The sequence below is a fragment of the Vipera berus genome, assembly GCF_964194415.1.
Source record: "Vipera berus genome assembly, chromosome: 7".
NCBI classification, from domain to species: Eukaryota; Metazoa; Chordata; class Lepidosauria; order Squamata; family Viperidae; genus Vipera; species Vipera berus.
Genome location: NC_138209.1, coordinates 33,383,590 through 33,455,678, shown reverse-complemented (window position 1 = coordinate 33,455,678; position 72,089 = coordinate 33,383,590).

Sequence of the window (72,089 nt, the reverse complement as noted above, 5' to 3'; positions counted from 1 at the left end):
GTTCTCTGTTAGCATAAACTATGTTTTATTATGACCTTTGCTTTCTTCATTAGCAATTGTATACCATGAGCTATGTTCCCCTTTGACCTTCCATGAGTGTTTTTCCCCCCTCCCAAATGAAACAGCCTAATAAATAGAGAGTGTCCAGAGGTATTCTGGGGCATAACATCCACCCCGGGCACTTCTGTGCTCTCACCTTGAGCAAACTTGTGTCGGTGTCTCAGTCTGTCCTAGGACTTTGCTTCTGAACTATCCGCAGTTCCCAAGTATGACCGTTGGAATTTCCGGCATGCTGGGTCGGTGGTAAAGGGCAAGATCCTTCCATATTCAAGGTGATCACCCTTTTGAGGGTCCCTCTAAATTCTCACCCCTGTCACGGGGCTCTAAGAGTTGAAGCCAGAACCCTGACCGGTTGCTCATCGCAACAACTGGGGGCTCGTCCATTGGATCGCGGCTTCAACTCCACAGCACGACTCCTGTCCAGGCGTGTGCTACCTGCATTCCCGGTTCTCACGCACCTCGGAGAAGGCTTCAAATCGTGAGTAAATGGGCACCTCAATTTCCAAAGTTTTGTCAGGGCATAGGGACGAACTTTTTAATATAGTGCAGAATGCTAATTTTGTTCAAAAACACAATGGCACCATGGTCCATCCTGTAGGAAAGAGACTTTTAACAAAACTTTTACGATATATTAACAAAAATTGTCCGGCTTATCCGGAATCAGGCACTTTGTCTGTTGTAACCTGGGAAAAACTAGGGAAATATCTTCACAATCATCCCAGGGCGCCTGCTGACATTCTGTCCGCATGGCAAGCAGTGATGGCAGCATTAAAACTTTTGCCATCTCCTCTAGATCTGACATCTTCTACTTCTAAACCTCTTGATCCTTCTTCTGATCTTTCGTCTTCACCTGAAGCACCACCACCCTATCCTTCTGCACCTTCTACCACATCTTCTGAGAAACCTTCCTTGCCTTCTCCATCTTCCTCTGAATCTCTAGACTCCTCTTCTCCAACCTTATTGCCAGGAGGCCAATTAACAAATCTTCTAACTTCATCCGTTTTTCTGATGAATTCTCCTGAAGAAACTTCTCTTTACCCTTTAAGTATAGCCCCGGGAGGGGGTCCCGCAATTCATCAAAATATACCTATGAAATTATTAAAAGATTTGAAAATGGCAGTAAAAGAATATGGTATCCAATCCCCATATGTTAAAGGATTACTTAATTCATTAGTAGATGCCAATTCGACAATGCTACTTTATGATTGGAAAACTCTTTTTTCTATGCTTTTAACTCCTGCTCAATATGTCATCTGGCAATCAGAATACCAAAAAAATGCTGAATCTGAGGTCCGAAAAGGACTCCCTCAGGGTGTAACACGTGATCACTTGTTGGGCATCGGTCAATTTGCCACCTTAATTCAACAGCAAAATTGTCCCCGGCGTGCTTTTGCCATAATACATCTTTGTGCAATGGCAGCTTTACGCCACGTAGATGATGCCTCTGGAGAATCTGCTCAAAATTTTCTTAAAATTGTTCAAGGACCTATGGAACCATATGCTACATTTATTAGTCGCCTTCAATTGGCATTAGAACGACAATTTGATAATAAAGCTGGCAGGGATGAATTGATTATTAAATTGGCTTATAGCAATGCTAATGATGACTGTCAGAAAGTCTTACAACCCATTGCTAACAAACCAGGAGTTACACTTGCAGAATTTTTAGAACTCTGTCGCAGTGTAGGGACAACTTCCTATAAGATGCAAGCACTGGCGGCAGTTATTTCTACTAATAAAACATCTCCTGAAACTTCTCCGGAAGCTTTTCCTATTACAAGAACAGGGAATTGTTTTAACTGTGGCAAACCGGGTCACTTCAAAAATCAGTGTCGACAACCTGGGGGAGGGGGTGCGCCTCGTGGCCAAGCACGGGGACCACAGCCACCCCCCAACCCAAAGCCAAAAACAGTTTGCCCACGTTGCCGCAAAGGCTTCCACTGGGCTTCACAATGTCGAGCAAATGTTTCCATTCAACAAAACCAGGGAAACTAGACGTGGGGCGATCAACCAGCCCCACTCCAAAGGTTGAAACTATTTCCACACTTCCTTTTGATTTGGCAAACACTCAATCTTCAAATACATTTTCATTGCCTGTTACTTTAACTTCAGATATAACATATGATGATCCTGGATCAATTTTTACCATGCCATTATCAATTACATTACAGAAGCCTGTCCCCTCTAATATTCCGGCTTTACTTATTCCTAATTCTGTTTTAATTGTTGAGGGAGTAGTCGCTGCTCCTTTCCTTTATGACTCTACTTCACTTCATAATCTTTCTTTATCTGCCTATGGCGATAGGACCTTCCACCTTAAAGCAGGCACACAAGTCGCCACACTAATTTTTCTGTCGCCACCAACTGACGATACCCCTGGTGTTTTTTCTTTGCATCAACCTATTCATGTTTCTAAATCTTTTCTTACTGTTTCCTTACAAGGCCGTTCTTTTTCTGGTCTAATAGATACAGGAGCTGATGTTTCCGTGATCCGTACAGCTGAATGGCCTGCTGATTGGCCTCTTACCAATACCTCTGCCGTTCAGGGAGTGGGAGGAGCACAGGCTGCCAAGGTTAGCACTAACTGGCTGTCTGCCTCCACTCCTGATTCTTCGGCTACTGCTTTTCTTAAACCTTACGTATTGCCTCTTCATTGTAACCTCTGGGGGCGAGATCTTCTTTCTCAACTTCGGGCTACTCTACATATTCCTTAAACATGCTGCCTAAACCTTTGTCACTTGCTTTAAAATCTAGTCTTCCTGTGTGGGTAGATCAATGGCCACTTCCTATTGAAAAACTCACTGCTTTAATAGATTTAGTCCAACAACAGTTGCAGCAGGGTCATATTGAGTCTTCTACTAGCCCTTATAACACACCAATTTTTGTCATCAAAAAGAAATCAGGAAAATGGCGCCTCCTACAGGATCTCAGAAAGATCAACGACATTCTCCAACCAATGGGCCCATTGCAATGTGGCCTACCTAATCCTAATTTGATTCCCCAAAATTATGACCTTGTTGTAATTGATTTAAAGGACTGTTTCTTTTCTATTCCGCTTGCAGAACCTGACCGTCTTCTTTTTGCTTTTACCATTCCTGAATTTAATAATAGCAGACCCACTAAAAGGTACCAATGGAAAGTTCTTCCTCAGGGAATGTTAAATTCTCCAACAATGTGCCAATACTATGTAGATAAAGTTTTAGAACCATTTAGACAAAAATATCCGAAAATCTTGGTCTATCACTATATGGATGACATACTAGTTGCAGCAGAAGGACCAAAAGGTACTGTTATGCAAACTATCCCTTTCCTTACTCAGCTTTTAAATTCTGCTGGTCTTTTTATAGCCCCAGACAAAATACAGTCGCAATATCCGGTACAATATTTGGGTCATAAGGTACTTGCAGCTGCAGCTGCCCCCGATCTTCCACTTTTAAATATTGGACCAGTTACTACCTTGGTCAAATTACAACAATATCTTGGTACTTTGAATTGGGCTAGACCTTATTTCTCTCTTCCTACTAATATCTTATCTCCTTTATTTAAGGCCTTAATAGGCCCCAAGCATCCTGCAGATAAAATCATCCTAGATTCACATCAATTACAAGTGGTTCAAGAGGTTAATCTGGCCCTTCGCACTTTGTGGGTGGATCGATTAGAGGCCAACATTCCAATATCTTTGGCTGTTCTTTCTACTCCGCAATTGTACACAGGGATTCTTATGCAAATTAGTAGCAGTAAAAAACTTTTAATCTTGGAATGGTTACACCTGTCTCACACTCCAAAAACTTCTATTTTTTCTCGAATCACCCAACTTGCTGCTCTTTTCACCAAAGCTCGAAAACGGGCAAAGGCAATGATGGGTCTGGAAATAGACACAATTTATCTCCCCTTCCGATTGACACAATGGGAAGAGATGTTTGTAAATTCAGATGTCCTTCAAATTGCTCTTGAAAATTGGAATGGAAAATTATCTTGCCATCTCCCAACAGACCCTCGATTACAATTGATCAAAACAATCCCAACTACAATTTTTAATCCAATAGCAAAACAACCTATCCCGCAGGCACTAACAGTGTTTACGGATGGTTCAAAAGCCATTGGGGCATGTGTTTGGCAACTTGATTCCACATGGCACAAACGTCTCACTACGGGACAATCATCAGCTCAACAAGCTGAATTAGCTGCTTTTAATCTGGCTCTTTCCATTTTTCAAAATCAGCCATTGAACATAATCACAGACAGTCTTTATGTTGCCAACATTGTTTTTTCAATTTTTGATGCCTATATTTCTCCTTCTTTATCACCATCATTAATGAATTTATTTTTACAGCTGCAACAATTGTTACAAAAACGGACAACACCATTATTTGTAGCACACATTAGGAGTCATCAACATCTTCCAGGATTCCTATCAGAAGGGAATCACATGGCGGATGAAGCCTGTAAATCTGTCTTACAGATTTGTGCTTTAACAGCCGGAGAAAGTCACTCATATTTTCATCAAAACAAAAAGGCTCTTGTAAAGCAATTCGGACTCACACACCAAGAAGCTGCTGCAATCATTCAACAATGCCCTACTTGTAGTCTTCAAGCTCGAAGTATCCCTGAAGGAGTAAATCCTAGGGGTACACAAGCTTGTGAGACTTGGCAAATGGACGTTACACAATTTCCTCCATTTGCCCCTTGGAAGTATATTCATGTATCCGTAGATACGTATTCAGGCTTTATCATGGCCACCCTACAAAGAGGGGAAACGGCCAAACAAACAATCAATCATTGTATTAGATCTTTCATAACACTGGGATGTCCTAAAATTTTAAAAACTGACAATGGTCCTGCATACACAAGCACTGCATTTTCGGAATTTTGCTATCGATGGGACATTGTACACAAATTTGGTATTCCATTTAATAGCCAAGGGCAAGCTATTGTGGAACGCACAAATCAAACACTCAAAAATGCATTGCAACGATATTTAGGGGCAAAAGGCGTAAGCCCCCCGACACTCCCAGTGTTGCAAAATGTTCTTAATGTTTGTCTTTATACTCTCAATTTTCTGAACCTTACAGGGTCACCAGCTACTTCAGCCGCTTCTCGACATTTTTCTAACCCTCCTTGTCCAACCTCCAGACCTTCTGTTTATTATAGGCAACTACCAGATCCTGCTTGGAAAGGACCGGTACCCCTGATCACCTGGGGAAAAGGCTACGCTGCAGTCCAACTTCCAGATCGCACATTGTGGGTCCCTGCACGTTGCGTACGGCCCTATCATGCCATCACAAAGCCTTCCCCTGCTGCTGACTCTATGTCTTTGCCTTTACTCTTTAGCGGCAGCTCAATTGAGGGCTGACCCGCATATTATACTTGCACCCCCCTTCACATCTGTCACTTTCACTTTTCAAGATGACTCTCTGCCTCACTGTAATTATACATTGCAACACCGCGGTCGTTATCTTGCTTCTCCTTTTCCGGCACATATTAAACACACTTATTTTCCATGTACTATCTTCCTTCGTGTAACCGTCACCCCCTCCACTATTGGCTCTTACTCCTGCCTTGGATTTCTAGCCAATGGCGCTCGTTTCAATCAAACCGTGTATCTTTTCTCTTCATATTCTGCCTCCTACCTTCCCATTCCTTCTCTGCTTGCTTCTTGGCTCTCCAGATACCCACCCTATTCAAAGGATCCCTGTGCTGTACGCTACGTCCGCTGCAGACACCCCTCTCCTGTCAACACGCTAAAGTGCCTCTGGTCTTTTGATCGCCTCGTCGGCCACTGTGAAGGAGGAAGCAAAAATTCCCCGCCGCCTCATCATCACATTCATCAACGGGCTTCGCCAAATCACGGCCAGCGAGGACACGACCAACGTCCTTTGTCACCCCCCCGCCAGCCGCGTAACATTGCTTGGACCGATGCACAGCCTGCTGCACCAATCACTCCAAGAAACATTCTACAAGCCTCATCACCACGACAACATTTTCCTCGATCACGACGCTCTTTGCTCTCCGTCCCTAACAACCAGCACCGCCCTGCAAACTACACCTGGACTATCATTGACTTTCAAGGAAACACCCTATACTCCATCTCCAACCGTACCCTGTGGCCCTGGTTTCCCACGCTCTACTTTGACTTTGCTGAAATGCTCGTAGGAGCCCATGGGTTTAAGCACAAAACAAAGTGTGATCCTTCCCCTCGTAGTGTCTGGTGCACAGGCCCAGGCCTGTACATTTGCCCAGGCTATATTACAGACCTATCCCATATAGATGAATGTGGAACCGCCTCTGATTGGTATTGCAAATCTTGGCAATGTGTGTCCACAGGAAAAATTTGGTGGACTGCACCTTACACTACTGATTACATCGAAGCAAGACTGGGGCAGGACTCCAACTTGCCTTGGTCATCATGCAGCAATTGGGCCTGCTGTGGTGTTCGCCTCAACCCAATGTACGTCACCTTCACATCACATGGAAAAAGGCTCCCGCTTGCTGCTTGGTTAGCAGGGAAAAAGTGGGGGGGCAGATCCTATGAAAAATCCAGATACAGTCATCCAGGTAATATTTTTATAATTCGACTCACCATGTCCCTAGAAGTATCCCCACCTGTGGGTCCAAATAAGCAAAATAACTCTCCTTTTTTACAACCCTTTTCAAGGGAAACTAATCCATTAATAACTCTTGTTTCCTCCACATATGACGCCCTAGTAGCAGCCCATGCTTTCCCTGACAATGATACTAAATGTTGGTTGTGCTTATCTTCTCAACCCCCTTTTTATGAAGCTATTGGCTCCCCCTCCCCATTTGCAAATAGCACCTCTGATGCCACTTGCAGGTGGTCCAATTCTTCTATAACTATATTTTCCATTGAAGGCCAAGGATGCTGTCTTGGATATGTACCTTCTAATTATTCTCACTATTGTATTAATGCCTCATCTGATGCTTATATATCTTGTATGATATTTTTACCAAATGAAAGGACAGGTCTTCCCTATGGAGCTGAGGGATGGTCTATAATGTATACTCACTCTACAACAGCAGATCTTTCCAAACGACTTAAGGGTCAGTTCTTCATTCCTTCCAATGGATCCACTTGGGCTTGCTCCACTGGTGCCACTGCATGTGTCAGTGGAGACATATTACACACACAAAAAGCTTTTTGTATTCAAGTCTACCTTCTCCCAAAAATGTCTGTCTTTTCTGATAATGACTATATCTCCCGTATGGAACCACCCCAATATTCTCTTCGAGCTAAACGCGAGGTAATCAGCACTGTGACCTTAGCCATTCTCTTAGGCCTGGGAGTCACTGGTGCAGCAACAGGTATTACAGGCATGGTCCTGGGTGACCAAAGCATCCGCAAGTTAAGTATCGAAATTGATGCAGACCTCAAACGAATCGAACAGTCTATGGTTGCTCTCCAAAATTCTCTCACCTCACTATCGGAAGTTGTTTTACAGAATAGAAGAGGTTTGGATTTGCTTTTCTTAAAAAATGGAGGTCTATGTGTAGCTTTGAAAGAGGAATGTTGCTTTTACACTGATAGCTCAGGTATTGTGCTTGACTCCATGGCAGAACTAGACAAACGATTGAAAGACAGAGAGAGAGAACGCTCCCAGCATTATACTTGGTATCAAGGAATGTTTAACTTCTCTCCCTGGCTGACCACCCTTTTCTCAGCCATAGCTGGTCCTTTAATTTTATTATTACTTGCATGTGCAATTGGCCCATGTGTTATGGGTAAACTTTTAAATTTTCTACAACGAAGGCTGAGCAGCATTAGCGATGACATTCTGTTGATGAAACACACTGTTGACAGTGAATACAAACACCCTCTTTTAGAATTCACTTCTGACCCAGAGACTGATGCACCCTCACACCAGCACTCTTTGAAAGGAACATTAACGCAGGCTCAGGAGGTATCGGAGGATTTCTCTTTTTCCAGCGTAAGTATCCTAGAAGAGAAAGTTTTGGATTTTGAGGGGCCTTCTCAGTAATTGGCTTTAAAAAAAACAGAAAAAGAGGAGTTGTAGAGAACCCAGACCTACAAAAGACCTTTTTTATTCCTATATTAAAAATCACAGAATTCTCCCTTCCTGTCTCTAGTGATTATATTTCTGCCAGTGTAAAATCTGCTTTTCTCTGCCTACAAAAGACCTTCTTTGAAAAAGTTTAACACTTCTGCCTTTTCCCCAATTAGCAATCATTAAGTCACATTCCTGCATTCAGTTCTACCTAATCTGCAATTGTAAGGCCACATTCCTACATTCCATCTCTGCCTCTGGTGATAAAACTCTTTTCTTATTTACAACCACATTCCTGTCTCTGATTCACATGTGTAAATTGCCCATGCTTCAAGAAACTGTCTCTGCTTCAAAATTATGTCTTCCTGTGATAACCTTTTGTCTTCCCTGTTAGCATTTGTATTTAGCCCTGTCTCCTGCAATTATTTCTGCCTCAAGTTATGTCTTCCTGCAATAATCCGTCAACTTTGTTAACATTTGTATGGATAGCTATGCATTATTGTTTCCTGTAATGACCTTTGCCCTCTTCATTAGCAGTTCTCTGTTAGCATAAACTATGTTTTATTATGACCTTTGCTTTCTTCATTAGCAATTGTATACCATGAGCTATGTTCCCCTTTGACCTTCCATGAGTGTTTTTCCCCCCTCCCAAATGAAACAGCCTAATAAATAGAGAGTGTCCAGAGGTATTCTGGGGCATAACATCCACCCCGGGCACTTCTGTGCTCTCACCTTGAGCAAACTTGTGTCGGTGTCTCAGTCTGTCCTAGGACTTTGCTTCTGAACTATCCGCAGTTCCCAAGTATGACCGTTGGAATTTCCGGCATGCTGGGTCGGTGGTAAAGGGCAAGATCCTTCCATATTCAAGGTGATCACCCTTTTGAGGGTCCCTCTAAATTCTCACCCCTGTCACGGGGCTCTAAGAGTTGAAGCCAGAACCCTGACCGGTTGCTCATCGCAACACTGAGCTATTCAAAACCTTAAAAGATGATGCAGTAAAAGTGCTACACTCAATTTGCCAGCAAATTTGGAAAACTTAACAGTGGTCACAGGATTGGAAAAGATCAGTTTGCATTCCAATTCCAAAGAAAGGCAGTGCCAAAGAATGTTTAAACTATCGCACCATTGCACTTATTTCACATGCTAGTAAAGTTATGCTTAAAATCCTACAAGCTAGACTCCAGCAGTATGTGGATCGTGAACTACCAGAAGTACAGGCAGGATTTTGAAGTGGCAGAGGAACTAGAGATCAAATTGCCAACATACACTGGATCATGGAGAAAGTTAAGGGGTTCCAGAAAAACATTTACTTTTGCTTCATTGACTTTGCTAAAGCCTTTGATTGTGTGAATCACAACAAACTGTGGCAAGTTCTTAAAGAGATGGGAGTACCAGACCATCTTCTTTGTCTCTTGAGAAACCTATATGCAGGTCAAGAAGCAACAGTGAGAACTGGACACGGAACCACTGATTGGTTCAAAATTGGGAAAGGACTCCGGCAAGGCTGTATACTGTCACCCTGCCTATTTAACTTATATGCTGAGCACATCATGAAAAAGGCAGGGCTAGATGAATCAAAAGTTGGAATTAAGATTGCCGGGAGAAATATCAACAACCTAAGATACACAGATGATCCCACTCTAATGGCAGAAAGTGAAGAGGAACTAAAGAGCCTCTTGTTGCGGGTGAAGAAGGAGAGTGCAAAAGTTCGCTTGAAACTTAACATTAAGAAAACCAAGATCATGGAATCCGGCCCTCTCAATTCCTGGCAAATAGATGGGGATGAAATAGAGGTAGTGACCGATTTTATTTTCCTGGGCTCCAAGATCACCGCAGACGGGGACTGAAGCCAAGAAATTAAAAGAAGCTTGCTCCTGAGGAGGAAAACCATGGCAAATCTAGACAGCACACTAAAAAGCAGAGACATCACCCTGCCAACAAAAGTGTGTATAGTCAAGCCTATGGTCTTTCCAGTTGCAATGCATGGCAGTGAAAGTTGGACCATAAGAAAGGCTGAGCGCCAAAGAATTGAGGCCTTGGAACTATGGTGCTGGAGAAGACTCCTGCGAGTCCCTTGGACTGCAAGGCGATCAAACTGGTCAGTCCTAGAGGAGATCAACACTGACTGCTCTTTAGAAGGCCAGATACTGAAGCTGAAACTCAAATACTTTGGCCACCTAATGAGAAGGAAGGACTCACTGGAGAAGAGCCTAATGCTGGGAAAGATTGAGGGTAATAGAAGAAGGGGACGACTGAGAATGAAGTGGCTGGATGGAGTCACTGAAGCAGTAGGTGTGACTCCAGAAGATGGTAGAGGACAGGAAGGCCAGGAAGAACATTGTCCATGGGGTCGCAATGGGTCAGACACGACTTCGCAACTAACAACAACAACAAAAATTAACCTTAATCTTTTTTTTAAAACAACAAAATGTTCTGTAACTTAAAATGAATAAATGGAGTATTTTAATTAACCTGCAGTGATTTTTAAAGGAGGAAACTTGTCCATACTTGCAAATTGTTCTTTAATTCATCAAATAAACCATAATACATTTCAAATCCAAATTGCTTCTTCCTACAAAATATAATGAAGATGTTAATGGAAAATGTCTTGTTATGTTCTAATCCCTTTTAATTTTACAATACTCAAGAAACTTCTGAGAGCTACTGTGATAATGATTTGTAAGAATGTATTGAAGTGCAAAGACAAAAATAATAATAATTAATGAGATTACTTTATAACTATAAAAGAAAACATTAAAATGTTTAAAGAATGCTTTACTTTAGAAATCCTTGGTTGCCTACAATATAAATTTAAAGAAATGAAATGACATAGCAGAATGTCAGACTGAGTAATGGGCTTGGGATGATCAGATATTTGATGGTACACAAGTGCCCTGTACTTAATGACTATGGTTCCCCCCCCTTCTTAAGAGTTACTGCATTTTTTGTTACCATGTCCTCTTTTTCAGAACAGAATGCTAAATTTTGAAATACTGTTTTTCCTCTAGTGCCTTTCTTAGATGTTGATGCCTCCTGAAAATGTCCACTGCTTCTCTCTTTACATCAAGATATAAAATATTGAGGAGGAAAAATGAAGCTGACACATGGTTCAAAACATATGATTATTTTATTTATTTATTTATAGCCTGCCTTTATTATTATTTTTTTATAAATAAGTCAGCAAACATAAATAAAACTCCTTTTTTCCTATTTTTCCTACAACAACATCCCTGTGAGGTGAGTTGGCCTGAGAGAGAATGACTACTAGCCCAAGGTCACCCTGTCAGCTTCATGCCTAGGGCATCAAAATTTCTCTAATAATTTCTTCAGAATAGAATTTCTTCTCAGCAACATTGCAGAGAAGTTACTGCAGTTACCGAAGGTGGGCACTGAGATGAACTACATTATAAAATCTTCATTTTTTTATTGTAGTGAAAGTTTTAAAGCAAGGGAGAATTCAATTCACTAGGGACAGAATGAAAGTCAAAACATTTTTATCTTGACAAGCTCTTATTTAAATAAGTGGTTAACTACCATGAGAGCTGGTTTGGTGTAGTGATTAAGGAATGGGGTTAGAAACCAGCTGTCATCATCATAAGCCATTCACTCATGTACGACACTCGGCCAGTCTATAGATAGCACTCTCCATGCCCCTCTGTCTCACACTGCCTCCTTCAGATGTGCCATGGTTATCAGCGAACACCTTGATGCAAACAAAGTCATCACTAAAAGTCAACATGGGTTTGTCAAAAACAGATCATGCCAGACAAATCTTATTACATTCTTTGACCAAGTGACAAAATTAGTGGACCAGAGGAATGCTGTAGATATAATTTACTTGGACTTCAGTAAGGCATTTGATAAAGTAGATCACAACCTACTACTTGATAAGATAGAAAAATGTGGGTTAGATAGCATCACTACCAGATGGATTCGTAGCTGGCTGACAGGCCGTACTCAGCGTGTGGCCCTCAATGGAACTGCATCTACATGGAAGGAAGTGTGTAGTGGGGTGCCCCAGGGCTCTGTTCTGGGCCCAGTGCTCTTCAATATCTTCATTAACGATTTGGATGAGGGGATAGATGGGGAACTCATTAAATTTGCAGACGACACCAAGCTGGCAGGAATAGCCAATACTCCAGAAGATAGGCTTAAAATACAGAAGGATCTGGACAGACTTGAACACTGGGCACTATCTAACAAAATGAAATTCAGTGGTGAAAAAAGTAAGGTTCTACATTTAGGCAGGAAAAATCAAATGCATAGGTATAGTATAGGTGGTACCTTGCTCAATAGTAGTAACTGTGAGAGGGATCTCGGAGTCTTAGTAGACAATCACTTCAATATGAGCCAGCAGTGTGCTGCAGCTGCCAAAAAAGCCAACACAGTGCTAGGCTGCATTAACAGAGGGATAGAATCAAGATCAAGTGAAGTACTAATACCACTTTACAATGCTTTGGTAAGGCCACACCTGGAATACTGCATCCAGTTTTGGTCACCACGATGTAAAAAAGATGTTGAGACTCTAGAAAGGGTACAGAGAAGAGCAACAAAGATGATTAGGGGGCTGGAGGCTAAAACATATAGGGAACGGTTGCTGGAATTGGGTATGTGTAGTTTAATGAAGAGAAGGGTGAGGGGTGACATGATAGCAGTGTTCCAATATCTCAGGGGCTACCACAAAGAAGAGGGAGTCAAGCTATTCTCCAAAGCACCTGAAAGCAGGACAAGAAGCAACGGATGGAAACTAGTCAAGGAGAGAAGCAACCTAGAACTAAGGAGAAACTTCCTGACAGTCAGGACAATTAACCAGTGGAACAACCTGCCTCCAGAAGTGGTGAATGCTCCAACACTGGAGGTTTTTAAGAAGAGACTGGACAGCCATTTGCCTGAAATGGTATAAGGTTTCCTGCCTGAGCAGGGGGTTGGACTAGATGACCTCCAAGGTCCCTTCCAACATTATTATTATTATTATTATTATTATTATTATTATTATTATTATTATTATTATTATTATTATTATTATTATTATTATTATTATTATTATTATTATTATTATTATTATTATTATTATCTCAGTGTCATCTTTTATAGTGTCCAGCCAGAAGATGCTATGGCAGGCCCTTCTCCTTTTTCCACTGATCGCTCCTGGTATGAGTGTCTTTTTGAGTGAGTCAGTTCTCATGACATAACCAAAGTATGACAGCCTCTGTTTGGTGATCTTGGCTTCAAGTGATATTTTTAGTGAGGTTCAGTCTAAGACTTCTTTGTTACGAACTAAGGGACCATGAATTCTAATCCTGCCTTAGACACAAAGCCAGCTGGATGACTTTAGGTCAATCATTTTCTCTCAGCCATAGGAAGGAGGAAACCACTTCTGAAAATCCTTGCCAGAGATTGTCTAGGCCACAGGACTGCAACCCGTGGCTCCGGAGCCGCATGTGGCTCTTTCAGCCGTCTCCTGCGGCTCCCAGTCCTCTGCCATGTGCAGTCCAAAAAAAAAAGTGGGACCAATCAATTCAAATATGCAGGGTAGGTGCATATCTCGCCTTGGCTCCACTATTCAGTCAAACCCTGTTCTGCGCATGCGTGCATGTATGCACATGTGCACACATTTTTTGCGGCTCCCAGTTTTTCCTTTTGTGAGGGAACCGGTTCCGAGTGGCTCTTTCACTGTTTCAGGTTGCTGACCCCTGGTCTAGGCAATCCCCAAGAATTAGGCAACATTGAATGGACAGGAAAAAAAACAAACCACTACACTACACTACCTCATGACTTTATGTGATTTTTTTTCTCTGCACAATATTATATGGCTGACATATATGTCTCTGTAAAGAACCTTTTCCAAAACATTCAGTGACAAAAAGAAGGCATCATTTTTCTAGCAAAACAAAAACCTGTACTATAAAAGCACCTTAGTTCATTAACTCTTTGATCTTCTTACACACAGTATCTCTAAATTAAATAAATACCAGCTGTGTTTTGTTTAGTATGGATATGTATGCACTGCACTCTAACCTTCATCTGCCAATCTGCAACAATTGTGTGACAAGCAATGTTTAAGTATGCAAAAGCTGCTTTGTATGCTCTCTGGGGAGCAAGAATCTGGTATATTTTCAGTCTCTACTGACTCAAAATAGTAAAGAACATGCTCAGATGAGGAAGCAATGTGATGTGTATTATTTTACATGCACACTAACAATTTATAGAAGCTTTTGACAAAAATAAGAGAGAAAAGGGGTTTTTTGAACTAGGATTTTTCTTTTGATTAAAAGATTAAATTACATTCATATGATTTTTTTTTCTAGAGTGGAAGCCATGACCATCACTTATTTACCTTTTCATTCAAAACAAAACAGTTTTCCTAGATTTATAAAACAATATCTTTATATCATTTGCAATGGTATTTTGCACCATTCTGACTCCAAAACTACACTAACAATCTGAATATAACAGAGAAGATAAGGAATTAAGTGCCCATTCCCATATTTTACTTGCCTTTCCATGAGGACAGCTCCTCATCAAAAATATGCTGTGACATGTGATCCCTCTTTTCATTGTATGCAATGCTTACACTACAACAGATACATTTGATGGTTGCCGTGCCCTCTCACCTCTGGTTTGCACTCTGGATGTACATTCCATCCTGTGCTGTTAAACTGCCTGTTCACTTTCAGAGAGAATTTCTTTACAATAAAACCAACACCCCCCCTCTTTTTTGCATCTAGTGAAATGTTGGTTGCTAGGCTCTGTGAAATGGGGAAAGTGATGTGTGTGTGTGTGTGTGTGTTTTCCAGTAAGGCATGGTTTGGTGGAAAAAACTAACTTTGTGCTTCAGAATTCTGTTGCTTTAATCACTCAGGGTTTTTTGTTGTTGTTTTTTTTTTAGTCATTCTGGGTTCATTCAATCCAGTCTTGTCCTAGATCTCATTTCTTTTCTGACCAGTATGAACACTTGGAGGCAGCACAAAGATAATATTTCTGCAGCAAGCAGGAGAATACAAGCTATGCAGCAAAACTTTACGTCCATCAGACATCTCTTCTGATCCATCCAGCATCTGGAAACATAGATATCACATACCAACACATGTCAATGTGCAGATTTGCATGATTTACACTGAAGCTCTGATTTTGCAGGGGAAAAAGGTGTTGCAAGAAATTAAACTGCATATTCACTTGTGAGATGTTTGAAGGGGAGGAACCATTCATCTGGGATCAGACATTTTTCAAATAGAGAAATTTTAATACCCACACTGGTTAATGGTATTGCAGTAAGCTTTGAGTTGCCATGGGCTAGACAAAGGTAACGAGTCATTGGCTAATTGTTTCCTGATACACTCTCCAAAAATTTTTATTAGGCATGACAGAGGGAAGTAGGTAACTTGTGGAGCTACCTTATATTGCAGGGCTATGTTAACTATTTCAGTGTAAAATAACTAACTAGTAGCTAACATTTTGTTGGATTGGCCAGCCAGAAATTTGGGGCTCTGAGTATTGAACAGAGCTAAAGCTTCCCACTGATGGCACGAATAAATTGCTTGCTTTTTTTTTTTGCACCAGTGCATTAAATGTCTTCCAAACTGTCCAGCTTTGTCAAATACTCTGAATTTGCCTGCAGGAAACATGCACAGAAGCTGACCATCCTGGAATGCCTTTGGTAGTATCAATGTGCTTCCAGGTTGGTCCTTCGGTCCAGACAACCCAGCACTGGTTGCCTAACCCATCCAGCCTTGAAAACTCTAGTGCATGGCATGAGTTTGCTGATGGTCTTCCATCCAGGCACATCAACAGATTAGCATCTCCAAATGTCTTACAAAACAAGTCAACTAAAAGGTAATGTTTTTAGTCATTTTTCCATAGCACTCAATTTAGTTCTCTTGTTTCTGGCTTTGCATAACATATCTGAGTCAATGAGATGTCTATGATTTTTTTTAAAATATCCAATTACTTATGATATCTCTGAAATCAGTATTGTTTTTGGCTGCAACGGTCACAAACACCACAGGAAAAGCAACTAAAGCAGCAGAAAACAAGTAGGAAATCCAATGGCAGAGCCATCCAGAAGCAGAAGGCAAATTCTGTTATGATCATGACTCAATAGTTTAATTAATAAAAATGAGAGCTAAATGCAACCCATTTGGTCTGAAATCAGCCTTGTGACTGCTTTATAATGCACTCTTTTGTATTTTGTGTGTAATTTCATAAAGATGTATATTACAAGACACTCTCCAATTCTGTTGGAAGGCTTGGGAAGGTGGGGGGGGGAGGGAAGAGGCCTAAAAATAATTCAGTAAGAAATACTGCCAAATAACTAATAGTTCAAAAGCTCAATTTCTTCTGTCCAGTTTCTTTTAAAACCTCTGTTAGTTCCAGTAACATTGTAAAATGTCACTATTTTGAATATTCTAGGTTGTCTTAATCTACAATTTGAGATGTTTTATATAACATAGTAGAAAAAAATAAAAGAATAAAAAGAGTTCAGTAATCAAAACCTGAAAATAAATAAAATACATTACATTATAAATAAAATACATTACTTCAGGAGGTTTTCTTAAATATGAAAAAATATAGAAAGATTAATATATGTGCTAATGAAAAGAATGTAAAAAGATTTCCTGTGATCAACAGGTTTCCAAATTGATAAATTTTGCATTAGACTGCAGATTAAGACACAATGGTAAAATATGGGGAAAATCATTTCCTAAAGTGAAACTAACAAAGCTGAACTCATTTTTCATGTTTCATGTGAAATGTCATTAGATAGTCCTCTATTTTATAAATTAGTCCTTATTATTTGAAAGCTGTGTTACAATTGCCAATGAATGCTGCATTGCAGTATAACAGAAACAAAAAATATGCTTTTTAAAAAAAAATAATGAACTTTAACTATGGCATCAAAATCATCATGATAATACTATTAAAATCATGCTAACAAATGGAAGTAACAGCAAATTTAACTATTTCTATCAGACATTTATTAAAGGTAAGCCACTAGCTTAGATGTAAGGATAATACCTTGGAAATCTGATCTGTAACGTAGAAATGCCCAGTAAAGTAACAACATGGAAGAATAATTGCACGATAAGCCAAGGATTTAATTGTCCTTACCTGGATTCAGATTCATCATAGATTAATATACTATTCTTGATCTTCACTTAAAAAATATCAAATTTCAGCCTCCCAAAAGACTGCAATTATTAACAAAGAAAATCTAACAGTTTTCCTTACACTTTCCTCTACAATGAATCTTATATACCATACTGTATTATGCTCAAGTTTTTACTCTGCTTCCTATTATCCAATCTAAAGGTATCACCATGCTATAATCTAATGTAGAGATAAATACAGATATTAGAAATAAATCCAATTGAATTCATTCTCAGTTGACATAAATAGGATCTTTCTATAGCTCAACTCTATATATGTGAATCACTTCTTCAAATTTTTTCATGTCTTTCTTTATTCTCTATGGTCTTGCTTTATCATTTTTTAATGAAACTATATTTGGTACTCTTTAAATTCCTTACCTTTTTCTTTCTGAATTGAATTTATGAATGTTGCCATGTTACTTATTGCTTATTGCCTTATTAGTTTCAAATATTATTTGCCCTAGTTTCCCTTGATTTGTCAACTGTATTGAACTGCCAATTGTGATTTGACTCATCTGTAAACCAGGAGTCTCAAATACTATTTATGTATTTATTAATAATCATGGCTTCATTTTTGAACTTTCAGAATACATAAATCTATTTAATAACATCTAAAACTTAAGGTCCTGACAGAAATGGAGCTATGGGAGCTCTCGTTTCATAATAAATAGATCATTCATTAAAAAGAAAAATAAGATTTTGGAACTACTGGGAAGAAATGGAAAATGGCTTAGCTGAAAGTAGAATTGGTGACTGCAGGTGAATGAAGAATTGGCAAATAGACTATTCCTCTATGGAAAAGAAGAGTTCTTAATATTGCCGACAAGTGTTCCATATAGTTGCTCCTCACATGGAGACATACGACCGACAATCTTTGCTGGCCTGGCGAGTTTCTAGTTGTTTTGGAACTGTTGGTGAGACCGTTAAAAGTCGTTGGCGCTGTTTGAATTTGTTCTGCCAGCAGCAAGATCTGACTGCTGGCCCAGTGATGGATTCTATTGGAAATCAGGGCTGTTTCCAGAGGAGGCAAAGGAGGAGAGGACCTGGAGCTTATGGAGTGAAGGAAATGGATGAGGCTGTCGGCAGGCCCAGAGGAAGAGAGAGAGGCTTTTGGAGGAGTTGGTGGCGGCGGCAGCGTGCTCCAGGGGCGAAAAGAAGCAAGGCCTCTTTAAGGAAAAGGTGGAAGAGTCAGGATCAGAAAAAGGAAAGAAGGCGAGGTTGTCAGAATACAAGCGAATTTGAGGGCTAATCCACATGGAGCCCCATTTCCATCTGTCCTGTTTGCCATCGTTCACTCCCTAGAGACTAAAATGGACAATGTGAAATTTGAGCGGGCCACGAACAAGGAGTATATATCGGAGGTGGTGACCCTTTGAGAGCTGTATGCAATGAAATTTCATTTTGATGTATGCCGATTGGTGTACATTCAAAGTGACAATAAAGTTATCATCATCATCATTAATACAAACAGTTTTTCTCAGGTAGATTTAGAGCTCTGTGAGACAAAGGAACAGCCAATGTTGGCATTTCAGGGCAAAGACAAGTGGATTGGATTTCTGATTAAATTGGGCCTTATTACAGTATTAAATTATGTATACTTAAGCATATTAGCTTTTAGTGAGAATGCTTATGTAGTTATTTGTCTCAGTTCAATTAGATATTGTCTCTGAATAATATACTTTTAAAAGGAATGATTTACCTAATGAACATGCAAAAGTTGATACTAATGACTTAATATGACTAATTAATAATTAATGACTTGTACATTAGCCAACATGTTCAGCTGAGTGACATAAAATTCATGAACATTTATGAGTAATTAATAAGCATATTTTTTAAAAAAATGTTAAATGGGTCAGATAACAAAAATAAACTCTCTTTAAGTAATATTAGCTCACATGTTTCCTGGCACTGCTAACTCTACTGCAACCTTGTCACTTGATTCTGCTTTGTTCCAGGCATTGTGAAGCAATGAAAAATCAATATTGGCCTGCTATATAATTTAGAAACCTGCAAATACATGATTCTATGCTACACGAACTTACACACATAGTAAATGCATCTGTATATCTTTGTTCTGAAAACTTAAGAGAAAGTGCACTGACAGCTTCTAGATATTATTTCCTGGAACAAGGTGAGCATCAAGACATAGCTTATAAAATTAATGTGTATTAAAAGCTTAAGTCCATAGTGTTCAATTCCAATTAAAGGATTTGAACCCCATAGAATAATATCTGGCCATATGTCTCTGAGAAGTTCCAGTGTTGATGGAACCATCTATGCAGTACATCCAGGCAGTAAATGTGGTAAGACAACATCACACAAGATATGGCCTCAGTAAAATACAAAAATTATCCCTTGCATAAACCATGACAAACTCCCTATATTGGGGCATGACTTAATATAACATCTGTATCTCTTTGTTCTGTCATTTTAATTGAAGATGAATCCTACATATTATTTTGATACCAAAGGTAAAGTAAAGGCTTTCTCAAGCTAAACTAAGCTCAGTGACTTTAGAGACACAACTAGGAAGTATATATCTATATACTTTATATATATATATATATATATATATATATATATATATATATATATATATATATATATATATATATATATATATATATATATATATATATATATATATATATATATATATATATATATATATATATATATATATATATATATATACCGGTATATATATATATATATATATATATATATATATATATATATATATATATATATATATATATATATATATATATATATATGTGTGTGTGTGTGTGTGTGTGTGTGTGTGTGTGTGTGTGTGTGTATATGTATATGTATGTATATGTATATGTATATGTATGTGTATGTGTATGTGTATGTGTATGTGTATGTATATGTGTATATGTATATATGTAACTTCAGGCATCAAAAGTGTTATTCCAATCACATTCTGCTATGTATGGGTTAATACAGTAGTGGATAAAGCTACAGTATATAGGCTCTCAGAAATCAACAGCGCACCAATTTATTTTGGAGGCAAAATTGTTGAATTTTGGATGGTGCAATTATTGGAGGATTCTTTTAAAGAAAGAAGCAGGAACACTTGGAAAAACATCTCTCTCTATAAACTCTTCTAATAATAAAACATGACTCCAAATTGGCTCAAACACCATTGATAGAAAAAGTTGAAAACAAAGCAGCAGGTTTCCTAGGTCAAGGACAATGCCTTGCTTGCTTCTATGGAAAGAAAGCAGTATTTTAAAGCCTCTAGGAGAGGTGAAGGATGATAAATATAAAGCTAGATTTGGACATGTTAGAAGAAAAAGCAGTAAAAGTGGTAGATTTTTTTTTATTTTTTATCTTATTTTAGATACTGAAATATAACTCTCTTGCACAATAAAAAGAAAGAAATGACAATATGATGGGCTTTTTAAAATAAAAACTGAACTTTTTTCCTAAAAACAAAGGGGGAAAAAAATAAAAAAATATGATCCATACAATATCAACATATAATTTATTTAATCCTTTAAGTTTTTAATTATAGTTAGATTATATTGCTCCAGGTTGTTGTTGTTTTTTATCTACAGACATTTCAGAATTTGTTAATAAACACATATCTTCAGTCATTTTCTTAACATGAGAAAAATAGTTTATTTTTAACTGCATAACATTAATCCTTTGCCAAGCTTCAGGCTTGATAAAGTCAAAGACCTTCATAAAATATAACATTCCATCTTTTAGGAGTATGATTTAACACCACATTTGCATCTTTAACTGTTACATTTTTCCTAGATTAACATATGCTTTGGCTGATAAGGCTGAATAATGTAAGTCAAAAAGCCCTCAAAGAGTCAATCTATTTTTATATTGAAAGTTTTAACTTAGAGTTTATCAGTTATCTTACTGGACTACTGATTTTCTTGATAGAAAATGTAATTCTTAGCTCTATTAAAGAGATTTGTTAAGTGGCAGCAGTAGATTTCCTAAAGTAGGGGAAATGATAGGCTGTATTTTGGGTCAAATTCTTAAAAGTTTCTCATCCAGATAAAAAAAAGAATATTTTGACCTTGGCAGATTTAGATACCAGGAAAAAAAAAAAACAATGTCAAACAAGTACTACATACTTTTCAAGTGAATTCAAGTAGTCTTGAATTCCATTTTTTAGGATGCATTTTCAGTTTATACCTGTTTCTTGGGGTTTTAAATCCAAGTGTGAACAGATCCAACTGCTTGGTGACAATATGATGTAAGAGGGGTGACAGAGAAAGAGAAAGTTATAAGGAATTAGAGTAAAAGAGAAAAAAACAATTTAATTGAATAATGGTTTATTTGAATAGCTGAGATTATTTTCCTGGGATTTAGAGATTTATTTTCTATGTTCATTGACTGCAACTGCAGCTTTTCCATTTTTAAAGATTTCATGTCTATTACTTTCCTTTTGATATTTTTTTTTAATTTAAAAAGTAACATTTATAACACTCTCTCCATTACTGCTTTTTGATTCTTATCATTCCCATATAAATGTATAAAATATCTATTCCAACATTTGTTCTCTTCAGTGTCATCCCATATTTTTCATTCAATTCATTGCTAGAGATGCATTTTTAGCCATTTTCCCTCTTTCCTTACTTTTTTTTTCAATTTGAGCAAATTTATTTTGCTTTTGTATAAGCTTCAGCCTCTTTCACTTTATATTTTTCCTATAATACCATTAGTGTAAATGTTTCAGTAGCACCCCATAAAATAATTCTTTCATTTTGTTCCAATGAGTTGTCATACAATTCTTTTGTTATCTGGTTTCCACAAATATTTGTTTTGAAATTTTAACATCATGAGCACATGAACAAGATTTCATAAACTGATGAAGGCTTTCAGCTTTATTGCCACCAGGTCATTTTGCCTTTAACCTTTGCTTCCATACATTAGACATATATCTGAAGATTAAGCCAGACATCATCATCATCATCACCACCACCACCACCATCATCATCATAAAAGTTGGAAGGGACCTTGGAGGTCATTTAGTCCAAGCTCCTGCTCAGGCAGGAAACCCTATACCATTTCAGACAAATGGCTGGCCAGTCTCTTCTTGAAAACTTCCAGTGTTGGAGCATTCACAGCTTCTGGAGGCAGGTTGTTCCACTGGTTAATTGTTCTAACTGTCAGGAAGTTTTTCCTTAGTTCTAGGTTGCTTCTCTCCTTGATTAGTTTCCATCTGTTGCTTCTTGTTCTGCCTTCAGGTGCTTTGGAGAATAGCTTGACTCCCTCTTCTTTGTGGCAGCCCCTGAGATTTTGGAACACTGCTATCATGTCACCCCTTGTCCTCTTCATTAAACTAGACATACCCAATTCCAGCAACCATTCCTTATATGCTTTAGCCTCCAGTCCCCTAGTCATGGAGCTTGCTTATAAATTTTGCAACATGTTGTCAATTTATGCCCATCTGTATAGGGCATTTAAATATCAGCAACTGTTTTATATCTAAGCATTTTATTCAGTTGGAACCCTGATTGCATGATTGTGCTAACACCAGGGAAAACCTATGGGAAAGCCAGTACTTGACATTTAAGTGACACTCTCCTGGTCTCATAAACAGCCAATTTTGTCTGAAGTGGAGTAACAGAAAATATATAAGGGTTATCTCAAATTCAGTCCACATTCAATTCACATACAAGCAGACTCATCAGCAAGAACAAAGTAGATAAAAAATAGAGAATATTTCCAAATCAATATAGGAAAGTTTTATGAATAGATAGTGCTGAAGGCCTTTGTGAAATAAATGCTATATATTTTGATTTGATTCAGGCAGGACTACTAGCTCAAATATAGTTTGGTATTTTTAGCAGGTTTTTCATGGATAACAGATGTTAGGTTAAGCTGTCTCTGAACATAGCTGAGTATTCTTATACTTTCTTTGCTATGATGTGTATACTGATTGCCAGTATTCTATATGGCTGATAGGAAGAGATTCTGGGGTTTTTGTTATGGATAAGCATATGAAGAATGAACCTGATTGCTGTTGAATTATCAGTGTTGGAGCATGGCAGTACACAGTCTAATTCTTGAGGTGTTTCTTTTTCTTATTTTGGTCTTTTTCCTCATCTAAAGATGTTCCTGAAACAGGAAGCAATTAATAAACTTAAAAAGTATATTGAGTATTCTGCAGTGGTGGCAAAACGTTTAGAGGCCGAGTGCCCAAACTGCAACCCAAAACCCACTTATGCATCACCGGGTGCCAGGTGGGTGTGGCCCACTGAGTGGGCGTGGCTATAGTAGTCATGGCAGCATGGGTGGACGTGGCCACCTTGATGTTGCTCCTGAGGAGGGATGCCTGTGGGGGCCAGGCAGGGTTGGGGGAGATCCAGGGGGTCTCTAGCGGGTGGGACAGTGGGCAGGAGGCTCCTCATCTTGTTTTGGCAATAAGCCAATCAGATCACAGTAGGATTCAATTATTGTCATGTACGGACGCTGAGAGGAAGACATTTGTCAGTGTGTTATGTGATCACTATCAAGTTGGTTGTGTTTTTTGTGTTCTTTCATTGAGTTTGTAAAATGTAATAAAATTAAAGTAATGGTGCAAAGAGTTGACTGGTTGCCCAGAAAGCGATGTAAAATAGTATTATTAAGTGAACAAGGCTAGAGTTATAAAGAAATTACAAGAAAAATTGGTGGAAACTTAACCAAAGGTGGCATTTCTACTGTACACTTTTCGCAAAAGGTTTCCACCATTTTGGCCACTACTATATGAGGGGGAATTAAACAATGAAAGCACAGTGTCTTGGATTTTACAGGTTGTTGGAAAAGTACTCATTCATTTTACCAGATGCTGAAAATAACAGAAATCTGAAGTAGAATGCCTGTACTAGCAGATGCAACTGATATAAAATCTGGATGAAGAATGGTCAATAAAGCATTCTTGGCTGTCAATTTTATCTTTCCTAATAAGTTGTAACCAAGTTCTTCACTTAAATTTGCAAAACCTGTGGGTCCCACGCCATTCCACATACCTGCAAGAAAGCAGCTGCAATCCGAGTACTCTAACTCAGGGCTTTTCCAATCACCTAGCAAGGTGTCAAAAACTTGATGACCCCCCAAAAAGGAAAAAAAAGTAATAAAGTACAGTAGTCCCTGACTTACAACAGTGACTGTTTGAAGTTACAAAGGCACTGAATAAAGTGGCTTATGACCATTTATCACTCATGACCATTGCAGCATCCCCAGGAGTCATGTGCCTCTCTCCTTCTCATTCCCATCTCCTTCCTTCCTTCCCCCTCCCCTCCTTCCTTGCCTGCCACCCTTTCTCATGCCCATCTCCTTCCTTCCTTCTCATTGTCTCTTCCATCCTTCCTCCCTCCCATTGTCCCTTCCTTTCTTCCTTCCTCCCTCCCATTGTCCCTCCCTCCCTCCCTCCCTCCCTCCCTTCCTTCCTTCCTTCCTTCCTTCCTTCCTTCCTTCCTTCCTTCCTTCCTTCCTTCCTTCCTTCCTTCCTTCCCTGCCCTTCTGTGTCCAGGAAGTGTGAATGAAGGGAGCAGAAAGAGCTTGGAGCAAAGCTTGGAGGGGCAGGAAGTGTGAATGAATACTTTCTGCACTGTACATCCCCCCCATTCGCTCCAAGCTCTTCCGTTCTCTCCAGGCTCTTTCTCTTCTGTACATTCACACATTTCCCCACCCCCACCCCCCATGCACTCCAAGCTCTCTCTTCCGTTCCCTCCAGGCTCTTTCTCCTCCATACATTCACACATCCCCCCCATTCACTCCAAGCTCTCTCTTCCATTCCCTCCAGGCTCTTTCTCCTCTGTACATTCGGACATTCCCCCGTTTGTTCCAAGCTCTTCCATTCCCTCCAGGCTCTTTATCCTCCCTACATTTGCACATTCCCCACCCCGTTCGCTCCAAGCTCTCTTTTCCGTTCCCTCCAGGCTCTTCTCTGTGTATTTGCACATTCCCCCGTTCACTCCAAGCTCTCTCTTCCGTTCCCTCCAGGTTCTTTCTCCTATGGGGGAAGGTGAGTGCTGGGCCACAGAGCCCAGATGGCCAGCAGCAATGAGGGGAAGCCGGGCTGTCTCCTCGCCACCACCCAGTGGCTGTCTGGGGGTTCTGGGCATGGCCCACAGGGTGGTGAATAGCCGCCTGCCATGGCAGGGGGAGGGAAGATTGTTTCCCCAAGCTGCCACACAGATCACCGTGATGCTGCTGTTTCCCCCACCTGCCACACGGATCTCCTTTCCCCTGCCACCATTTTCCCTCCCCCACATGAATTGCTGTGCCACCACCACTGTTCTCCTGCACTGCATGGATGTCCTTGCCGCTGCCGCCACCACCATTTCTTTCCCCTGCATGGATCGCCGTGCCACCACTGCCATTTTCTCACCCCCACCCCTTGCACAGATCACACTGCCTTCCTTCCCGTGCTCGAATCCACGGCCATGGGACAATTTTGCAGCACCCCAGCAGCCTGATCTGAGCTCCAGAGGCTTGTAAAAGGCCTCTGCTGCCTGGGTTGGCCATAGGGGTGCCCCCGCAAAATCGCTCTGCAGGCTTACCTGGACTCACGCTGGCAGCTGCTTCCACCATCCAGCCCTGATCCGCCCAGCTTGTGCACCTGCTCCGACTCAAGAGTGCAGAGAGAGAGAGAGAGAAAGAGAGCACAGGCACACGTGGAGAAGCAGAGGGGAGGAGTCTGGCCCCACCTCCTTCCGGGGTGATGGCATGCGTGCCCACAGGGATGGCTCCACGTGCCACCTGTGGCACGCGTGCCATAGGTTCGCCACCCCTGGTATAGGTTGTAGTAATTCCTTTTCATTGATTATTTATTTATATGTGTATGTGTGTGTGGGGGGGGGTGGAATCATTTTTCCTCTGTAAGGAAAGAAAAGAACTTAAAAATCATTCAACCAAACTTTATTAATACAAATTTCAAGCTTAGGAGAATGTAAGCTACAAGTCTAACATGCCAGGCTTCAGAAACTAACATCTTGGTTTTAAATTGTACCATGCTATCTATAGTATTGAAAGGTCTTCAATACAAAGCAGGAAAGAGGAAGTATTCCTACTTGGTGTTCATTGCTCTATTTTTTCACAACTGAAAAGTTCAAAGAAATCCTCCAAGAGTAATCAAGTCAAGTTATGAAGATACATTGAAGAAAACTCAGGGGGAACAGAAAAGAACAGCTATTTTATTCTAATATGAATCTTCATAATGAATCCATTCAGACATAAGGCATTCTGTAAGATATATTGCAAATGTAAAGGGAAAGAAAAATCCATGTAAAGAACCAAAGAATTTTAGAAACCTAATTTTGATATGCAAATCAGACCAGAAAAAAATGAGGACCCAGATTGTTGGGGGCAATAAGCTGACTTTGTAATAATGCCGCTTGGGGGGGGCAAAAGCCCTAACAAGCAGGCATATACATAGAATGAAGGCTACTGCTAAGCTTGTAAGCCGCCCTGAGTCTTCGGAGAAGGGCGGGATATAAATGTAATAAAAATAAATAAATAAATAAAATAAATATTGGTTTCACTGGATATCATTATAATTCTTTCTTTGGGGTATTAGAGGAACAGAAGACATGATAATTGTAATAAACATGTATAAAATCATTAGATGCTTAATGACAGCACAGTACAAATACTGAAGATGAACAGCATGAATGTTAAATTTTACCCAGATTTATTTTTAAATAATATTGCTATGAATTGCATTCACAGTTATAATGTTCCATGATGTAAAGAATGAATGTAAAGAGCTTACTGCATATTTTAAACAAAATAGGTATTGCTCAATAGCTGGCATTGCAGCAGGTGGCAAGTCCTGACCAACCTTACTAGGCTTGAAAACTAAGCAGGGTCAGGTTTGATTAGTATTTGGATAGAAAACCAACTGAGAATTCTAGGATTGTAGGCTAAAGAAAGAAGTTGGGGAAAAAATATCCCAGAAGAAGTCCGTAAAAAAATGTTTCTGTGCTGTTGCCAAGAAAACTGCATGCAAGTGTCAATGTAATCACCAGGAGTCAAGTTCAATTTGAAGGCATCTTTACTTTTTATCAATAGTTAAAAAGTTACTATAATCCAGTTTTAATTACTTGCAGTTCATTGACTCTGGAAAATCTTTGTATTGAATATATAAAATGTGCACAAAAAGCTTATCTATATCAGAAAAATAGATGTAATTGTATAACAATTGTAATATATATATTACAATATGTGTGTGTGTGTGTGTGTGTGTTTGTGAATTTCTTTTTGCTGACAAAGCAAAAAGAAATCTGAACACAATGTTTCCCAGTAGCGTCTTGAGCCCTGATGAATGCTCCAAGGTTGGAGCTGCAAGGCAAAAGAAATCATAATAATAGAACTGCAATATAGCAAGTTCAAAAACCCAATGTGCATCGATCAAACCGGTCTGACTGGTAAAAAACGTACACATGCACACACACACACACACACATACATACACACACACATTCCTTGATAAGATTAAAAATGTGAATCCCAGGCATATTAGAATTAACAAACTAAGCGAACACTGGGATGGAATAAGAAAAAACTAAAACAGTTTTTATTGCTAAAAAAATCAAGGTTACGTTGGCTAACTGACAATGTCGTCAGGATGGAAACGCTGGGGTGAGGAGATCGCGTTTATACTGTTGGTGTCTGCATTCCTCTCATGGAGCGCATCACCGGTCTATTTGTTGAGGCCGGCTGTATTCCTTTGAGTTGTCGCATATCCATTTTGGGGGGATGTAGTTGTCTCTGGGTGTCTGTTGTTAAAGGTGGATTGCTAACAGTTCCATGTGTTATAGCCATAGCTCTAGTCATTGCCCGTGTTCTTATACCAGAGGTTCTAAATAGTTGTTTCTCTTCTTCCCTGTGTTCTACAATGCAGGATGGTTGTGTGTTTGTGTAATCTTGATTTTGATACAATGAGGCGCTGTGTAAGTGCTGCGTTGTTTGCCTCCATATTGCACACATCGTTCCTCTTCCCAATTCCTTAGCGCCTTGCATGCGGGGGGGAGGTCTATGTGCCAGTTGATAGAGGAGTGGTTTGAAAACCAAGCTTCCTTAAACAAGCGGCCGCCTTTAGTGTTTTCACTGGCAATTGCCTCAGTCCCTGTTAGATTAAAGACATGGTTATGTGTAGCCATGTGTGCCCACACCTGTAAATGTTGTTCTAATAGCGAGCTTGTGTTCGTGCATTCTAGTCCTCAGTCATTTTGCTGTCTCCCCAATGTAAATGCAATTGCAATTTTGGCATGACATCTTGTACACGACCGAGGATTTTTCTTCATTAAGGAGTGGATCTTTAGGGCACATGACACAAGCTCGTAAAGTCCGATCAGGTCTGTGGGCAACACCAACCTTGTGAGGGGCTAGTATGCGTGCTGTGGCCTCGGATACACCGTGGATATAAGGCAGTGTTATCTGTGATGTTAAGGCATTTTCACATTGATGGCAGGTAGGTTCACCTGGCCTGCTGTATACACAGAGAGAGAGACACACACACAGAGACACACACACATATGGAGTAATCACATTGATTTAACTTTATAGTTAAGTTAAAAGAAATCATGTTTTTATTCCAAGTTCACCCAGTACTTTTCTCTTTGATCTGACCAAGTTTTGAAAACTGTTGCCCAGCCACATCATTCAACAGTCCTTTGTGATCCTTATCCACAAAATATGTTTACCATTGAGTTATAAGAATTAGGCTTATTGTATATTTTCATGACCATAAACCTCTATAGAGAAAAGAAGGAAGTCTGCTATTGGTCTGTAGTAATCAATATGCAGAAGAATACATTCTTTAAACATAAAAACTCCATAGGGCCATAATGAAAAATAACTCTGCCCTCCATAATTTGGACTAATTCCCATGGAAATCACAAATTGTGCAAGTTACTTGTATATCCTATGCTAAAAAAATTATTTGTTTGTTCTGAATAATTTATGAATAGATTCATTAATATGCTCTTTATTGTAATTACATTAAAAATTAAAAAACCTTGTTCACTTTGGAGCTTAAACATTTGCTTTCAAAAATTAAAATCCTTAGTGCTCTTTATACACCTGCATTCCTTATCTGCAAGAAATACTTTTTAAGGTATACTCACAGTTGTATTTCTGCTGGACTTTACAAACATGTTGGAAGAAATACTAAGATCAGGCTTTAACAGTGTCAAATGAATTTGTGGTCATTACTTTCAAAGAAATGAGCAAAACAAAATTTTATAAATTTCTGTCTAATTTTACAGCATTCTATCTTATCACCTTGCCAATAATATTCATATCTTATTTTTTATTTACATTGAAAGGTTTTCAGAAATTTAAGATACTTAAGAGAAGAAGATATAGAGATATTCATTATGGATTAATTTCCTTAACAAATTAATCTTATGCATGGTCAGTTAGAAGTGAATTTAAATGAATCAGTTTTATTTATAGTATATGTAGTGTAGTATAGTTCATGTATAACCTGTGTTGTTTTTAGCAATATCATAGCTCAAACATCCCAATGTTTGCCACTATAGACTTGTATTTGCTACTATAAATGTTTGCAGTACTTGCAGTTAACTGGGCTGCTGTCAGTTAACTGTGTCTTCGTGACTATATAAATCAGGGGTTCAAACTGCTGGCCCACAGGCCAGATACGTCATCAGGAAATCACACCCACTCCATTGCCGGCAATGGAGAAAAAGCTCCGATACGTTGTGTGATGTCACGTGACATTGCGAGTTTGCCATGTCTGATATAGATGGTTCTTAAATGGAAGATAGCTGACGTATTAACCAGATTCTTTTTCATTGGCGAAATATGTATCTGTCTTTCACAGCTGACAAGCCTTGAGCCAGGACTCATTTTGTATTAGCGCAACCACTATCCTAGTATGACTCAATCCAACCTGATAATACATGTATTTGAGATAATTAAAATAATGGCAATTAAACAAAGCAGGTCATCTCTATTAAAAAAATACTTGTAAACCAAAAGTATCTGTTTCATAAGGTTAACAGTATGAAATTAATCATTTTGAACCTTTGGTTCCCTTGCATAAATATCTCCATTTTAATACCAGTCTATATCAAAATTCCTGTTGAATAGACTGTTCTGTAATATATTAATGACACAGAACTAAAAATGAAAGGAAAGCCTGGGATGGTGGTGGGGAGAGCACATTATCTCCTCTTAACTCTCTAAGAGTGAAGTGATTCAAGGAATTGAACCACTCTAAACCCATTTTCAAACATTTTCAAAATGTCAAGAAAACAATTATTTGCTTTTAAGTATCCTCAGAATAGAATATTGAGATGATCTTTATAGGCCATTTAAAATGTAGCCTGGTATTTAGCTTGTTTTAAAGCGCAAGTGAACAACTTAGTGTGTGCAAGCACCCCCTGAAAGCCATTTATAGTTATTTATTCATTTATATAACAAGTTTTTGGAACCACTCCCAGACATAATACTGAGTTGTAGTCATGCAATTGCTGAAAATCAACAATATCGTTTCCCATCACTCTGAGACATGCAAAAGCAGAAGTAAATTTTCCAACAAGTATGCAATCATTAAAAAAACAATGGTAAACCTTATTCCTCTTAAGGGAGAAAACAAAGCAAAGCAAAAACAAATCAGAAAACCAGGAAAATCTTGTCTTACCAGAGGGTGAACTACAAAGTTTGCATAATGCTACCTGTTCTCAGCGGCTTTTAAGCAGTAAAATGATTGTGACTCTATTGCTAGGGAAATTGATTGCATTGCCTGACAGATTGTAGGGTTTTTTTTACAATGTTTTTATTTTTAAGACTTTTATTTTGGTTTTAGTTATTGTGTTTTTAATTCTATATGACACCAAAGTAATATGAAACTGGCAGCTATAAAAATGGAAATAAAAAAATACAAATAAATAAAGAAATAAATAATAAAAGGTTTTTTTTATTTATGCTAGGAATTAACCCTGAAAGTTTATTTACTGCCTTGACTGAAAAGTAAGGATTTGACCTGTCACCTGGTCATCCCAAGCTGTGAGGAGAGCCTTTTCTGAATCATGAAACAGTTTTTTTTGGGGGGGAAACTCAAGTTCTCTCAGAAACTACACAGGGCCCCTCAGGGGTCTGGGGTGTGCAGATCAACTAGTCTGTGGGGGGTAGTGTCTGTGAAGAACTCTAGTGTCAAGACAGAGTGGTCTATGGTAAGGGACCAAAGCCAGATCACCGTCCAGAGGCAGACATCAGATATAATGTGTGAAATAATTTTATGTAAAAAAAATGCAAGAATAGTAAATGCAAAAGTAACAGGAACATTGTTTCTTAGATATGCCTCTGACAGTACAGTATAAGAACTGAAGTGCATTGTGACCTTATACAAGGCAGACTGTTTGCAGACTACATTTTTTTCATTCTCTCTTTAATAGATTATTGAGAAATGTATGAATATGAAAAAAGAAGATTATGGGATTTTTGAGTGAATGTGGAATTAAAGGTTGATCAATGAATATGAAAAAAAAATGTATAAGTAAAGCAGATGTAAGAATAAAATAAATGCTTGGTGAATGGTCCAAGAATAAGCAATTGTGTTCTCCTGAAGTAGATAGCTGGTCCTTTGTTTTACAACAGAAATGGCTCCCTTCAGTCTATTTTAAGGAACTGTAAAGAGCTGAACATTTTTAGTAAACATAATTGTGATTCTCATTTATGACATCTCATTGTGCAGAAATGATAAACAGGCTTTTCTTTTCTTTTCTTTTCTTTTCTTTTCTTTTCTTTATCATAGCACTGCTAATTTGTCCTTTGACAGCTCTTTTTGTATTTCATATTTTACAGGAAAAAAAGTCATTCACTCCCAGGAATAACATAAATAAATTTGTTTTGGTTTGTCCATGAAAACAAAATAAATGCCAAGTGGGTTATTTGCTTTCATATGCTCAGTTAAAATAAGTTGTCCTTCTCTACTTTGTCCCATTTAGACAAACATGTCTCTGTGCATGTGTGTGTGTGTGTGTGTGTGTGTGTAATTTGCAATAAAATAAAACCATGTATATAAAATGTAAAGCAAAAATGTCAGTAAATACAGTTAGTAGATTTATTTTGCATGTATTACAAATGTCATGACTTACAGCACTTCCCCAAAATAGAAAACCACCACCCCTGGTGTTAAGTATCATGGGTAGACCGGTCAGGACAGATGACAGGACGTCGAGGTTTCAGCTAAAGCTTTATTGTGGTTGAACTGAGGAGTCTCCACAGCTCAGCTCCTTTAAATACTGTTGCCGGCAAGCCGGTGTCCAATCCACATCCTTAAAGGGTCCTGCCAGAATGGCCTGACCAATAGGACAGGAGTTATGATGCCACCTGTTTTTGCCGGGTGTTACACAGCTGATGTTCAGCTGAGCTGTCAGCATAACAATGCTTAACACTTATATTCAATATATAACACCTGGATTTAATAGAAATTTGCTTCATAATACAACTGTATTTATATATTGCTACAATGCAACAAAAACAATTTGATGTATTTTTGTTGTTGTTGTTGTTTCTGCAACATTTTTACTACAAATCACTTCTTATACCTAGCTTGACAGATTTCTATGGTTCTGAATTACATGTTTAACATAAAACTTAAATATGGTGTGATGGTGAAAGAAATAGTTGTCATAAACCATTAAGAATTGTATAGATGAACTGCATGGAAATCTATCTAAGTGAGAGTTCACATGGCTGGAACAATAATGAAATTATACAATCATACATATATACATTGTAATATGTAGTATGCGTGTATGTATGTATGTATGTATGTATGCATGCATGCATGCATACTATAGGAGATAAACCAGCATCTTAATAAGGGAAGATCTCTTTTCATGCTTATGACAGAAATGCCCAGCAGGCTAGAAAAACATTTGGGTGGTAATAACATTTTGAGTGCTGTTTACGCAGTTTGGAGAAACTTCATAATGACAACCACCTGTTCTGGAGAAGGAGCAGACATTTTTTTTCTGCTGAGCATCTTTAATTGGAAGCCTTCTACAGTTTTTGAAATCTTATTCACAGCATCCAGAATTATAAAAATATGTTACACATTCATAGGGCTCCAAATCCTATTGTGTTTCCGCATTAATGCATAGCTTGGCTTATCATGCATTTAATTACTCCACAATAAACTATACTAATAATATCAAAACATCAATTTTTTATTGTATTTTTATTATTGTCAGAATGATTTTCTGTTTTGAAAACTAACAGTAAATAACTGAAAATTAAATAGTAACAAAGGGATTCATGGAATGCAAATTTACCTCCTACTGAAAATAAATATCACAGTGCCCATTGGAGTCTACAAAGATAGGTTGCACCCAGAGTTTTCAAATATGTGCATTAAATAACATTTTAAATGCAAATAGACATAGAAATAATTTGTAGAGCAGAAACAATGATATTATTTAAACTATACCAGCTATATAACAAGCTATGATAGCAACACATTATTTTAAAAACAAAAGCAATTGTGAAAATGAACTTAAAACAAGGTAAAACTCATGAACAGTTGGCACAACAGATAATTAAGAAATAAAGTTCAAGCAGGTCTAGCAGTACAAATTACATAAAATATTAGGGCATTCTAATTACCGTATGTTACACACATATAACAATATTTGTAGTACTGACTGAAACCTTCCAAAACTTTACCTACATTATCTGTTGATCATGAAGACTTTTGGCACATTGTTGTTGTTAGCTGCGAAGTCGTGTCCGACCCATCGCGACCCTATGGACAACATTCCTCCAGGCCTTCCTGTCTTCTACCATCTTCTGGAGTCCATTTAAGCTCACACCTACTGCTTCAGTGACTCCATCCAGCCACCTCATTCTCTATCGTCCCCTTCTTCTATTGCCCTCGATCTTTCCCAGCATTAGGCTCTTCTCCAGTGAGTCCTTCCTTCTCATTAGGTGGCCAAAGTATTTGAGTTTTAGCTTCAGGATCTGGCCTTCTAAAGAGCAGTCAGGGTTGATCTCCTCTAGGACTGACCGGTTTGATCTCCTTGCAGTCCAAGGGACTCGCAGGAGTCTTCTCCAGCACCATAGTTCAAAGGCCTCAATTCTTTGGCGCTCAGCCTTTCTTATGGTCCAACTTTCACTGCCATACATTGCAACTGGGAAGACCATAGCCTTGACTATACGCACTTTTGTTGACAGGGTGATGTCTCTGCTTTTTAGTGTGCTGTCTAGATTTGCCATGGCTTTCCTCCCCAGGAGCAAGCGTCTTTTAATTTCTTGGCTACAGTCCCCATCTGCAGTGATCTTGGAGCCCAGGAAAACAAAATCTGTCACTACCTCCATTTCTTCCCCATCTATTTGCCAAGAATTGAGAGGGCCAGATGCCATGATCTTGGTTTTCTTAATGTTAAGTTTCAACCCAAGTTTTGCACTCTCCTTCTTCACCCGCAACAAGAGGCTCTTTAGTTCTTCTTCACTTTCTGCCATTAGAGTGGTATCATCTGCGTATCTTAGGTTGTTGATATTTCTTCCGGCAATCTTAATTCCAACTTTTGATTCATCTAGCCCTGCCTTTCTCATGATGTGCTCTGCATATAAATTAAATAGGCAGGGCGACAGTATACAGCCTTGCCGGACTCCTTTCCCAATTTTGAACCAATCAGTGGTTCCGTGTCCAGTTCTCACTGTTGCTTCTTGACCCGCATATAGGTTTCTCAAGAGACAAATAAGATGGTCTAGTACACCCATCTCTTTAAGAACTTGCCACAGTTTGTTATGATCCACACAATCAAAGGCTTTAGCATAGTCAATGAAGCAGAAGTAGATGTTTTTCTGGAACTCCCTAGCTTTCTCCATGATCAAGCGTATGTTGGCAATTTGATCTCTAGTTCCTCTGCCTCTTCGAAATCCTGCCTGTACTTCTGGTAGTTCTCGATCCACATACTGCTGAAGTCTAGCTTGTAGGATTTTAAGCATGACTTTACTAGCATGAGAAATGAGTGCAATGGTGCGATAGTTTGAACATTCTTTGGCACTGCCTTTCTTTGGAATTGGAATGTAAACTGATCTTTTCCAATCCTGTGGCCACTGTTGAGTTTTCCAAATTTGCTGGCAAATTGAGTGTAGCACTTTTACTGCACTGTCTTTTAAGATTTTGAATAGCTCAGCTGGAATACTGTCACCTCCACTAGCTTTGTTGTTGCTCAGCTTTTCTAAGGCCCACTTCACCTCACATTCTAGGATGTCTGGCTCGAGGTCAGTGACCACCTCATTGTGATTATCTGGGTCGTTAAGCTCATTCTTGTATAGTTCTTCTGTGTAATTTTGCCACCTCTTCTTAATCTCTTCTGCCTCTGTTAGGTCCCTGCCATTTTGGTCCTTTATCATGCCCATTTTTGCATTAAACGTTCCCTTCATTTCTCCAATTTTCTTGAAAAGATCTCTGGTCCTCCCTATTCTATTGTTTTCTTCTATTTCTTTGCACTGTTCATTTAAGAAGGCATTCTTATCTCTTCTAGCTATTCTCTGGAATTCTGCATTCAATTGGGCATATCTATGTTTTTCTCCCTTGCCTTTCGCTTCCCTCCTTTCCTCAGCTATTTGCAAAGCTTCCTCAGACAGCCATTTTGCTTTCTTGCATTTCTTTTTCTTTGGGATGGTTTTGGTTGCTACCTGTTGTACAATGTCGTGAACCTCTGTCCATAGTTCTTCAGGCACTCTGTCTATCAGATCTAATTCCTTAAATCTATTTGTCACCTCTACTGTATATTCAACAGGGATATGATTTAATTCATACCTGAGTGGCCTAGTGCTTTTCCCTACTTTCTTCAGTTTAAGCCTAAACTTTGCGAGGAGAAGCTCATGGTCTGAGCCACAGTCAGCTCCTGGTCTTGTTTTTACCGACTGTATAGAGCTTCTCCATCTTTGGCTGCAGAGCATATAGTCAATCTGATTTCTGTGTTGACCGTCTGGTGATGTCCATGTGTAGAGCCGTCTCTTGGGTTGTTGGAAAAGAGTGTTTGCTATGACCATTGTATTCTCTTGACAAAATTCTATCAGCCTGTGCCCTGCTTCATTTTGTACTCCAAGGCCAAACTTGCCTGTTATTCCAGTTATCTTTTGGCTTCCTACTTTAGCATTCCAATCTCCCATGATGATAAGGACATCATTTTTTGGTGTTACTTCTATAAGGTGCTGTAGGGCTTCATAGAACCGGTCAATTTCATCCTCTTCAGCACTGGTGGTTGGGGCATAGACTTGGACTACTGTGATATTGAATGGTTTGCCTTGGATTCGAACTGAGATCATTCTGTCATTTTGAGGATTGTATACCAGTATTGATTTTCCTACTCTTTTATTGACTATGAAGGCTACTCCATTTCTTCTGAGGGATTCTTGCCCGCAGTAGTATACCTGATGGTCATCTGAATTAAATTCACCCATTCCTGTCCATTTTAGTTTGCTGATTCCTAAGATGTCGATGTTCAGTCTTGTCATCTCTTGTTTGACCACGTCCAGCTTTCCTTGATTCATGGATCTTACATTCCAGGTTCCTATGGAGAAAAAATCTTTACAGCATCGGACTTTCCTTTCACCACCAGACATATCCACAGCTGAGCGTCCTTTCGGCTTTGGCCCAGTCGCTTCATTCTTTCTGGCGCTACTAGTACTAGCCCTCTGCTCTTCCCCAGTAGCATATTGGACGCCTTCCGACCTGAGGGGCTCATCTTCCAGCGTCATATCGTTTTGCCTTTTGGTACTGTCCATAGGGTTTTCATGGCAAAGATACTGGAGTGGGTTGCCATTTCCTTCTCCAGTGGATCACGTTTTGTCAGAACTCTCAGCTATGACCTGTCCATCTTGGGTGGCCCTGCACGGCATAGCTCATAGCTTCATTGAATTACGCAAGCCCCTTCGCCACGACAAGGCAGTAATCCATGAAGGGGTCTTTTGGCACATAATTTATGCTTTTGCTCCCCAGCAATGGCTGAACTGATAAAAAATTAACTGCGTTTTCTAATGCATGATAGCACCTGAAGGAGTATACAGTACGTATATATTCTTTGAATACTAAAACAAGGAGGGCAGAACAATATAAGTTTGCTAGCAGCCTATTTTAGAAGTAAGCAGATGTTCTTTATGTCACTTTTTTGTATTGACATCTATGGCTTCACACAGTACTTTTCAGCATTTGATACTCATGCCTTAGTAGCTTCCCTCCATCATAGTATAAAAAACATTTAATCAGATGCTTTAATTAGATAGAAGTGAACAGGAAAAATCTGAAATTTACATTTCAGCAAGAATATTACAGTCATGTGTTTGTATTACTGTGCCAAAATTGGACTCACTAGTATTGGACTCACCAAGTAAATATTGGTTACTTGCTCTTTTTTTGCTGGGGGAACATGTCAAGACAAATCTGCAATGAAATTGTAAGAATTTAAGTTCAATTTATACTGTAATGCTATTGCAAATTGATATTAATGACAAAACAAACATGTCAACTTGATACAATGTGTAAGAGTGGGACAGTTTGTTGCTACTAACTGCATGCGTGCATTCAAGCCTGTCATTGTTTTTGTCCTGCTCTGCATACAAATTAAAGTTTTATATAAATATTATTAATATTCTAAAGAGCAGGGTCTCTTTGCATGATAAAGTTCCTGACTCTTTGCCTCCTGGCTCAACCTCACAACCCCGTGACTAATGATTGATTACAATAATGCTGTCAGCCATGAATCTATATGGCTAACACTGCAGTAAACCTTCTTTTCAAATTCTCTTAGACTATCCTCGGTAATATTTATACAGATTATACCAGTAATAGTTTTTTCATAAGTTAGATATGTTTGTCTGTCCATATACTTATGTTTTCGGTGAAAAGACTTTTCTTTCACAGGTTTATCTCACCTATTGAGTCTAAACTCTCAGAATTCCTACTAAATCCAATTAGGGGGCAGATATATGTCTACTACTTGAGACTGAGAAAATGGCTAGTAGAAAAAGAATATTCTCAGTAACATTCTTCTGACTCTAATAGCACCAGTATCAGGATAAACTAGATTTTTTTTCTTCAACCCATACTATAATTCTGCCTATTGTCATTTTTAATGTTTATGTTTGGAATTGTGTTTAATTTTATACATTCTTTTTAAAAAAATATGAATTCTTGTAAGCTAAGATTACCATTTAGAAACTGGTTATATAATACCCAGCCTTTCTGGTTCTGCAGACAGGCAGTGGCCTCAGCCATGAGGGTAGGGGATGGTTTCACACACCATTTATGCAAGTGGAATTTCACTTGCTCGTCTGCTGCTTGCACAGTACCAGGCCTTGGAGAAGGGATTGGATACCCCTGATATAACCCATATAGATAACTAAACTAGCCTCAAGTGAGTTATTTAAAAAAAAGTGAACAACTGCTAAAATTATTTTACTATTTACCAGATGCGACAGAGCAGAAATTCAAAATGTCACAAAATGTCCCTGTAATGTCACAAAATATCCTGTGTTTTATTCCCCTATCATTTTTTTTTGAATTTGAAAATTGTGAATTGGTTTTTGAAATCTATTTCAAAATCAGAATAACATTTTAGTCAAGTTAACATTCATTTTGGTCCTAGTTAAAATATATCTAGTAAGGGAGGGTGAATGACCCTGTATGAATCATCTAACATTTACTACAATAATCTTTTCTGTAATCAGCTGCTGTCCTGGTTTCCCACAGTTACACTGAAGCTTAATGGACACTATGAGCAAACTCCTTCTACTGGTCTTATTCAGATTAAAAAAGTATGGCCAGACAATCCACCTCTCCATCCATCCCAAAATACTATTAATAACTCTTCATATAATAGCAGACAGAAGAAAGGTTTCTGTCCAAATAATGACTCTTATCCAAAATGTGACTGAACAAACACTATATCGAGCAGTATCATTCATCTGAATATAATACCATACAATAGGAAATTTACTTATTTTCATAGAGATGTATTGTGGGTTTTTTTCATCATTGTGTCTGATAATAGAAAGTCTTAAGCACATTGCTTGGTGACATTTACAAACTCATTCGTTGTACAATTCTGATGGGAATTCTTTCTGCTGGAAACTTTGTTTAGCGTTTGCTTCTGCATAATAAGAGCCTTATGTTGTGCCAATTGTAAATATAATAATTACAAACTTTATTACTGGAATTGCTATTTACAAATATGCTTTTAAATAACACTATTGGAACTCAAGAAGCTTTCTTAGGTCATCATCTTTGTTCATCTTTGGTGCATGTTCTGATCATTGCATTTGAACATTTCAGGATGATACCTTTCTCATTCTAGGTTCTTGATCTTATTCCTATTGATGTGAAAGGAAACAATATAGCCACACAGAGGAAAGGTTCTTGTTAAACTTCTACATTTAATATAAAAATTAAAGTTCTGTTAAATTCAACATGGTTTACATCAAGACTATAGCTTAATAAATTTAATATAGGTAAGGAAGCTCTTTCTGCATTCATCATTCATCATCTCTTCCTACTCAAAAGCCAAAAGATAACTATCAATATCTCTACCTAACATCTTTTCCCATCATTTAATTCTGTTTATCAGTTCAAAAACAGAAGAAACATCAACAAATGATATGCAAAGATTTCTAGACAGTATTTATATTTCAAGTCATGTATAAAAGAATACATGTTTTCAGATTCTCAATACTTTGCTTGTTGCAAATCTCATGCTGGGTCCAAAATGGGCATTTAAATCCCTACATAAAATCTGAATTAGGATGGTAATGTCTGCCACATTTCCATTCTCTCATTCTACCCCCATCTTTCAAATTGAAGAAATTACTTGGATGGGCATAGATTTTCACACAAGCCAATTAGCATGCTATTTAGTTCTGAAGCCAGATTATGTTACTATGTTGCGTTGTATTTTCAATATATTGATATATTAATCCAATATAAATATATTAAATATATTTTATAATATAAATTATATTAATTTAAGTATATGATGTTACACTTGAAGGTATAATATAGTGGTACTATATTACACTTGGTGTGTGCCTACCAAGAGCTTGGGTATATATAGCATCAATAAACTTTGATTTGCAGCTAGGATCAAGCAGCTTCATCATGCCAAAGAGGAAGCCTACAGGAAAGGAGATAGGATCTTGTACAATCAGGCCAGGAATGTATTAACAAGGGAGATCAGGGTAGCAAAGAGAAACTATTCCAAAAAGCTGAGAAATCAGTTCTCAGCTAATGAACCTGTAACTATGAGGAGTTAATCATTGGCTACAGCAAACCTCCCTCCCTTACTGAAGAGAATTATCAACTGCAGATGACTTGAATAAGTTCTACTATATGTTTGAGAGGAGATTGTTGTCATCTACTGCTACCTACCCCATCTGAGATACACCAACAGTGGCCAATCTTCCTACACCAATCTCCATCCTCCAACCTCCTCCAGGTTCTTCCATCTCTGGTGATCTTAGAAAAGATGTGTGAAGTCTATTTCACAGACAAAAGATCAGAAAAGTACCCAGCCTACGCTTTTCTTTATTTATCCACCCAGCCACATTCCAGGAAATACATTTGATGGACTTTGTATTATCTTTTCTTTTTATTTAATGTATGATAGATGCAACATTTGCTATCTTATTGATCACCAGAGTTGATTCAGATGATCTGGCTGTCTAAGACAGTTATCCTGACCTTCTTCATCTTGTGAATTCTTCCCAAAGCTATGCAGACAGTGAAAGACTGACATCCCAGACATAATGGTTGAAAGGAGTTAAAAAAGTTTTGATTTTGTTTCTTATTTCACATGCCAAAAAGTGAAAAGCTTTATTTTTTTGGCTTAAATTTCTGATTGAGCTGTTTTTTACTGTAAAGCTGAACATATTTGGGGAAGTGTTTATGGCTAGTAGAACAGAACTAATTTAAAGTGCTAATAGAACAGCAAAACCAATTCCTTTATCCATGGGTATGTAGCCTTTTACACAAAGCCTTAGCGAATTAATAGAATTTTTATGTCCATTATGAACTAATATTATATAGTATATGTTATATAATAATAATATTATTATTTATTATTGCACCCTTCTGTAATCTAGTGTAGACCCTTCTTTGAGAAAAAATAGATTACTTAAATGCTTGTTAAACATTTAGGGAAAGAATTTCAGCAATGCCTCAGTATTATCCCAGAAGGTTGGTTATAAAATGGTGTTTTATAATTAGCTAACCTTTTTTAGAATTTGTTAATTAGAAGTTGAAAAGGGGGTTTAAACAGAAATTGGACAAATTGTCTGATGTCTCCTGCTTGATCACGGGTTAGATTAGAAGACATCCTAATTCTTTCCAACTCTGATATATTGCTATCTGTTAAGTAAAATGACTGTATTGGCAGATGCCATATGAAAACTTTTATTTATTTATTTATTTATTTGTTTTTATAAACCGCCCTTCTCCCGAGGGACTCGGGGTGGTGTACAGAGTAAGGTAGGTATACAGATTGAACAATAAAAACAATAGTAAAAACAAACTGGGACCCCAATTAAAGCTATCAGGCCAGGCCGGACTGCTGGAACAGGAAGGTTTTTAAGTCGCGCCGGAAGGTGCGGAGGTCGGGGGCCATCCGGATTTCGGTTGGTAAGCTGTTCCAGAGGGCTGGCGCACCCACTGAGAATGCCCTCCCCCTGGGGGCCACCAGCTGACATTCCTTGAGCGGTGGCACCCTGAGGAGGCCCTCTCTGTGGGAGCGCACAGGACGGTGGGGTGCTGACATTGGCAGAAGGTGCTCCCGTAGGTAGTCCGGACCCATGCCATGTAGGGCTTTGTATGTCATTGTTAGCACCTTGAACTTCACACGGAAGGCAACCGGAAGCCAGTGCAGCGCACGGAGGAGAGGTGTCATATGGGAGTATCGGGAGGCTCCCAAGAGTGTCCGTGCCGCTGCACTTTGCACCAGTTGAAGCTTCCGAGTGGATCTCGAGGGCAGCCCCATGTAGAGAGCGTTACAGTAGTCTAGGCGAGAGGTCACAAGGGCATGGGTGACTGTACGTAAGGCATCCAGGTCCAGATAAGGCCGTAGTTGGCGAACTAGTCGAACCCGGGAGAAGGCCCCCTTGGTCACAGCTCCTATGTGATCTTCCAGGGAGAGCTGCGAGTCTAGGAGGACACCCAGGTTGCGGGCCCTATCAACAGGGGGTAGTAACTTGTCCCCGATGTTAAGGGATGGGACGTTCTGAATATCCTGGCTTGCCGGTACGTACAGCCATTCAGTCTTGTCCGGGTTCAGTTGAAGCCTGTTCCTCCCCATCCATTCCCGGACCGCTTTCAGGCAGCAGGACATCACGTCGAGGGCATCACTGATATTGTTTGGAGTTGAAATGAAAAGCTGGGTGTCATCAGCATACTGATGGTACCCTACTCCAAAGCTGCAAATGATCTCACCCAGCGGTTTCATGTAGATGTTGAACAGGAGAGGCGAGAGGACCGACCCCTGAGGGACTCCGCAAGCGAGAGGCCTCGGGGTCGACCTCTGTCCCCCTGCCAGCACCGACTGCGAGCGACCCTGGAGAAAGGAGGAGAACCAACGCAGAACCGTGCCTCCCACTCCCAGTCCCCTGAGGCGTCGCAGCAAGATACCATGGTCGATGGTATCGAAAGCCGCCGAGAGGTCTAATAAGACTAGGACAGAGGAATGGCCCCTGTCCCGGGCTCTCCAGAGATCATTCATCAGAGCGACCAATGCCGTCTCCGTGCTGTAGCCCGGCCTGAAACCCGATTGGTACGGGTCTAGATAGACCGCTTCATCCAGGATCTGAGGAAGTTGGTGCGCCACCACGCTCTCAACAACCTTCGCAAGGAAGCGAAGATTGGAGACAGGACGAAAGTTATTCAAAGAGGATGGGTCCAAGGTGGGCTTCTTGAGGAGAGGTCTCACCACCGCCTCCTTCAAGGCGGTGGGGAAGTGACCCTCACTCAGAGAAGCAGAGATGACCGCTAGGAACCAGCCTCGTGTCCCCTCTCGAGCTGCATAGGCCAGCCAGGAAGGGCACGGGACCAGTAAGCATGTGGAGGCGCTCAACCTTCTCATAATCCTGTCCACTTCCTTAGGAGTCACAGGATCAAATTCCTCCCAGATGACGTCGACAAGACTGTCCATGTCTTGTTCTTCCAGCTCAGCCCAGTTGGAGTCCAGGCCAGTTCGAATCCGAGCAATTTTATCCAGCAGATATTGACCGAATTCCTCGGCTCGACCCTGCAAGGGTTCCTCCCTCACCTCTTGGTTCAATAGGGAGCGAGTCACCCTGAACAAGGCAGCCGGGCGATTATCTGCGGACGCGATGAGGGTGGAAAAGTAGTTGGATTTTGCCACCCTTATCGCAGCGAGATAAGACCTGGTGAGGATTTTTAATCGCAATCGGTCGGATTCGGATCGACTGGATCTCCAACGGCTCTCTAGGCCCCGTCTCCGACGCTTCATCTCCCGGAGCTCCGCGGTGAACCATGGGGCTCGCTGGGATCTGCGCCGGGTCAGAGGCCGCAAGGGTGCAACTCGGTCCAGAGCCTCCGTGGCTGCCTTTTCCCAGGCTTCCACTAAGGCATCCGCTGAGCTGTGAGCAGGGAGTGCATGTGTGTCCCTAAGCGCTGCCTGGAACTTATCAGGGTCCATTAGGCACCTAGGGTGGTACCATCTGACTGGCACCGTGCACCCACGGTGGGGGGTGGCAAAGGGGAAGTCTAGCCACAGGAGGTGGTGATCGGTCCATGACAGGGGCGTAACAGTCGTGGCACCCCCACCGATATCATCACACCGTCCAGACAAGAACACCAAGTCTGGGGTGTGGCCTCTCTCATGAGTCGGTCCAGAAATTATTTGCGACAGGTCCATGGCCGCCATGGAAGCCATGAACTCCCGAGCCAGTTCGGACGATCCTCCCAGGGACGGTAGGTTAAAGTCACCCAAGACCATGAGTTTTGGGAATTCAACCACCAACCCTGAGAGGACATCAAGTAAAATCGATTTAGTAAAATCCAAAGAAATAATCATGGCAGAACATGTTTTATTTATTTTTTTATTTTTTTCATAAAAAGGTCTGAAGGATTTCAGGGAAAAGGAATTAAAAACAAAGCATACTTCTGAAAAATAATTATATACCATTCACTATTCATTAATTTATTGGAATTTGATTGAAATAAAAAAAATGCAATTTTCCAAAGAAGAACTGATGAATCTTGTTAGATACTGGGTTCGTTGGTTGATTGACGAAATGAGTTGAGTAAGTTCAGCAAAGATCATTGATTATTGGGTTGCAGGAACTGAACTGAGAAACAGGGCTGAGAGTGCAGCAATTTATACCCTGGCCTCTAGGCGGCGGCCAATAGGTTTAAAGCAACCTATTGCCACCCTAGAGGCAGCCAATGGCGGCTCTGGAGATGGGTTATCTGAGGAGCTGGGAGCCATTAGCCAGCTTCCCTGCTTGAGAAACTTTTCAGCAATTAACTCCATGCGATAATCTTTAGCCAGACAAAGCCCAATACATTATACCCCTCCCCCCTAGAATGTACACACATTATAACAACAAAAGGGAATGATTACAGCAATTACAAGTTTTACAGAGATACAAAAGTAATATGCAATCCACAAATTTTTCCGTACTGGCTAATACAGATACTCTCCTGGCTAGCAGCAAATCAATGACACATACAACATTATAGCTCAATTATTTTGGAACAAAATCTTGTAGATATGCAGGAGGCTTGTGAACCCTCGTGGAACGCCTGAGAGAGTCAGGCACTTCCTGGACTACCAGCTTGCCCGCCAGGCTGGGTAGACCAGAGTCCATACATTCAAGTGAGTCAGGCTGACTCAGAATTCTCTGGCTGTCCCTTTCAGGTTGTCCCACCCCAGAGTCCATTCACTCCACAGAGTTAGCACAGTGGCTGTAGTGTTCTGGCTGGCTTTATCCATCAGGGGCTCCATGTTGCATTCCTGGGCTTTGCCCCACTACGGCCACTTCCCTGTTGCTCTGGCTGCTAGGAACCTCAGAGCCTATGGATTGATCAGCCTGGCTGCTGGTTTGTGGTCTGTGGATGGGACCTGGGACAAAGTCCTTGCTTTGTGGCTGTTCTGGAAAACGCTTCCTAAGCTGATCAATATGGTGATGAATGACTTGCCTGCCCTCTAGGCCCACTTTTTATGAGAGAGGGCCCAATGTTTTGGTGATTTTCCCTGGCACCCACAAGTTCTCATGCCCATAGTTCCGGGCCCACACCCCGTCGCCCACTTGCAGCCCCCTCAGGGTCTTGGGTGAGAGGCCTCTGCTGCCAACTGATCTGGGTGCAAAGTGTCCTGTTTCGTGATTAGTCGCCTCCCCCAGCGCAGCTCTGCTGGGCTTTTACCCATTGCCATGCATGGTGTGGAATGTTGGTAGAGCAAAAAGTCAGCCAGTCTGTGGTGCCAGTCTCTGGTTACTATGCGTTTCAATGATTCTTTTGTGGTACATACCATTCATTCCGCTTGACCATTACTAGATGGGTGAAATGGAGCTGATGTCTCATGCCTAATGAGGTTTGCCCTTAGAAAAGCCTGAAATTCTGCTGCAGTAAATTGGGCCCCATTATCGGATGTCTGGTAGCCCGTGCATTGCAAAGAGTTTCCTAAGCACCTGGATGGTCCTAGCAATAGTCATATTTGTGATTGGTATAACTTCTAGCCATTTAGAGTGGCTGTCGACCACCATAAGAAAGAGCTGTCCCTGAAAGGGCCCAGCGAAGTCTATATGAATCCTTGACCAGGGGGTGTGAGTCTCCTCCCACCTGTGGACTGGCACATGTGGCATTTCAGGCCTAGACTGCTGGCATGTGTAACACCCATGAACTTGGGCCTCAATGGCTTTATCTAATCCTGGTCACCATAAATAGCTTTGTGCCAAAGTTTTCATACGAACAATACCCGGATGACCTTCATGAAGCGATTGCAATACCCTGTCCCTTAATGAGGTGGGAACAATGACCCTGTTCCCCCAAAGAATACAACCCTTATGAGCTGAGAGCTCATGTCTCCTTGTGAAGTAGCTCTGAAACTCAGGACCTGGGCTTTTCTCTAGCTACCCCGTGTAGACCCAACATAGCACTCTGCTTAGAGTCTTGTCTGCTGCCGTTTCTGTGGCTATGTCCCCCATGTGGAGGGGAAAGTCCAGCAAGTCCTGAATAAACAAAATGTGGGCCACTGTGGCCGGATCTGGCTTGATTTGAGGCAGTGGAAGCCTGCTCAGGCCATCTGCATGGCCCATATCCTTTCCAAGTTTGTGAATTAGCTTAAAGTTGTAAGCCAATAAAAAATGGACCATCTTAGCATTCTAGGGGATAAGATGTGGGATGTCTGTCTGTCTGTAGTGAATAACCCCAATAGTGGTTTATGGTCTGTGAAGACCATGAAGTCCCTGCCGTATAAGTAGTCATAGAATTTTTTTACTCCAGCTACTATGGCCAATGCCTCCTTGTCAATTTGTGCGTAATTAGCTCTGCGGATGACAGTGTCCTGGAATAAAAAGCAATCGGAACTTGAGTTCCATCGTTCTCCAAGTGACTCAGGACAGCCCCCACCTCATATGGGGATGCATTACATGCTAGGCATACCGGCATTGATTCATTGAAATGAGTGATCGTGGAACTAACGGACAGTAGAGCCTTCAATTCCTGAAAACTTCTTTCGTGAACACTAGTCCACTTTCATGCACTATTTTTGTCCAAGAGCCGGTATAACAGCTCTGCCACTGCGGCCTTGTTAGGAAGGAACTCATGGTAAAAAATTAGGAGGCCTAGGAATGCCTGAAGCTCTCCCTTCGTTTTGGGGTTGGGTGCCATTCGAATGGCTTTAACCTTTGACTCAGCAGGCTGGATGCCATCGGCATCTATATGGAACCCCAAGAACTCAGTTGAGGGGACTCCAATACTACACTTATTCTTTATAAGCTTGAGGCCTGCTTTGCGCAGCCTTTGAATGATGGCTCTGAACCTCCTTGCTAATACCTCAGTGGACTCACCAGCGATAAACACGTCGTCAAAATAGGGGCTGCAGTACTCCCTGTTCTACAAGTTTATCTAACTCAGTGTCTATCTTGTGTTTGAGAGCGAATGGCACTCTACGAGGTTTAATCCTGACCGGCATTACAGTAGGATCTAGTTTAAATGTTATTGGTGGGCCCATGTACGTTCCCAGGGCTGAATCAAACACATCTGCAAATTCCTCACATACTGTCGCTAGACTCGCGACTTGCATCTGGTTGATTCTGGTTACCTGGATGCCTAGTGGATCAAACCAGTCGAGCCCGATCAGGCTCATTCGCTGACCCCCTACTATGACAATGTCCAGGTGCCCAGAAAACCCCTTAAATTTAATGGCTAGTGTGGCCTCACCCTTGACTGCGACTCTAGCATTCTGGAAATCAGTTAGTATAATGTCAGATGGCCTCAGCTTCGCCCATCTCTTGCTGTGGTTGCAGACAAAATTAAATGTCTCAAGTGAGATAATGGATACAGTGGAGCCCGTGTCCAGCTCCATCTTGCAGGGGACCCCTTGCAGCTCCACCTGAAGTCTACTTTGGTTTAATAGGGTGGCGAGCTCCTGTATGGCAAATGGTTCTGCGGCTGGAGCAAAACCCTACGCTATACTGTCCAGGGGCCCCAATACCTCTCCTAGCCGGAGTGTCCGACTGGTGATTCGATGGTCGGTCTCTCTGGCGAACTCTGCAGATGGATGTGATGTTGCCAGTCTTTCCACAGGCCTGGCATGTGGTTGTCCGTAACATACAGTCCATGTAGGTTTGTAGCCTCTCCTTGACATTGGAGAACTGGCACAGGCATGCAGCCTGCCTCAACACTGCGATGAATTTTGACGCTGTTTCACCTGGTTGCTGAACTCTCTGTTCAAATGCATGGCACCAAGCGATTACTGACAGCTTGGGCTGGAAGTGGTCGCTGAGCCTCTGAGTCTGTGAACATTACGGACTCCAATGCCGGCGTGAACAAGTTCTCTGCGATGTTGAATGTGGCTGGGCCGCACACACAGAGGAGTGTAGCGGCCTTCAGGCCATCCTCGGCAACTTGATTTGCGCATAGATAGTTCTCGACCCTGGATAGATACAAAGACCATCTTTCCAGGTGAGCTATGTCAAATTATTCCAGCTTTCCGACCTTTGCCATTTCTGCTGGTCTTCATGGCTGGGGCTCGTGTTCTTCTAGTCCTGCTCATCCGTTGCCCAGGGACTGGTCCTGTGGGCATGTGGTCGCTAGCATGGCTGTGCTAGACCGATCATAGGGGGGGATTTCTTTTCCCACCAGGCATGTTCGGCCTCTCCCCTAGTGACTCTTCAGCTCAGTTGGAGGAGCAGGATCCCACCTTCATTGCCAGTTTTAGATATTGGGTTCGTTGCTTGATTGACAAGATGAAGCAAGTGAGTTCAGCAAAGATCATTGTTTATTGGGTTGCAGGAACTGAACTGAGAAACAGGGATGCAAGTGCAGCAATTTATACCCTGGCCTCTAGGCGGCAGCCAATAAGTTTAAAGCAACCTATTGCCACCCTAGAGGCAGCCAATGGCAGTGCTGGAGACAGGTTGTGTGAGGAGCTGGGAGCTGATTTCAGATTATTCTATCCATGCAAGACAGGAAAGGAAAGGGGAAGGGAAAGCCATCCAATCACAAACAATCATTACTGAATTACTACTGGTTCTCTGAGAAGTTCTTAGACTGCAAAATGAAATCAAATAAGCATCATATTCCAAGGAGCTAGGAAACTTTGAAAAATTATTGACTTGGCAAGCATTAGTTCTTTGTTAAACTTGTCAGGGGAAAAGATGCTGTGAGGAGGCATTTTTCATTTATTCTCAGTAGCAGACATAGCTTCAAAGAAATGCTAGCTAGCTAGTTCACTCAGGAGACTTTGTGGTTCACTGCATGGCAGCTGCAATTCACCTTATGACCACTAGGTTTGGAATTACCCTATACATAGCAGTCTTTGAGGAGAGAAATGTATTGAATCGTTTTACCCAAATCAAGAAGCTAAGAATGGCAGTTGCAGGAAGAATTAAGAAAACTATAGGGATGGGATGTGTGATTGTGTGTGTGTGTGTGTGTGTGTGTGTGTGTGTGTGTGATTTTAGCTAACTGGAAAATAACTGTGTACATAGAAGTGAGAAAATTGATAATTCAATTTATATTTAGTCAGAAATTTCAAAAAAGTTTTCAAGGAAAAAAGAGCCAGAATCTCTTCTAATATGGGATGTTAGAATAATTTACTGTTTTCATAGTAAATGAAACATTAAAAATTGGCATTGGAGAATCCTCATTTTTCTTTCTGTTCATGATTTTTTTTTAGTATTAGTTCTTTTTTTTTAGAGCAGGCACTATTTCTTTAAGCCACTGGACAAGTGAAAAGTGCTATAAATAAATACATGTTGGGGAGATTGTACAGTGTGAATAAAGGTAGGAGTTACCTTGGATTCTCTTCAGTATCATTTATAAAAGTAGGATATCATAAAAAAATCAGTTCTGAATTATACATCACTTCACCCTATATCAAGGCAGCAAGATATCTATAAAAATGAGTATCCTCTATTGTTTCTGCTGCAGTGAGAGCAATGGAGTTTCCTGCATGAGGAGGGGTTTGGACTGGAGACCTTCAAGATTTTTCCCCACTCTGTTGTCCTATGCTATTTTATTTCTTTCATAGGACCTGGCATAACATAATGAGAAAGGGCATATTTACATCACATTATCTATTTTGTGGCCCTAGATTATGTTGTTATATTTCATCTCTGATACAACTAATAGGAATTATTTACCAAATTATCATAGAATAATTCATGTTCTTTTCAGAAAGCTAGTATATGACCTCTATTTGGAAGATAACGGGTTTTTTCCCCTTTGGGAGAGTGTCTCCTTTCTAATATTTAGGAATATTCATTTGCTTAAATCAGTTGCTATGCAGACATGAAACATACCGTATTTTCTGGCGTATAAGACGACTGGGCGTATAAGATGACCCCCTACATTTCCTGTTAACTTATAGGGTTTGGGCTATACTCACCGTATAAGACTATCCCTCTTCCAACGCACATCAAATAAAAATTTAAAAACATCAGATTTGATTTTAATATGGTAATTTTAATTCAAATGCTTATGACATGCAGGTACTTAGTAGGAAAACTGTCACTTATAAACATAAGGCTGTTTGTCATCAAACATGTAAACATAAAACAGTGCAAGTGGATTAAACTTTTCCTAATTCACTCTAAAGCTTTCCCTGCGCAAACCAAATGGGAGATCCACTCCAGGTTTGCGAGCCAGCCCGCCCAGTTCCTGAGTCAAATGTGTCCTTAGAGCTAAGCGGCTGCTCTGGCTGCTGCATTCCCCACCTGCCTTTCAAGTTGGGATAGACTGCAGCTGCTCTTCAACTTTAGAAGGAAAGACGCCCAGACCCCAGCCTGTAAAAAATCACAGACTGCTTCTTCTCCAATTGGTCCCGCTTTCCCTGTGCAGACCAAATGGGAGATCCGCTCCAGGTTTTCCAGCCAGCCCTGTCCCTAAAGTTTCAGCACCCGGCGTATAAGACGACCCCTGACTTTTGAGAAGATTTTCATGGGTTAAAAAGTCATCTTATACGCCAGAAAATACGGTATATATCCTAAATCATGTATTAATCATTGTTTTTATATGTCTAGTTATTATTGTATAATACAATCTATCGACAGCTGAAAAAAACTTTACTATGTGTATAAGCTTAATATTTTTTTATTCAGTACAAATGTCTTTCTTTTTTCCTCTTACTGATGTCCACTTCATATTCCATAATGTAGAGTGAAGTGTTCTGTTTAAGATACTATTTGATTTTTTTATTTAAGTTGTATCCCTTCTTCTGCTCCCTCCAAACTAAAGTTATATTTATATATATGTCACTTTTCTTTCTTCTTTTGGGTGAAGATTTCAGCTAAATTATTATATACCGTAGATGAAATATAAGGTAAACTATTTTGCAAATAATGCCAGTTTCTATTAATGTTATCGTGACATTTATGAGCTTGCCAGGACAATTAAATTATTGGAAAAGTAAGCAGGAAATGATTTGTCTATTTAATGATTTTATACTGCTGTGAAGTCACATCTCAAACAAGTTTGCAACAATAGTAAAGATTATTAACATGCAGCAATAAAAGTCAATATGTGAAAATAATGCAAAAATAAATATATTGAAAAGAAGAGGAGAAAAAGCAATCAAAACAAAACCATCCATTACCATTCATCTAGGGAAAGCCTGGATGAGAAGATTTCAGACAAGCAAATATAAAATGAACCAATCTACCTTTCATACATTTATTGCTATTGTCTACTTACTATTTTAAACTCTTTTAAATTATTAAGTTTTGGTGCTATACCAATTAAATAATTAATTAAATATCAGGATATTATTCTAAACAGCAAACACTTCCATAGAGAAGATTTACAAAAGGTGGCATTTGTGCCTTTTGATAATTAGACAAATCTTTAAAGCTAGCAACACCACTCCACCCAGACAAAAGTATGACACCACTCTCTAGATCCACGTGTCTGCCCACATTGGTTAAGTGAAACAAATCAATTTGGGTACAGGTTGAAAACCCACCATATATTCCCTTTTCTCTTAGTTGTTTTTTTTTCTTGTTTGTTTGTGTATCTGGACATTTTCTAAGATCCTTATTTATTGAGCGCAACGCAGAAAGCCTGGGTTTTAAAAATTCTATTGAATCTTATCAAATTTTAATACTCTGACCATTTCATCATGAGTTAAATATTCAAGGACAAAGAAGATAACAAAGCACTACATAAAGGAAGCATACATCTTAATACAACTATTATATTAGCTGTATAAATATGAACATGATTTAAAAATTCTTCTTCTTTGGATAAAAAGCTAATTTCTATTGTATGAGAAATTTACAGAGCTGGATTTGCAAATAAATTGCAAAAGATGGTTAAAAGATAGAATAAAAATTAAGAATAAAAGTAAAAATAAGTAAAAATAAAGATAGCATGTCTCATAATATCCAAATGTCAGTCATTACATGAAAAATCTTCTGTAGCTACCTCCACATTTTCCAACAGAGTGTGAGAGAATTTCTGCATACTTTCTAATCACTTACAAATAGTGTGAAGATGATCCATGGCTATTTTCCTTTCTGCTGATCTAAACTGAGAACACGAAGTGAAAATTATTTCCTCACTGCAAGTTGTCACATCTCTGGCCGCAATAAATCATTCACACTCTTCTCTACCTGAAAAGAAAAGGTGAAAAGACAGAAGCCTCAGTAGCCCAGAATTCTGCACCCAAGCTCAACAATTTTCAGTAGTAAAAGAAAACTAACCACAATTTTGTCAATTTTGTCCTTCTTTTGGGAGGATGGGTTTGGGCCACAGAATAGGAATTGTAAAGCCATTTTATTATATTTTTTTTTCATTTGTGAATGTTGATTTTAAATGGAAAAATCTAACCCACATATCTAACATCGTGATTTACTGTAATTCATATTAACCATGACAAATATCTTTGCCATCCCAATTTCAGATTATGTGCTTCTAACTCCAAATACATTCTATTTCTCAGCATCCATTGTTTCATCCAAACCAAACACCAAGCTGCAAAATAAAATTTCAAACACAGGTAAACTCTAACCTGCTCTTTCCTTTACATCTAAAGGTAAAGGTAAAGGTTCCCCCGCACATGCGTGCTAGTCGTTTCCGACTCTAGGGGCCGGTGCTCATCTCCGTTTCAAAGCCGAAGAGCCAGCGCTTGTCCGAGGACATCTCCGTGGTCATGTGGCCGGCATGACTAGACGCCAAAGGCGCACGGAACGCTGTTACCTTCCCACCGTAGTGGTCCCTATTTTTCTACTTGCATTTTTACGTGCTTTCGAACTGCTAGGTTGGCAGAAGCTGGGACGAGTAACAGGCGCTCACTCTGTTACGCGGCACTCGGGATTCGACCCGCCAAACTGCCGACCTTCCGATTGACAAGCTCAGCGTCCTAACCCACTGAGCCACCGCGTCCATCTAGTAATACCTTATTTTGATCCAGTGACTTTTTTCCCCAGGCACACAAATTTAGCTATATACTTCTGCCAGTGTTTACATCATACACCAGTTGTCTAAAAAGGCATTACCTGAAACAAAAATATTATTCTAGACAACATACTAATTTTTATTACAAAAGTCTACCTTGCAATGCTAGTTGTATATTCCCTCTCTCTCAATTTAATTGTCAAATCCCCGTCTACGCCAGAGAACGCGAGCAAGAATGACGACGTAGTATGGTTGACTGCGAGAGTACCTTTACTAGCAGGATATCCAAGCAATTGCAAAGTCAGCGTTGGAAGCTACCCGCCCCCAACGCGCCTTTTATCTTGTGCCTGTAACTAGGCAGCAGCCCCACCCATGGGCCCCACCCCTTCCCCGCGCAGACCAGCATCCGCCTGGCCTGCGTAAATACTCCACCCCCCTACACCGGCAGCCCACGCCCAGCCCCTCCCACTAGCACCGAAACCCCCAGCATACAGGAAAGCATAAGTCTTGCTCCCCCCTAAAGTCCCGTGTGTGTTGTCCCCCTCCACCGCAACACCCCCTGTCGCACCCATGGCCCCCTGGCAACCCCCGAGGTCCAACCGCAGCTGTGCGGCTCGCTTCGCTACCGGCTGGCATCCAACTCCCGAGACTGTGAGGCAGCGCCCATGTTCACTCATGCTCCTCGCCGTCTCCGGCCACCTCCCAGCTGGCTGTGCCGAGGCGGGCTGTCTGACACCGCTCGTGAATGCCGCCGGCTGCCTCTCAGCTGGCTGTGCCGAGGCGGGCTGTCTGACGCCGCTCGTGAACGCCGCCGGCCGCCTCTCAGCTGGCTGTGTAGTCGCGGACCCTCCGGAGGCTGTTCTTGACCGCCTCCAAGCTGGACGAGTCGCGCGACCACCGGCAGCCGTCTCCAGCTGCCCCCCAGCCACCCGCGCCGGGGCGAGGACTCCACGGCCGTTTTCAGCTGTCTCCGGCCGCCTCTCAGCCGGTGGTGTGGCTGCGCGTCCAGCGTTCGCCCGCCGATCAGCTGGTGTGAGCGGACGCCGCTGGGCCTTCGGGGCCGCACAGGTGCTGCCAGTCGTGCTCCCCCGTATCCCTCCGTGGTCCCCTCTGCAATGTCGAGCCCGTGGGGCTTGACATTAATTCTATGTATTAACATAATTATTTTGAAATAAGATATTTTCATATTTATCATAGTGATACCCAGATATTTTACCTTCTTTTCACTCTTAAAATTCATTTTATTCATGAATTCGTTTTATTTTAAAAAAATTCTTAGCATCTTTTTCTTTTGTTTATTGTTAATTACTACTAATACATTTTTTAAAAAAAATGCCCATTAATATTTCAGTTAAAGCAGGGGTGTCAAACTCAATTTCATTGAGGGCCGCATCAGCATTGCGGTTGCTCTCAGGGGGCCGGGTGGGTATGGCCAGGGTGGGCGTGGCTAGAGTGTGTGCGGCATACTGGGTGGGCGTGGCCAGCTCTACATCCTTCGCCTCAAGGGTGCCTATGGGGGCCTGGGCAGGAGTGGGACAGATCTGAGGGTCTCTGGCAGAAGGAGGGTCTCTTGGCCAGGGCCAAGGCAGTGGGGGCAGCTCCCTCACTGTTTCCAGGATGGCTTCGCGGGCTGCATGAAACCACTTTGCGGGCCGGATCCAGCCCCCGGGCCTTGTGTTTGACATGTCTGCTTTAAAGGATCTTCCAGAACCAACACCAAGTCATCTGCAAAACCCCTTCACTTAAAAGCTTCTTTTTAAAAAATCTTTATTCCCACGATCCTCTGATATTGTCTTATATTGCTAGTCAGTATTTCAAGAATCAAAATAAAGTTGTTCCAAATATTCCAAAATGTCCAATACATTTCTAACATTGTTCTTTAATTTCTTTTAGGTAAAATTCCACATTGATTCTCATGAATAAATTCTTGCAAAATTATTTTTAATCTATCATGTAGAATCATTGTGAACAAATTGTAGCCATTATTAAATAATGATATTGCCCTGAAGTTTCTGGTTAATGTCAAATCTTGTCCCTCATATTAGTGATAGATAGATAGGTAGGTAGGTAGATAGATAGATAGATAGATAGATAGATAGATAGATAGATAGATAGATAGATAGATAGATAGATAGATAGATTGATTGATTGATAGACAGACAGACAGACAGACAGACAGACAGACAGACAGACAGACAGACAGACAGACAGACAGATAGATAGATAGATAGATAGATAGATAGATAGATAGATAGATAGATAACCTTTATTGCCAATTTTTTTACTGTGGGCATGCTGGCAAACATTAAAAATGAAATTTTATTGCTTGCTCTCAAAAGTGTATACATACATAGCACACATTTAAGCATGCTATATGCATACATATGTATAAACCTAAAGCCTTACATATAAATAGCATATAAATATTTATCACTGTCCATCTTGAATACATAGTGGAAAGAGTAAGCTTTAGAGTTCACAAGGTTAATACTGTATGGAACAAAACTGTGGTTGAATTTAGATGTTCTGCTTTGGATACCATGAAGTTTTCTCCCAGAAGGTAACAAGGAAAACAGGTCGTGAAGAGGATGTGTAGTGTCCCAGACAATCTTGAGGACCCTGCTCAAGCAATGCTTATATGCTATGTCCTTGGTGAAAGGGAGGGAACTGCCAATAATCTTTTCTGCCATCCTCACCACTCTCTGCACCACCTTCCTGTCTGAAGCAGTGATGCTTCCAATAATGCTGTGTGATGGGATGATTGTCTCTCTGTAGAAAGTGGTAAGGACAGGGGAGGGAAGTTGTACTTTTCTCATGCAATGGAGAAAATTCAGGCACTGTGCCCACTTTACTAGTGTCTCATTGTTGAGCAACCAAGCCAACCTACTCATTAACTGCACACCCAGAAATTTGATGCTGGTAACCATCTTACAGGTGAATCATTAATACACAGAAGAGTGTGGTTGTGCCTGTCTTTTCTGAAACCAACAATGATATACTATATGGGCCTCTGGCATCTTTCTTCTCTATATGATAGAGTTCACTGTATTTTGTAAATGTTGAAAAAGTTGTAAAAGTTGATCTTCAAAACATGTATAATAAGAACCTAATAATCCATATCCAGGCATCTTTCCTAGTTTAATCTTTTCTATAGCTTCAGAGATTTTCATTATTATTATTATAGATTCATTTATAATCTGTGTCTCTTCTTCTGTAATGCTTGATAAATTTTATTTCTTTATATATTAATCTCTTTTTTTCTATACAAATTGGAATAATATTGATTTAATGCCTTTTGTATGGCTGCATTGTCCCCCAATACTTGTAATACTATATAATTCTCTTTTCTTTTCTTTACCTTTTTGTAATTTATATGCAAGCCATTTTGATGGTTTATTTGCAAAGGGTGTTTTTCTGCTTTACAAGTTTTAAAAGTTTAAAAGTTATTCTCTAAAATGCTTCATGTTTTACATATTAGCAAATAATAAAGCCTCATCATTCAGCCTTAATAAGCAAAACTCCATTAAGTGCTATCAGAGACAACAATATACAGATGGTCTCCAACTTACAATCATAATTGGTATAAAAGTCAATTGTTATATGAGTTGAGCCAGATTGTAACCTCTTTTGCCATGGTTGTTAAGTGAATCACATGGTCATTATGCAAATCTGGCTTCATCCATTGACTTTACTTTTCAGAATGGGTTGCGAAGGTGATCAAACAAAATGTTTACACTGTAACAATTGCCAAGGGCCCAAATTTTTATCACATGACTAATGGTTGTAAGTATGAGAAAAAAGAAAGAAAAAAGTCAAGGTCCACTAAAGAGAGAAGATGGCAAGGAAGTAACAGGCAGTAGAGAGAAAGCAGAGCTGCTTAACTCATTCCTTGCATCAGTCTTCACACAAAAAGGAACTATAGCCCAACATACAAAAAAAAAAAAACTACTGCAAAAGTCAAACCAGAAACAAAAATTAAAATAAGCAAGAAAATGGTAAGAGAACACCTATCCGACCTTGATGAATATAAATCACTGGGACCCGACAGATTACATCCCATAGTTCTGAAGGACCTGGCAGATGCTATCTCAGAAGCATTGCACCATATGTTTCACAAATCTGGAGCACCAAGAAAGTACCTGAAGATTGGATAAGGGCTGATGTGGTTTCCATCTTCAAGAAAGGGGAAAAAATGGACCCAAGAAACTACAGACCAATCAGTATAACATCAATACCTGGGAAGATATTGCAAAAGATAATCAAAAAACAGATTTGTGAACAACTAGAAGCAAACAAAGTAGCCAGGATCAGTTTGTCAAAGATAGATCATGCCAAGCCAATCTTATCTCATTCTTTGATAAAGTGACTAAATTAGTAGACCAGTGAAAACCTGGGTGTCATGGTGACATGGATGAAAGAAACCAGAGTTCCGGTTTCCTAGTCTGATTTTGCTTCGTCTGGAGACCCAGAGAGGTCGGAAAGTTGCCCTGGAGAGGCAACAAGGAGGAAGGGAATCCTTGAGAATTTGGAACCAATGGCAGTTGGCCCAAACAGACCAAGGAAACTCTTTAAGCAAGTTGGAGAAAGGCTGCCAGAAAATATGCAGACAGCCCAAGCTATAGACAGCTGGGGAAGAAGCGAAGAGCCGCAGCAGCACCCCTGAACAGCTGACAGTCAACAACGTGTTTAATCTGGGTGAGATTGTTCTTTATTTCTCTTCCCTATGGACTTTTAAAATATAAATCCCTGAATTGGATAATTTTTAAAAGTAAAACCCCCAGGAAGACTTGGGAAGAAGAGAATTAAAAGTGGCAAGAAATCTGAAATGGGGGAACAAAATTAAGGAATAAGCAGAAAAGTTTTGAGCCTGATTGGGGGAAAAAATGATAATCTTTTATTGGCTAACTTTTTTGATTTGGGAAGATTTTTTTTTACTTTGTTGTGAAAGAGCATTTTAAATAAAAGTTTTATTACTGGATAGAGACACTACAATTAATGAGGATATCTAGCGGTGAAGGAAGATATTACAATAATACAGAAAGATTCAGAAGAGTGATGACCTTGAAGCAACACCTGTGCTAAACAAAGAACATTCTGTGATTCTACAAAAGATTTTTTTTAATTATATCTTTTAACTCTAGATATAACTATTATAGAAACTATTTAGAGACAGGGTTTTTTTGTTTTTCTTTTTTTTTTCAATACCTTTGACCTGACAGAAATATCTGGATTAGACATGCAGTTGGTGGTTTTTTTGTTTTTGTTGGATTACAGCTTAAAGCAGTTGGCTTTTTTTAAAGTTGGATCATAGCCTAAAGCAGTTGGCTCTTTTTAAACTTGGACTACAGCCTAAAGCAGCTGGCACCCTTTTAAACTTGGATTATAGCCTAAAAGAGTTAGCTCTTATTAAAAGTTGGATTATAGCCTAAAGTAGTGGGACTTTCTTTTTTTAAAGTTGAATTATAGCCTAAAGTAGTTGGCTCATTTCTTTCTTTATTTTTCTCTACTCCCTGTGGATTTACAAAATTTGCCTGATTGAACAATGAGTGCACAAAACCTCCCTAAAATTACAAAAAAACCCTGCTTCCTCATCCTCTCCTGGAACTTTTAGACCAGCAAGTCAGGGATCTATTAAAGCAATGTTACAATGAGAGAAGGCAAACAATATCCAAAAAGAGATGCATGCGACTTTACAACTAATGCAAGAAATGATGCAGAAGAATCACTAAGAAACAAAAAGCAATCTTGATAAGCTAAATGAACAAATACTTGAAATAAAGACACAATTTGAGGTTCACCAACAAATGATGCTTAAAAATCAACAAAGAATTCAGAAGGTGGAAGATCAATCAGAAGATACTGGGGGAAAAATTGAAGTGCTAATGACAGAGAATGAAAGATTAGAACAAGAAAATTAAAACTTAGAAGAAGCGGTCGCCGCTTTGGAAATGGAGAAAGCTGTTTGAGATTCCAGAACATACCTGAATATAAAGAGGAAAATATAGCAAAAGTGATTATTAATCTATTAGCAGAAGCCCTAGAAATTGAAAGATCAGAGATGCAGCAAGAAATGGGTGAAATATTTAGAATGAATTCAAGTTACATGAGGAAACACAAATTGCCCAGAGAAGTCCATGTAAGATTTATGAAGAAAACAACAAGGGTGGAGATATTAAGAAGAGTTAGATATGATCCACTACAACATAAAAATAAAGAAATACTAGTGCTGAAACAGATTCCCAAGAGAATAAGGGATACTCAAAAACAATATCATTTTTTGACTGCAAAGCTGATCGCAAAAGGAATAAATTTTAGATGGCTGATGCCAAAAGGGATTTTAATCAATTGGAATAATACGAGATATCGATTGGATTCAGTGTGGAAGGCAGAGTATTTTGATGAAAGATATAAAGCATTTCTGGGAGAAAGAACACAATATCAACAAGAGGATAGAAAAAGCCAGAAACAGACAGAACAAACAATAGAGGAAACAATTGCACAAGTGGAAGAAGAAAAACAGAAGATGAATCAAGAAGATGAGGGAATTGTAAGAGACCATAGGATTACGAGATCAACAAGATGTAAATATAAGTAAATCAAAATGGAGAAGGAAAATGGGGGTTTTTCAGTGAATATAAATGGATTGAATTCCCCATCAAAAAGAAAAAAAGAATTTTCAAACAACTACAGAAATTAAACATTGATATAATTGTTTGCAAGAGACACACAAAAAAACAACATCATAATTTTTTTGGAAAATTCAAAACTTGGAAAACTTTATTACACATCAGCTCAAAAAAAAGAGAGGAGTAGTTACATATGTTAAAGAGACAATAGATTCCAAAAAGATTTATACAGATGAAGAAGGAAGAATATTAATGGTAGAAATATTTTTAAATCAAAAGCAGATACTTTTGATAGCAATATATGCACCAAATAACAAACAAGAAGAATTTTATCAAAACCTTCACAGAAAAATAGTAGAAATATGGAATATCAAAATATATGCTTAATTGGAGATTTCAACACAACAGTAGATGGGACATTAGACTATAAAAGTAGTAAATCAGGGAAACAAGGAAGAAAAGATTACCTAAGACTTTTTTTAACATGATAGAGGAAATATGTGTACAAGATATTTGGATAGAAATGAACCCAGGAAAATCACTATATACATTTTATTCTAATAGTCATAAATCCTGGTCCAGAATTGATATGATTTGGATGATGCCTGAATTAAGGGTTAATATGCAGGAAACAGAATTAGGTACTTGGGCAGGTCATAATCCTTGAAAAATGGTGTGGAAAGGAATGCGGAAAAAATTAAGATTGACTTTGAATCAATCTATATTAAAAGAGAAAGAATTTATAGACTTAGCAACAAAAGAAATGGAATTTTTCTTCAAAGAAAATAAAAAAGAAGATACAACATTACAAAATATATGTGATACAGCCAAAGCATATTTTCGAGGCGTAGCAATAACATACATGGCAAAAAGTAAAGAATAAAGAAAAGAGACAACAATGTCAGTTGTTCAGAGAAGAATTTTAAAAAAAATTAGAACTTGAACTACAAATAAACCCACAAAAAAAATATTGAAAAGACAAATGGAAATAATAAAACATAAATTAAATTTAATAGAATCAGAAAAATTGGTACAGCAGTTTAAAATTTTGAAAATGCAAACAAACCAGGAAGATGGTGAGCTTATAAAACACTGTGACCAGATGGACTCCCAGCAGAGTTTTATAAATGTTTACAAGATACATTTTCACCATTGAAAGATGATAAAAAAAAGTAAAGACCAATATCGCTACTGAACGTGGACTACAAAACCTTCACTTCAATAATAGCTGAGAGGTTGAAAAGATTTTTGACTGAAATTATACACCCAGATCAAAATGGATTTTTGCCAAAGAGACAAATAAAAAAATAATTTGATGGTAATACTACATATATTGGAATATTATGAACTCCATCCAGGGAAACAACTGGCATTAGTATTTTTAGACACATTTAATAATTATGTTTCTTGGCAATTTATGATTCAACAACTAAAAACAGTGGACTTTGGTCAAAACCTTATAGATATAATTCAGACAATATATCAGAAACGAACAGCAAAAGTAATTGTAAATGGGGATTACACAGTGAATTTTGATCTATGAAAAGGCACAAGACAAGGATGTCCATTATCCCCATTGCTATTTAGCTTAACTTTGGAAGTTTTAAATAGAAACATTAGGCAAGATCCAGAAATTAAAGGATTGAAAATAAAAAGGGAAACCTACAAACTGCAAGCATTTGCAGATGATTTGGTATTCATTCTAGAGGAACCTTTAGAGACGATTCCTAAACTGTGAAAAAGATAGAACAATTTGGAAAGATAGCAGGATTAAAGATAGAGAAAAAAACTAAAGTGAGTTAACAATTTTACAGATAAACAAAAAAAGCAATTATCAGAAAACATAGAATTGCAAATAGTCAAAAAGCTCAAATACTTGGGAATATATTTGACAGTAAGATATTCAACAATAAAAGAAGATAATTACATTAAATTGTTAAATCAAATAAAGCTTGATTTGAAAAAATGGAAGAATCTTCAACTGTCAATGTTAAGAAGAATTGCTATGGTGAAAATGAATATATTACCAGAAATACAATTTTTGTTTCAAACAATACCTATAAAACTGGAGAAAAAATTATTTGAAGATTTAAACTCTCTAATTAAAAAAAAAATATCTGGCAAGGAAAGAAAGCTAGAATTAAATTGAAAATGTTACAAGAAGCCAAGGGAAATGGAGGTTTTGGCTTGCCAGATTGGGTTTTATATTATCAAGCATCAGTGTTAACATGAATAAAAGAATGGATAACTCTTAGAAATAAAAGATTGCTGTCTTTGGAGGGACATGTCCTGACACTTGGTTGGCATGTTTTTTTACGGTATGGAAAAAATAAAATATATAAATACTTCCAAAACCACTATATTAGAAATGCACTATTATCAACTTGGGAAAATTTAAAATGTAAAATTTATTTGAAAATTCCAGGATGGCTTTCAACAATGGAAACATTTGTACATCCAAATCTAGTCAGTCTTGATAAAATATGGACATACAAAAATATTCTAAATTCTGAAGGGAACTTAAAATCCAGGCAAGAGATGGAAAATCAGGGCATCAATTTAACATGGAGGTCACATTCACAAATGCAAATCAGATATGACAAACATATTAAACAGTATCGATTTTATAAAGAGCAGACTGTGTTTGATCAGACATTACTAACGTCCGATGAAAAGTTAATTTAAAAATGTACAATTTCTTATTAAATCTCAAAATGGAAGAATGAACAAGTAAAAGAGACAATGATAGCATGGGCAAAGAATTTTGGATATAATATAGACTTAGAGAAGTGGCAAAGTTTGTGGGAAAGAAACTATAAATTGACAATGTCAGCTTCATATAAAGCAAACTTATATAAAATGTTCTATAGATGGCACTTACCACCAACAAGATTAGCAAAAATGTTTTAAAATATGTCAGAGAAATGTTGGAAATGTAAACACAAACCAGGTACTTATTATCATATGTGGTGGACATGTGTTAAAGCAAGGAGATATTGGACAATAATCCACACTTGGTTAGAAAAAATGTTAGAGAAACACATATATAAACCTGTTTTTTTTTACGCTAGGTATAATGCCAGAAAAACTTGATAAGCAAAGTACATATTTGATTCTACATGTGATAACAACAGCAAGAATTATATTTGCACAATATTGGAAGAACGAAGAAATACCACCAGAAGAAGAAATAATAATAAAAAATTAGAGTGTGCAGAAATGGACAAACTTACTTTAAGGTTGAAAGAAAAAGAAGAAACAGAATATTTTCAAACTTGGGACCTATTTTATCAGTGGTTAGAGAAAAGATTTAGGGATTATGAATTTAATTTGTATTAGTGAATAAGATACTCAGACAACATGTTTTTGTTGAATAATTATTATTGAATTCTGTTTAAAAAATAATAAACTTTATATATAAAAAACCCTGTGGACACAGTATACTTAGATTTCCGTAAGGCATTTGACAAAGTAGACCACAACCTGCTGTTTAGCAAGCTAGAAAAAGGTGGGATAGACAACAACACCATCAGATGGATCTGTAGCTGGCTGACAAACTGTACTACATCCACATGGAGAGAAGTAAGCAGTGGGGTATCACAAGGCTCCATCTGTATTCTTCAACTCAGTATTCTTCAACTCAGGATCCAAAAAGATCTTGACAAACTTGAACAATGGACCCTATCCAACAAAATGAGTTTTAATGTGGAGAAAAGCAAAGTTTTTCATTTAGGCAGGAAAAATCAAAGGTTTAAGTGTAGATTAGGTGAGACCTGGCTGAAAAACAGCAACTGTGAGATGGACCTTGGAGAGATAGTGGATGATCACTTGACTATGAGCCCACAGTGTGTAGCAGCAGACAAAAAAACCTAATACAATCCTGGGTTGTATAAACAGAGGCATAGAATCAAGATCATGCAAAGTATTAGTACCGCTTTATAAAACCCTAGTAAGACCACACAGGGAACACTGCAACCAGTAAAGAAAAGAAGAAGCATGGGTGACATGATAGCAGCATTCCAGTATCTGAGGGCTGCCACAAAGAAGAGGGGGTCAAATTATTCTCTAAAGCACCAGAGGGCAAGACAAGAAACAATTATTGGAAATTGATCAAAGAGAGAAGCAACCTGGAATTAAGGAAAAACTTCCTTGCAGTGAGGACAATTAACCAGTGGAACAGCTTGCCTCCAGAAATCTTGGGTGCTCCATCACTGGAGATTTTTAAGAGGAGGCTAGACAGTCACTTGTCTGAAATGGTATAAGTTCTCTTGTTTGAGCAGTTGGCTGGACTAGAAGACCTCCAAGGTCCCTTCCAGCTCTATTCTATTCTATTCTATTCTATTCTATTCTATTCTATTCTATTCTATTCTATTCTATTCTATTCTATTCTATTCTATTCTATTCTATTCTATTCTATTCTATTCTATTCTATTCTATTCTATTCTATTTGTGATTGTAAGTCACTTTCTTCAATGACCTTGTAATTTTGATTGGTCTCTAAATGAATGACTGCAAGTCAAGAACTACCTGTATATATTTTAATGTTAAACATGAACTCAGTTTCATATTCTTTTCATTTTCAATAAAATATATTAAATATTAAATATATTAAAATATATTAAAAAATCCCTTTTTTCCCCTATAACTTATCTCATCTATAAGCAAATCCTTAAAACCTAATAATATACATTTTCCCCATCCTCTTGAAATGCATTCCAAATAGCCCTAATGAGTCCAAATGCAGGTGAACATCTGAAACCACTGCAGCCTCCTTGCAGGCAGATATTCCCCTAATAATACATGAAAAAACAGCACACTAATGGAAGGACAGGCTATCTGTGGATTCTGCTCCCTGCAAAATTTTTGAGTCACTTTCTTTGTGTTGTTTTTATTTTATTCCTGATCTATAAGTATATGGCAACAGTTCAATAAAATGTGTCTAAGAAGCAGTCTTATGTAGGTATGTTTGTGGTTGTTATATCTATTTGTAGCTTTCTTCTCCAAACTCACCTGCACATAATAAAATTCAACAGTTTAATCTATTACAGGGTTCGTTATGATTTATGGACTTTTAATGTTCTGACAATTTATTAAGTACACACCATTTTTCTCCTATCATACCACCAAAGAATAGCTACACTTGAAGGTCTGAATTTCCAACATTTTATTAGAAGAAAAGCTATGCCTCCAGGCGGTTCATAATCATTTTGCTGTCAGGAAGCTGAAATCATAAGGGACAAAATTGATCTATTACCATTTAGGCTCATGTGAATTACTAAAGATATTAACTTTATTTTGAAGGTATACATAACATAAGATTAACTGTTTCATTCTATTAGAATTCATCCTCCCTTCCTAATAAATAATGGTATAAGTTGTACTGACTATTAGACACACATATGTGCATTCGCGCACACACACAAACACGTCTCTGTGTGTGTGTCTAATAGTCAGTACAACTTATACCATTATTATTAGGAAGGGAGGATGAATTCTAATAGAATTATATATATTCAATATATATATATTCAAAAACTAAAACACAGATCACTGAGATTGAAGAATTTATTTAAAAACTTAGCTTTCATCAGCGTCTGCTGACATCGTCAGAGTTCTAGCCAGGATTGAGAATCATATTCTTATAGTCTCTATAATGCCAATCGTTTGGCTAACGAGCGTGTTACCGGTCTATTCGGCTCCCGCCCTCCCACAGTTAATTGCTGTGTTGTTGTTTCCATTGTGCTCATTGACAGCTGTTTGAATTATGGCACTCTACTCCTCTCCTCATGGCCCGCCCGTGCAGAGTGTGTGCTCTGCCGTGCACAGTAATCTCGCTTATTTTCTGACATCTCCATATGTGATGCTGCCATTTCAGCTGGTTGACCTTCCTTGCTGTCATTGTCCCTGTCCATGTTGGTTCCAAATCCTTTACTTTCACTCATTGGTGCTGTCTGCCTCCTCTCCATCATTTGCTGCAACACTGAGTCTCTTGGGGAGGGGTTGCGATCCTCTATTGGCCTGTTCATATCAGAGGAAATCTGTGGCTGTTTCATCCTTGCAGTTTTCCTATTTAAAGATGTCTGTCAGCATAATGTCAGATACTCTGGTAATAGTTCAATGTACCAGTTAATGGAATACTGGTTGGATAGCCATGCCTCTTTTAGCAGATGGCCACCCTTTGTTGAATCATGAGCAAAGACCCTGGCCTCTGTGAAGTTAAATGTGTGGTTATACTCTGCGGTGTGAGCCCACACTTGGTTATGCTGCTCATGGCGTTTGATGGCCAATTCATGTTTGTGCAGTCTCGTTCAGAGGCATTTCATGGTGTCACCTACATAATTGCATGAACAATTATTACAATTAATTTGATAAACCACTAATGACATCTCACTCATGAGTAAGGGTTCTTTGGGGCACATTACTCATGTCCAAAGGGTCTGGTTGGGTCTGTGCACCACTCTGATGTTATGCTCAGCTAGTATTCTTGCAGCCATCTCTGACACCCCATGAATATAGGGAAGTGGGGTCCAAGTGGTAGTGATTGGAAGCCTGTCACCTAACAGTGGAAATTGAGAGACACCAGGAATACTGCCAGGCCATGTTGACATATGAACACTACAATGACTTCAGTCTCGAGTTATACCTGCCATGGTCCGATCATCACCTCCTGCGGCTGGTCTTCTGTTATGCCATCCCCCTCCGCTGGGCTGCGGAACCGACCAGGTTGTTCTGCCCCAGGCGCCTAATGGACCCAGAACAGTTCCAGATGGCGCTTGGGTCTATACCCATCGCCCTCACTCACAGCCCAGTCAATGCCTTGTTGGATGTCTGGGAAAGGGTGGCCACCGAGGCACTCAACTGTGTTGTACCCTTGCGACCCCTGACCCAGTGCAGATCCCGTTGGGCTCCATGGTTCTCTGTGGAGCTCCGGGAGATGAAGCGTTGGAGACGGGGTCTAGAGAGCGGTTGGAGGTCCAGCCATTCTGAATCTGACCGATTACAGTTAAGAACCTTTGTAAGGTCTTATCTTGCAGTGATGAGGACAGTGAGGGCTAACTACTTTGCTGCCATCATTGCGTCCGCAGATAATCGCCCGTCTGCCCTGTTTAGGGTGACTCGCTCCCTTCTTAATCAGGAGGTGAGGGAGGAGCCCTTGCAGGGTCGGGCCAAGGAGTTTAGTCATCATCTGACAGACAAAATCGCTCAGATCCAGGCCAGTTTGGACTCTGACTGGGCAGAGTGTGACGTGGAGGAATCGGACGGTCTTGAGCATGTTATCTGGACTGAGTTCGATCCTGTTTCCCCTGATGATGTGGACAGGATTATGGGGAAGCTGAGCTCCACCACCTGTTTATTGGACCCGTGTCCCTCCTGGCTGATTTATGCAGCTCGGGAGGAGACACGAAGCTGGTTCCAGGCAGTAATATCTGCCTCTTTGAGTGAGGGTGTCTTCCCTGCCGCTTTGAAGGAGGTGGTGGTGAGGCCCCTTCTCAAGAAGCCTGCCCTGGACCCAGCGAATTAAAATAATTATCATCTGGTCTCCAACCTTCGCTTTTTGGCGAAGGTTGTTGAGAGTGTGGTGGCGCATCAGTTTCCTCTGTTCCTGGAGGAAACTGATTACCTTGACCTGTACCAATAGGGCTTCAGGCCCGGGTACAGCATGGAGATGGCATTGGTTGCACTGGTGAATGCTCTCTGGCGGGCTCGGGACAGGGGTTGTTCCTCTGTCCTAGTCCTATTAGATCTCTCAGCAGCTTTTGATACCATCGACCATGGTATCCTACTGCGGCGTCTCAGGGGGTTCGGAGTGGGAGGCACTGTTTTGCAGTGGTTCTCCTCCTATCTCCTGGGCTGCTCGCAGTCGATGTTGATGGGAGGACAGAGATCTGCCCCGAGGCCTCTCGTTTGTGGAGTTACTCAGGGGTTGGTTCTCTCTCCCCTCCTGTTCAACATCTATATGAAGCCGCTGGGCGAGATCATTCATGGTTTTGGGGTGGGGTATCATCAGTATGCTGATGATACCCAAATTTTTAATAATTAATAATAATTTAATAAATTTGTAATAATTGTTATGCACCCCGAACCAACTATGCCCTCGCCGTGATGTCCCGTTGCCTGGAGGCGGTCCGGGCCTGGATGGGGAGAAACAGGCTTCATCTCAATCCTGCCAAGACTGAGTGGCTGTGCGTACCGGCATCTCAGGTTAACCAGTACATTCCACCTTTAAATATGGGGGGTGAGGTGTTACCCCCCATTGATAGGGCTCGCAACTTGGGTGTCCTCCTGGATTCATGGCTCAGTTTGGAAGATCATATAGGAGCCGTGACCAGGGGGGCCTTTGCCCAGGTTCGCCTGGTACACCAGTTGCGGCCCTATCTGGACCAAGATGCCCTACGCACAGTCACTCGTATGCTCGTGACCTCCCGGTTGGACTACTGCAACGCTCTCTACATGGGGCTGCCCTTGAGGAACACTCGGAGGCTTCAACAGGTGCAGAATGCAGCCACGCGAGTTGTGATGGAGGTTTCCTGATACTCCCATGTAACACCTCTGCTCCGTGAGCTGCATTGGCTTCCGGTTGCCCTCCGGGTGAGATTCAAGGTGCTGGTGATGACCTATAAAGCCCTAAATGGCTTGGGTCTGGGATATCTGAGGTAACACCTGCTGCCGGCATCAAGCTCCCTTCGTCCTGTGCGCTCCCACAGGGAGGGCCTTCTCAGGGTGCCGCCGATAAAAGACTATCGGCGGATAACACCCAAGGGAAGGGCCTTCTCTGTGGGTGCTCCTGCCCTTTGGAACCAGCTGCCCATAGAGCTCAGGACTGCCCCTGACCTTTGTTCATTCCGCCGGGACCTGAAGACCTGGCTCTTTGAGCTTTCTGGCCAGGACTGAGAATTTTAATTTTAATTGGGTTTTAATTGGAGTTTAACAGGGGTTTTATACTTTATTCAAGGACTAAATTTAATTATTTTAATTGTTCTTAACTTTTGTAATTTGTATTGTTATTTTAACTACCTTGTGAACCGCCCTGAGTCCTACGGGAGTAGGGCGGTATATAAGTCCAATAAACATAAACATAAACATACCTTGCCATGCAAAGAGCATGCCAACATAAGGCCGAGGCACTCTGACAAAAAATGGAGAGTTTAAAAACATTGAACAATCGTGGAAATGCCAACAAACTAGTTCACAATCTGTCATCTAAAACTCTTACTAACAAACAAATCACGCTATTACAGCATGATGCCGGTTTCAATTTAACGGATGCACAACCTATTGACTTTGCCGCAGCCCTAGAGACAATTGTCCATCACATTGAGGCCAATGATGAAACCAAAACTTCCATCAGGGAATGCGTAACAGGGCTGCTCATGAACCACAGACAGTGTCACGTCTTGTTGGCAGTGGAAAAAGAGGCCTTGGAGGAGTTATGGAGGGATGGCTCTATTACCATCCTGCCAGCTGACAAGGGCAGGGCAACTATGGCTATGGACAAGTCCAAATACGATTGCAAAATTCATGCCCTGCTCAGTGATGAGAGTGCATACTGGACCTTTGACAGGGATCTGATGACAACACTCAGGAATCAGCTTAATAGGACAGTGGACAGACTTAAAAGGCAAGGTAAAATCCATGAAGAAGAACTAAAGGCAATATGGCCCAGGGACTCGGCCATGGCAAGATTCTATGGATTACCCAAAATTCATAAAGAGGGGGTGACTAATTGTGTCATTTAGGGGCACCCCAACTTTTGGCCTGGCTGAATGGTTAAGTGGATGGATACAACACCTGGTGGAGGGCAACAGGACCATGGTAGGATCCTCATAGGAGTTCCTGAAAAGTGACTAAGGCTGGAGGATGATGAGGTCATGATATCATTCGATGTGACATCCTTATTCACCCCCATCCCACAAAACCTGGCCATCTCAGTGATAAGCAGTTTGTTAGAGCAGGAAGAACTGCAACACCCCAGCTTGCTTAGTACAGAGGATTTGATCCAGTTGCTGAACCTGTGCTTCAAAACATACTTTATATTCCAGGGCACAATATATGAACAAATAGAAGGCATGCCAATGGGGTCCACCATTTTGGGGGTCATTGCTGAGGCTGTCCTACAGGAACTGGAACATAGGATAATGGCTGACTAGTGCCCCAAGTTCTGGGCCAGTTATGTTGATGACACATTCGACATTATCAAACGCCAGGACAACATCAGGTTCATGGAAGGGTTGAATTCAATCTACCTGGACATTCAATTTACAGCAGAGGAGGAAGCTAATGGCACCCTAGCATTCCTGGATGTACTGGTCAGCCGCCAAACCAATGGTACCCTCTGCACAGCCATCCATTGTAAAATAACACACAGAGACCGGAGTTTACACTATGAGAGCAACCATCCAATGGCACATAAGATCAGCAGTATTTGAATGCTGTTTAAGAGAGTAAATACTCATTGTAGCACAACAGCGGTGAAAATCAAAGAACGGGCCTACCTCCACCACATATGTAAGCAAAATGTTTACTCAACAGATTTCATCCAACAATGCTGTAAACGGCAAGAACTTTGAGCAACACACAACAACTACAGCCTGAGCAACACTCCCATATATTAACGGCATAGCCAAGGCAACAGCACAGATACTGGCACCTTATAATGTCAATGCGGCATACAATCCAAGCCAGATGTTGCGTGCCAAATAATGCGCCCAAAAGAACCATTGCCCAAAGATGATAGATCATCTGTAGTCTACAAGATCAATTGCAACATTTGCTGTTGCAATTACATTGGGGAAACCGCAAAATGTCTTAAGACCAGGGTCCACAAACATGAGCTGGCTGTCAGACGATATGAACAGCATTCCCAACTGTAGGCACATATGGCTAGCAGCAACCACACATTCAATTTTGCGGGTGCTGAGGTCATTGCCCAGGACTCTACAAAAGGCGGCCGTTGGCATGGTTATCAAATCAGTATTCAGTTAACCGATATGTAGAACTATTACCAGCCTATCAAACATTGAGAAAGCACAAACAACAACACAAAGAATTACAGCGAACACAACGAGTACCACCTATACACAGGACGAATGGAGGCAGGAGAGGTCCAGCATGCTCACTCATAGAACGGCATGAAATCCCAGCGAGTGGAGGGATGGAGGTACCAGCATGGCCCATTACAGGATCAGGGGAAAGACGATGGACCAGCATGATCAGGACGAGACGCATGATGGAGGAAACACCACCAGTCGGGACTACGTGGCAAGTTACCGAAGCTACCAGCAAAAGGGGTGATCCAGCAATGACTCTGAGCATCTGCACGCAGCAAAACAGGTGCAACTGGTGAGCGGAGCATGCGGGGGGGGAGAGAAAACACCAAGACCCAAATGGACACAGGTGAGCGCGGCACGATTAGGAGCAATACAACTGACTTGGAGAGAGCGAGGGGCGGATAGACCGGTTACGTGCTCTGTGACCAGATCGCTAAAACAAATAGCTATATAAGCAGGTCTTCCAACCACCAGCTTTTACTCTGACAATGTCAGCAAAGGACTGACGAAAGCTAAGTATTAAACAGTTTGTTTTTATTATCCCAGAGTTCAGTGACTTTGTTGTATGAATATGAATATACCTGGGATTCAAGTTTTTAAGATAAATATGTCTCTCTGTGTGTGTGTTTGTGTGTATTTGTGTGTGTGTGTGTGTATTGTCTAAATTTTATTTACAGAAAAAAGTGTTATCTATATTATTCTTTTTACCAAGATCCATAACTGATGTAAGGAAGATTTGCCTCCAATAATACATTGGATATTCTCTGATTCTCTCTTTTGGTACCTGTTCAGAGATATCACACATCCAGGATTTTATAGGCCACAGTCACATAGATCAAAACATAGAGATTTTGGTAATTGCACATTTTTGTTATGTGCAAAAATTTAATGTGGGATGTAAATTAAATATTAAATAGATTTAACATATTTGAGAGCAGTGCCAAAATACAGGTAAGAATAACATGTTAAAACTATATATTCTTCTTCTCAATTTTCATAAACCGTTAGTGCTTGGAATGTAAGAATCTTACTAATTTTACAAGGAATTCTTTCTAGATAGTTCAAAGCAAGCAAGTAAATAAATAAATGAATAA